The sequence below is a fragment of the Bidens hawaiensis genome, unplaced genomic scaffold, assembly GCF_021521415.1.
Source record: "Bidens hawaiensis isolate Kalapana, Puna unplaced genomic scaffold, B.hawaiensis_p1.1 tig00017249_1, whole genome shotgun sequence".
NCBI classification, from domain to species: Eukaryota; Viridiplantae; Streptophyta; class Magnoliopsida; order Asterales; family Asteraceae; genus Bidens; species Bidens hawaiensis.
The window spans coordinates 230,639-302,727 of NW_027492613.1; the positions used below are offsets into that span (position 1 = coordinate 230,639).

The 72,089-nt window shown below is 33.5% G+C and overlaps 3 protein-coding genes and 3 pseudogenes across 4 annotated transcripts; 2 read left to right on the top strand and 4 right to left on the bottom strand.

Annotated features, from left to right (window-relative positions):
* The first annotated feature begins 11,563 nt into the window (after positions 1-11,563).
* LOC143553489 (adenylate isopentenyltransferase pseudogene) lies at positions 11,564-12,705 on the top strand (annotated as a pseudogene).
* Positions 12,706-29,658: 16,953 nt separating this feature from the next.
* LOC143553491 (uncharacterized) lies at positions 29,659-30,246 on the bottom strand. The gene has a single exon (XM_077043482.1). The coding sequence runs from the start codon at positions 30,244-30,246 to the stop codon at positions 29,659-29,661; it is 588 nt and encodes a 195-aa protein (XP_076899597.1).
* Positions 30,247-32,404: 2,158 nt separating this feature from the next.
* On the bottom strand, positions 32,405-34,058 carry LOC143553481 (universal stress protein A-like protein; annotated as a pseudogene). Its single transcript, XR_013138836.1, has 4 exons — positions 33,875-34,058; positions 32,852-32,943; positions 32,661-32,772; positions 32,405-32,565 (listed from the first exon to the last, which is right to left on the bottom strand). The product of XR_013138836.1 is annotated as a universal stress protein A-like protein (transcript).
* A 5,170-nt stretch (positions 34,059-39,228) lies between these two features.
* Positions 39,229-41,843, bottom strand: LOC143553482 (acyl-acyl carrier protein thioesterase TE3, chloroplastic-like). Its single transcript, XM_077043477.1, has 5 exons — positions 41,695-41,843; positions 40,354-40,454; positions 40,166-40,275; positions 39,452-39,547; positions 39,229-39,342 (listed from the first exon to the last, which is right to left on the bottom strand). Exons 1-5 carry the CDS (start codon positions 41,841-41,843, stop codon positions 39,229-39,231), a joined length of 570 nt encoding a protein of 189 aa, XP_076899592.1.
* A 7,315-nt stretch (positions 41,844-49,158) lies between these two features.
* On the bottom strand, positions 49,159-51,837 carry LOC143553492 (transcription factor bHLH75-like). The gene is made up of 6 exons (XM_077043483.1): positions 51,128-51,837; positions 50,718-50,837; positions 50,530-50,595; positions 50,234-50,302; positions 50,042-50,122; positions 49,159-49,239 (listed from the first exon to the last, which is right to left on the bottom strand). Exons 1-6 carry the CDS (start codon positions 51,386-51,388, stop codon positions 49,159-49,161), a joined length of 678 nt encoding a protein of 225 aa, XP_076899598.1. The 5' UTR covers positions 51,389-51,837.
* A 16,465-nt stretch (positions 51,838-68,302) lies between these two features.
* LOC143553493 (cysteine--tRNA ligase 2, cytoplasmic-like) lies at positions 68,303-71,965 on the top strand (annotated as a pseudogene).
* The last annotated feature ends 124 nt before the right edge of the window (positions 71,966-72,089 follow it).

Sequence of the window (72,089 nt, forward strand, 5' to 3'; positions counted from 1 at the left end):
TTCTCCTTTTCTCTCCTCTCTTCTTTCTCCCTTCATTGTGTTGTCCGCTCACGTTTGAATTGTCAGACCTTCTTTACTCTCCCTCTTCTCTTGCACTAACTTATGTCCATTCACTTGGCGGCCATCTCATCCAAACGACCCCTACAATCATCCCGTTGTGGATGTTCTAATATAGTTTTATATAGAGCAAGTACGAATTTCACACCGCGGGAACTTGTTCTTCACTTCGTGCCCTTTGTATGTTAAAAATTATTTTTATATTATCTTAACACTATATATATAATATTTATAACAATATAACACACACATAACATCATATTTATAGTTTATATATATATATATTAAAGTCTGGTGTTTAGTTTAAACGAGTTAAGCGAACAAACCAAGAGGCTAGCTTACCTTGACTTTGGCTCGCCTCAGTTACAAACATGTCATTCTCAAGTGTAGTTCTTAAACAAAGCTAAACAAGCCACAAATGTAATGTTTTTAAATAACATGGCATGTAGACGACATCTTAATATGTGACTGTCGATTGCAACAAGCAATGTTGTGAGTTGTGACATGTATAAGACATCTTCATATGTATCTGACATATTCACTACTATGTCTTCATAGGTTCCAACCATTAATTCACCACTTGTTTTATTTATAACTAGAAGTCATGACCCACCATTGCAGTGCCAAATAATATTTAATTTAAATTTATTAAGGCACCGTGATGCATATGGTGATGCATAGTTACCACTGTTAAAGCATCAAATGAAGTGAATAGAGAAAAGTCCTCACAAACTAATTTTGAGAATTGTATATAATATAAATGGTTCTACTCCTGACAAAGATAAAGCCAAAGAGTGGTGTTAATGTTTCAGCTTAAAATTATAATCACTTAATCATTAAATGCCTAGTTTTGGATAAACAAAAGATGTTATTTTCAGTATTTTCAATGGTAACGTTATCATTGAAAATACCCGAATCGAATTGTACCAATACTAAAAACATGAGAAACAGATACTCGTGTTGATTGTGTTCGGTCATTATCAGTTTGGTACAGTACTAGTACTTGGTTGAAAATTGCTCATCGCTAGAATATATAAATTGAAATAGAAAAACAAAAATAAAATAAATAAATAAATAAGAAGCAAAAAGAAAAAAAATCGAAAGTACCATAAGAACATCCCTAAAATATTACTTAAACCTCAACAATTATACATAACTGATTTTGAAGTCTAGGTCTAAAGTCCAAATCGATAAATTATAATTATATTATACGAAAGAAATAAAAAAAAAGCTACACAATTCACATTTAGGTTTTTTAAGTTGGTGCGGTTCACGATACCTAAGTTCGAATTCAACAAGAATATCGGATTTTTCTATGGCTGAGCCTAGCAGTTTTATTTTTTTGCTTCGAATGACCAACGAATGATCTTATTAAACAACATACAAACAAACAAAGTACGTAATATGCTTGAGCATAGCAAAAAGCTAGCCACGGCACAAGCCACCAAACCTTAAAAAAAACATCAACACACCAAACTCAACCCGATCACAAATTAAACCTACATTAATCTTCCCAAGTTAAATTCGCTCCTCTCGACTTAATTACAAGAGACAATTTTTTTTATTTAACAAATAAAATTATAACTTGAGTAATAGTTCCATCGAATAGAGGACAATTGTTAAGGAAGCAATGTTGCGTGGGACCATGTGATTGTGTGGGGACAGTGGGATGCATAGAACCCACGCTCACTGCCACTGCCAACTGCTCGGACCGGTGCTCCATATACACCAGCCAATTGTGAATCAGGTGGGTGATGGTGCAACCGCACCACCCTTGATGGCACCACAATCGATTCACAACACTACAACAGCATGCTTTCAACTCAAATTCTATATTATTATTTCTTAATCATTGGTTTTTTAGGGAACTTTATTTTATGTTTAAGTTTGTTTTATTCCTCGTATTACGATGGTTGTTTTCATTTTTCGTTTTTAATATTTATAGATTTATTTATAATTTAATTTTATTTATTGTAAGTAAGTTAATAATATATTTAGGATGATGAAAGGGTTTTACAAATAAATGGGATGTTATAACCCGTTTGAAAGTTATCTAAGTTTGATGAGGTATTTTTTTCCTATAAAATGATTTTTTAATTATAAATAATATCTTTTAAAAAAGCGGATACTACTTTTTAGTATGTCCCTATTTTAGATGATTTTTATATCAAATATTTGGTGAAATTAATATTTTAATTTAATAAGATATTATAGCCCGTTTAATGGCTATCTGGGTTTTGTGAGACCCGTGCCCATGAATTCGAGTTAAATGCATGAGAAGCCTTCATTTACAAATACAATAATTTGATGGCTTGAGAGAATGTATAGAGGTTTCGTTTATATATATTTACGATATTCAATAGTCGTTCATAATTTTAATTTTTTTAGCATTACACTTTTATATATCTTTGGATACATACATCAAAAAAATAGAGTTAAGTTCGGTTTTTGCACCTATGGTCGAGTCAAAATTGGCATTTTCATCTAAAAGTTTATTTTTTGCTTGAAACACACCGTGTTTTGCAATTTTTTTTCTCGTTTTAGACCATTTAACTAACACAGTCAGATAATTTTGTTAACTCAAAGGGTATTTTAGTCAATTTAGCTCATGTAGTCATGTGCATTCTAATAACCCATTACATCATCGATTCTTTCCATCATCAATTCATTCAACACGCTCATATAAAACCCTAGTTTCATTTTCTCTTAAATCATCTACCAATGAAAAGCACCTAACATTATTTACGTGGTACGCTTCTTAATGCTCTTAGCAAACATCTTTTATATAGAATCTTTTTGGATCTTAAAACAATTTAAAATGATATAAGACTTCCTTAGAAACCCAAAGTTGATTCACATGCTATGTATAGAACTAGAATAACTTAGAGATCAAGAGTCAAACTTTAGCCTAGGTTGAAGATAACTTCTACTTGCTGATCTCCTCAAATGGTACTATTGGATCTCCACATGTTTCCAGTTTTAGACCTTTATGCTAGTTAACACGAAGTTTAACGAACAACATACTAGAGGTTGAGTTTCTTTAAAAAGGTGAAGTTTTTTCATAAAGAGTGCCTAAAAACCTTAGAAATTAACTATTTTATCATTTACATATGACACGTTCTAGTTGGACCCGTTTCCCCTTATGATGAAAAAAAGATTTTATGGTTAAAATTAGGGGTGTGTTCATCAAATAACCAATTTTCATGCTAATCGAATCGAATAATTCAAATAATTTATTTCTTTTGGTGGTATTCGTATTCGATTCATATTCAGTTTAAAGGTGAATTATTCTATTCGAATTTATATTCGGATTACATGCTATATTCGAAATTCGATTCTATTTGTATTTGAAACTCGAATTCGAATCGAATAAATTCAATTTGATTCAAGTTCACCTATGTCAAAAACTTCAAAAACCATAATCGTAATTGTAAAACACACAAATACAAGTTTAAAGTATCTTAATGTCACATGGCAATAAGCTTAAAATTATGTATACCCAAAATTAAGAAATATTTGTATGGGCTATTATGTTTAATTACTATATGTTGGACATTTATTATTTATGGATTTAACTCAAATTAGTAAATTAAATACATATTAATATATTTTATAATTTGAATTCGAATTTCAAATCAAATAAAAAATCATGAATTCGTATTCGATTACTATACTCGAATACGAATCCAATCGAATTCGAATATTTCAAAACCAAATTCGAATCTTCATAATTTAATCGAATTTCGAATGTTATGAATTTGAATCAAATTCTAAACACCCGCGTTAATCAAGAGAATCAATGCAGTTTGTATTGCGCAGTTATCACTTATAAAATTCGTTTACCATTTAGAATTACCGAAAGTTGAATGGGATCATATCACATTCAAAATGCTCCACTTGATTAAAATGCATAATTCATAATGTGGCACAAGCACCACTAGATAAAATATTAGTTTGTGATATGTTAAACTAAGTTGAAGACGATCCATTTTAGCCCGTAAGATAAAACAATTGTGAAAGAAGCAGACTGTCCAGTGATAAATTTAGTCAAAAATTATTTTATGTTTTAAGTAGATTTCATGAACAAAGTCTTAACTTGGTTGAAAAAAGTAATATACTAAAGTTGATTATGACGGGACTTGTGGTGGTTCGTATGATCCTATCTTAAACCATTCGAATCATTTAAGAAACATACTTACAATAACTAGATTCAAATAATTTTTTTAAAAAGGAAAACTATATATTTAGACAAACTAACTAATTTCATTATATATAGAGATACATACAATATAAGTATATAACATTAAGCTAGCGCCTAGCAGAAGACCAGTGTCACCTTTAACATATTTGCATATTTGATTGAAGTGAAGATATAGCTCAACTGAGGTTTAGCTTAACTAGCATTGGAGAGGGAGTGAAGATTTGGGCTGGAGATCGCAAGGTCTCATATTAGAATCCGATCCGAACTGGGTGTTATCGCAGTGGGCCTTTGGGCGTCGGGTTTTCCTTGAAACATAAGATGGTAGACTTGTGTCACACCCCGACCATGACGGAAACGTCGAGGCGCAACCGATTGTTCATCGCACACGACACTATTAAGTGACAATATTTAATCAACTCATTTAAATTCATAAAAACACAAAGAGTCACATAACTTGTTCATACAATAACCGAATTCAAATCATAGTAAATAATATATTGTTCGTTTTGCTAATATCCTAATAGTCTTGATAACGTTTTTTTTTCTTCAAGTCCTCGAGTCAACCTAAAGTCAAACCTGTAACATTGCATAAATAGATTTTGTCAACACAAAGGTTGGTGAGCAATTTCATAGTTTTTGAACAATAGATATATAATATGAAATTCCACAACTTGTATACAAAACAATAAATAATGGCAACAATTTAGATAAATGAAATCGTTAATAAGAATACATTAAGGACACCTTTCTATAAGGGATGCCAAATATACTCGGATTTTGTATGAAATCGTTAATAAGAATACATTAACGACACCTTTCTATAAGGGGATGCCAGATATACTCGGATTTATGAATCAACCATCCAAAAGCGGTAAACATATTAGCACTTAAGCATATAAGCATATAATCACCAAATCGAGCATTTATTTAAGTGAAGTATACAATAAAGTTTGTGGTTTAAGACTCAAGTATAAATCATTTGGATTTGAATAAGTTTGCAATGTCACCCCCAAAATATAAAAGAGTGAAAACAGGGGATGAAAGTACTCACATTCAAGTAATAAACTTGAAAGATTTGATGATTTGGAGATTAACCGGAACGATGAGTTTAACGAACGAAGCCTAAAGGAGAAGAAGTCTTGTATTAGAAAAGTTGTATTGGAAGTCTTTAAATGAAAATAAATGATAAGAAATATAAACAATTTAAAGTTTAAGGTTTAAAATGTAAATATTTAAGAAATTATAATAATAGTCCTTTAAAAATGTAAGTTTGCTCGAAACCAGGTTAAAGTATCTAGCCCTTAATTTTACTCAACCTATGTTAAGTAATAAGGTGGGTAAAAATGCAAGAAAACAAGTCCCTTTATAATATAGATACTAAAACGGGTTTTAACGAGTGTTCGGGTGGTCGGTTCGGGTCTTGGTGACTTGACCAAACCCAAAGTCAACTTTCCCAAAATAATAAATGTATGAGATAACTCAATAAATCTTAAAGAGACTTAACCAAGTATGTAGTTCTATTGTTTTAGAACTAACAACGTCCTTTAATCGAGTGTTCGGTTTAGTCGGTCCAAACTTTGTTATAGGATCAAGTTGGATTCAACATTCCGAGTACTTTGTGAAAATAATTAAAATCAGTTTATAAAGTATTTTTAAAGAAATATATAAGCTTTAATGGTTAAAAACACACTTGTGTGTCTTAAGCGAGTAAATTTGGTTTAGTTCGGTTTGGTTCGGTTTTTTATCTTGGAATAAGGCCAAGAATGGTTACCACATGTCCAAACATCATAGAACTTGTAAAATAATTTATAAATAATAATACCAAAGTTTTACATACAAAAAGTCAACAACAAAGTCTTTAAACGAAAGTTCAGTTTCCGGTTCGGATCTTGTTTCGGGATAAGAACGAGGTTAGATTCTACAAACCCATAACCATGGAACTAATTAAAATGATTTTAGAAACTCAAATCTTACATAAAACATTGTAAGGCCCCGAACCCGGTAGCCTTACTTTAGCGTCGGATTTACTCATAAACACAGTTCTTACAAATCAGAGTTCATTAAAACTTTCGCGGAATATAAAAACTTTCATGAAACGTTACAACAATCCAAAACTTGCCTTAATTAAACATTCTTGTCTTTCAAAATAAACGTCAATTACATTAAAACATCTTGAGTCTTCAAATGCCAGTCTCCTATTCGCCCACCATGTGCCCGCTCAAGCTAGTTGTCTTATTCTACTCACCTGCGTGCATACTAAAAGTCAGCTACGCTGAGTGAGTTCTAGTTAATCGGACGCCATACAATACATACACATACATACATATCCGAAGATACATATCCATACCTAACTAGTTACCCTTCTGTTCTACATACATACTTACTACCATACATACATACATATCTACAATCACTAACCTCAGTCTACCGAGAGTACGTTCATAGTCCGCTGTCTATACCTGTACTCAAGGTCGTGAACACGTAAAAGGTCCACAGTCCTTACCTATGTTCACCATTTATGGTACGTGCAAGGTCCGCAGTCCTTCCCTATACCATCCTACATCCACAACACGTACAAGGTCCACAGTCCTTCCCTATGTTGCAACCTAAACCATAGCACGTACGAGGTCCGCAGTCCTCCCCTATGCTACCACAATACAAATACAGCACGTATAAGGTCCACAGTCCTTTCATATGCTGATGCCTATCTATAATACGTATAAGGTCCGCAGTCCTTAACTACGTTGTCGTCTATTATCTGTAACACGTATAAGGCCCACCATCCCTATCTACGTTTACATCTATCATCTACTTTACGTATAAGGCCCGCAGTCCTTAACTACGTTGTCGTCTATTATCTGTAATACGTATAAGGCCCACCGTCCCTATCTACGTTTACATCTATCATCTACATTACGTATAAGGCCCGCAGTCCTTAACTACGCCATCACCAGCCGAGTCTATGTCCGACAAAAGCTAGAGGGATTTGTCATCCTAACTTACTATGTCGAACGTAGAACTCACATGCCATTCGTGTACCTGTATACACATACTTCACATATACAATAATTACATTATAGCATAAGAACACTCTAGGCGTTCTTTACATCATTCATTTAATAACCATACCTCTTGTCGATACGTGCAATATCCGAAAATCATTCACGCCCCGACAAGTGTTCATTTGTAATGTTCATACATCTTCGATATATAATATTCGTACCTTTATTTTTGACCTGACAGTACGCGCAATATCCGAAGATCGTTCGCGTACCGACAAGCAATCATTCATATCCATCACATATATCACATATGGCATACACTTATCACTTAGGATAAATGTATTAACAACACATCGAGTATGCACACAGCCCCGAAAACATAACACATAAATGGGGCTAGAAACTCACCTGATTCCTGTTACGCTCTCCGTTAATCGTTATTCCCTTCTTGAGCTGTGCACGGCTAACTGTATAATATTTACATGTATCAATTAACTACTACTACTCATGTTGTATTTCTATCTTTATACAACCCACAACGAACGGGGGTCCGGGGGCAGCGCCCCTGGCAGCGGGGTCTAGGGGCGGCAGCCCCTAGCAGGGTCCAAGGGGCAGAGCCCCTGGCTGGGGTCGAAGTTAAACCTTAGGCGAACTTAGCTTTAGGCGAAGTTAAACCTTATGCGAACTTAGCTTTAGGCGAAGTTAAATCTTAGGCGAACTTAGCTTTAGGCGAAGTTAAACCTTAGGTGAACTTAGCTTTAGGCGAAGTTAAACCTTAGGCGAACTTAGCTTTAGGCGAAGTTAAACCTTAGGCGAACTTAGCTTTAGGCGAAGTTAAACCTTAGGCGAACTTAGCTTTAGGCGAAGTTACCAGCTAGGCGAACTTAGCTTTAGGCGAAGTTACCAGCTAGGCGAACTTGGCCGTAGGCGAAGTTAAGCTTTGAAGGCGAAGTTAAGCTTTGAAGGCGAAGTTACCAGTTTGCAGGCGAAGTTATCAGTTTGCAGGCGAAGTTGCCCAGTTCAGCTACGGGTTTGGTTTTTATCAAGCATTTTGGCGATTTTAATACCCTTGTTATGGTTCGACATCACCCACTAACGTTCCCTAACCATTTCGTTCGTATATATATCCCGTATATACTATAAAGCTTGGATCTTTAAGCTTAAGGACATTCAATAAAACATAAACTTTAAAGGTCAAGAACATACCTTTTGTGCTCGTTTGGATCTCGTTTAACTTGTTTAATCACAACTAATCGTTTACTCTCTCTCGGATCTTGCTCGTTTCTCTCCCTCGGCCGCCGGCCGTATATGGCGGTGTGTGGTGTGTGTGTGTTTTGGAGTGTGTAGAGATTATGATGGAAATGAAATGAGGGTTTAGGGTTTTAGGTTGGTTTAGGGGATATTTATATCCCTTAAAGCCCATGAACCTAAAGCCCATTCTCATTTAACCCATCTCAATTAATCTAAATCCATGATCCGTTCTTTACTCGATATTAATTAATTAATAACACGGAAATCACTAAACGTAACTTTCTTTATTCAACATTATAAATTTTAGGATGTTACAAACATGTTAATACAACTATTTAAACAAACTAGTAAACAAGAGTTCGGCTTCCGGTTTGGAGCTATTTACGAAATAACCGAGGCTAGTCTCTAGAAACCCATAACCATGGAACTCAAAATGTAAAATAAAACTAAGATGAGCAGAAGTTAAACAAGTATAACTAGTTTGATAGTTAGATGCGGAAAATATATATAATCAAGGACTACTACGAGTCCTCCATGTAGCTTTGTCTTATGGGCCGGACACTTAACTGACCGAGACCGGAGAAATGCCCACCGAAGGTACAAAGGGTGCTATTATATATATGTTGTATAACAATCTTCAAGTATAAATAAGTGTTAACAAGTTGATTATAATGTAAGACTATGGTCAGTTTGACTTTGGAAAGTCAAATTGCCAAAAAAAAATATGAAGAACACCTTTGAATGCTTGAGAATTGGAAGAGAAAGAGATGAATGAGCAAGGATTAATGAAGGGGATAGGGGTGTATATATAGAGTGGGTTGAAAGAGTCAAGCATGGTGTGTGATATCAAGGTTTGCATGCAAAAGGGTCAAGACAAGTCACAAAACAACAAAAAAAATAAAAAAAAAATGGGCTGCTGGTCTGCTGCTGATCTGCTGCTGGTCAGCACGTCGGTTCGCGTCCGGAAGTTCGTTTTTGATGTATCTTGAGCGTTTTAAGTCCATTTTCGAATCCGTAAAAGGGGTTTTTCAAATTAGACAAGAGGGAATGTTTTAGTAACATAAAATCCAATATTTTATATATTTGATATGTTCGGGATATAAATCGGGTCGGTTTACAACATAAAAACAAATACAAAATAAATACAATTTGACCCGAAATCGAGGATTGTCACAACTTGGGCTCTTATTGGTCGTCTTTTACCATTGGTTTATTAGTATATTATTTAAAAAAATCGATTTGTAATTATAATGAATTGTATGAACTGCATATTTTCTTTATTCATAATCGTATGCATATATACAAGAATGACTATACATTAAATAAGGAAAACATATCAAAAGGAATTATCTATAAATATAAACATATCAAATGAAATTATCTATAAATATAGATTATGTTTGAATGTTTGAACGGGAATGTTTGATATCTCTAATATGATGCCCCTGCAAGATGGACGACTTGAAGTGAGACCAATATTGGACAAGAGAAGATGATGGTTATGTTTGAGTAGAGGCTTGTAAGGGCATCCACTGAACTTTTTCACCCGCAATATGAGTAACTCGTAGGGATCCTCGCTGAACTTTTTCACGTACGAAGTGAAAGTCTAAAGCTAGATGTTTCATCCGAGAGTGAAATATTGGATTGGCGGAATAATGTGTAGCACTTAGGTTATCACAGTAGATAGTGGGTGTGACGACTGATTGATAACTGAGTTCTGTCATTAAAGATATGATCCATTGTAGTTCAGCTGTGGTAGATGCAACTGCACGAAATTTAGCTTCAGTGGATGATCGAGCCAAAGTAGGTTGTCTTTTTGAATTCCATGATACCGGGTTTGAACCTAGGTATACGATATAACCGGAAGTGCTTCGGTTGGTTTGTTTCACCTGCCCAGTCGGCGTCGCTAAAAGCATGCAGGTGTAATGGGAGTGACGTTTGATAAGTAATTAGAGGTGCGCAAATCGGGATTTTCTAATACCCGGTTCCGGGTATGGAACCGGGTTCGGTTATGACCGGGTATTGAAAAATCGGGTATTGGCAATACCCGGGTCGGGTATGGGTATTGTCTCTAAAAGCCGTACCCTATGCACAGGATTCGGGTCGGCTATAGAACCGAGTATTTGAATACCCTATTTTCGGGTTTTGAAAAAACTCTATATTGGGGTTGCATTTTTTCCGGGTATAGATTGGGTTTTCTTAGGGGCTGCACTTTTTTGTTATATTTTTAAGGTAATTTCAAGTATATATCATTTGATATAACCAGTTTTCGGGTATTTGAAAAGCCCAGTTCTAGTTTTCGGCCTTTTATATTTAAATGCATACCTTATTCGTACCCTACAAGTATGGTCAAGTACGAGTTCTGATAAAAAAAACCGTGTTTTTTCACACATCTACTTGTAATATTTATATTCTAGTGGATTTACCCATGTGAGTGTTGGGCTTTTGTCTTTCGGCACTATAAAAACAAAGCCCACCCACAGCCACAAACCGTCACTAACTAACTCCACACCCCCAACATTCATTATTCCGATAATAATAATCCTTCATAATTCTCTCCGACCAAACAAGCACTCCCCTCTCAACACATTCAATCATTCATCCAAAAAAAATAATCACCCAACAACAATACATCCACAAGATTGAGTCACAACACTACATGCAGAAGATTTCACATTTACACAAAACAATCAAGATAAATAATATTATTATTATTATTATCATTACAAAATGAAGGAATGAATTTATAGCAGCTTTCGGTTAACTCCCCATCATCACCTCGCACGTATCCAACACGAAAACGACAACCCAACCCCAGTCAGTCCTCTAACACACTCACACATATATATTATATCTAGAGAGAGAAACAAGGTTATATCTATATCTATATTCTATATATATATATATATATATAGTGTATGTAACCAACACTAGCATTTTGTATAAATCCCAATATTAATCCCTCAAACTCTCTCTCTCTCTCTCTCTCTCTCTCTCATTCATGTCTTTTGTATGCTGCTAATGGTCTAGTCATTACCTTCATCAAACCCTAATGAGACTACCATTTTCAACAACTTATTACCATCATAATATTATTAATATTAATAATAATAATAATAATATTTTTTTCAAATCATTCCTCACCTTCTTCCAACCTTCTTCTTCTTCCTCTTACACGTGTCACAATAATAATATTAATAACAATAATATTATTATTACCACTACCCATATGGAACCACCTTCAACCATACCCGACCCACCACCGATTTCCACCGCTACCACCGTCGTCCGCCGCCACCGGAAACGTAAAGTAGTCGTGATTATGGGCCCCACCGGCGCCGGAAAATCAAGGCTCTCAGTCGATCTTATCACTCGATACTTCACAAACGGTGAGATAATAAACTCCGATAAAATGCAAGTTTACTCGGGTCTTAATATCACCACCAACAAGATGACACCCGACGAGCAATTGCGGGTCCCACACCATCTTCTCGGGGCGATTGACCCGACAAAACCGGTTTTTACGACATCGGATTTCAGAAAGCTAGCGGCGGAGTATGTTTCTGATATCAAATCACGTCGTGGGTTGCCGTTTATTGTTGGCGGGTCGAATAGTTTGATTTACTCGCTTGTGACAAAACGGTATGATCCGGGTTTGGATGTGTTTAACGGACCCGACCCGAGTCCGGTGAGTTTGGATTTCAGGTTTTATTGTTGTTTTATTTGGGTGGATGTTTGTTTACCCGTTTTGAATCAGTATTTATCGAAGCGGGTTGATGAGATGTTGGATTCGGGTATGTTTGAAGAGCTGGTGGAGTTTTTCGGGTCGGGTGAGAGTGACCGGGTCAAAAAGTCGGGTTTGGGTCAGGCGATCGGGGTGCCGGAGTTCGAGAGGTATTTCGAGAAGTTCGGGGAATCCGAGGTTGTTGGGGTTGGTCGGGAGATGTACGAGGAAGTGGTGAGGCGGATTAAGGATAACACGTGTCAGCTCGCGAAGAAGCAGGTGAGTAAGATCCTACGGCTGAGAGACGCCGGGTGGGATTTGAAGAGGGTGGATGCCACGGAGGCGTTTAGGGCGGCGGTGATGACGTCAGATTCCGGCGGTACGAGGGTGGCGGAAGTGTGGGAGAAACATGTTGTGGAACCAAGCATGAAGATCGTGAAACATTTCTTGGATGAGTAGGTTTTCCAGCTATTTCCAGCCGTCAAATTTTTATTATTAATTTTTTACTTTGTTTATTTTTTTATTTTGATTTATTTTTCTACTCAATGTAAAAGTTTCTTCATAATTTGGGGGGAGTCGGTCAATCACACCAGTTTTGAAGTATTTAGGATTGCGTTTTTGGTAAATTTATTTGTAGCAAATTTTCTTCTTTTTTTTTTATAATTTGTAAACAGCCAAATATATTAGTTACAAATCACCAGCTATGCAGTCAATCTCGGTGGTATATCGGTTATTGGTTCACATGTGAAATATCGGTCAGAATATCAATACCGATAATATCGGTGATATTGACCGCTATTTGACCGATATTTCACATATATTCCCGATATCAGTGTTTTAAGTCTTAATTTTCAAATTTTAGTGTTTAATGCTGGGGTTTCGCGTCTTAAGCAATTCCTACTTCCTACAGTTGTTAGTGTTGCAAAGGGTTAATTTGTTGATAGTATGAGAATATACTGAATTATTAGTGTTAAAGTGCTATATATATATTCTTTATTATATTAAAATTACCGATATTCTACTTATATCTCACCGCGATAACCGATTTCTCAAATATCGGTTGTATGATCACTATTTGAAAGGAAACCACCTTTTTAGTTTCTACAATTTTAAAAGATTGATGATAAATTAAAAGTTGGAATTTAAATTTAAAGAAACATAAGTTGACCTTTTTGTTTGTTTCCAGCCCAAAAGGGTATCTTTGGACGCATTCTAATGTTCCTTAAAGTTAATACCAATAAAAACTTGCGAATGCCGTCAACATGTGAAATGAATTGTATATAATGTTTTGAGTAGAGGTGACAATAATGTAGAGATCGAGAGGTTAGCGGGTTATTCGGTTTGTATTGACGGGATTGAGAGGCTAGAAGGTTGTCGGGTTTGTGTTGACGGGATTTGGTTGAAATTAATAAACTTTAACACAAGGTGCCGCCTATAAAAAGTTGTTTATAGAACAAGTACGCGAGTAAATAAGTTCACGAGTTAAAAGTTTTTTATTGTTAGTTTTTTTTTCTTTTTTTTTTTTGTTTCTATTCTTAAGCGTCTGCCTCTTTAATTATAGTATGACCCAAAAGTTAGGTATTTGACATGTTAATTCAAACAAGGTTTGTTTATTAAACACGTTATGTTGAATAACTCACGACCGCTTATTTCAGTCAAGTATTTCAGCCGTGTTAGTCTCGTATTTCGGCCGTGTTAGAAAGATATATTTAAGCTCACAGTATTAACATTATTTAAATAAAGAGTAATAAAATGGTATTAAGTAAATGAAATAAATTTCGGAATAACAATGTGTGTACATTGTGTGACATGGTGGCTACGTGCGATGCAATTTCCCAATGAAATAAATTGAACAATAAGTTTAGGGGATGGCACCATTACGACATGTCTCTCTGACTCTACGGAGTGTCACATATCTTTTCTTCATATATACCGGTACGTGTTATTTTAAAGAGTTGAAATCAATGTTCTCGTCTCTACACTAGGAATGTCATGAAATAGATCCAAAATCGAAAAATCTGAACTGAACAAAAGCCAATGGCTTAGTTTTTGTTTTGTAAAAACCGAACTTACGGTTCGATTTTGGGTTTGCAGGAATTAAAAACCGAAAAACACTAAACCGACCAGAAATTTTATTTTCACGTTTTATTTTAAGTAATTTACAATAATTCAAAAAATACGCAAATAAAATATTATAGCCCAATTTATAATAATTAATTAGTTATCAGTTAACAAAATAACTTAGTCTTAAATTCATTATTTTGGGTCAATCATATTTTTCGGCCCAAAATTTTCAAGCTCAAATGGTAAAAGTCATAAAACAAAAAAAAACTAAATCCAAACAAAAACTAAACGAGAACCAAAAAAAACGAAACTAAGCATTTTAAGATTCAAATTATGTAGTTTTGATCTTGGTTTGGTTTTAGCCCATAAACAACCCAAATCAAATCATGCACACCTTAATTTCCGCCTTAGCTTTGTTGGCTCGCGTCCCGTTCCAAACCGAAGCCGCACTCTCCACCCTTAGCTTATCTATCCCTACAAAAATGAACACTATTATAATATTCGTGAAAGTGTCCTAATAAAGTAATAAACGTGTGTGAATGTTCTATCTAAACTTATAAAGAGAGATAGTTAAGACTCATATATATCAAGGTGACTAGCTGATCACAAAGATATCTTCTACAATGCAAAATGCTTAAAATGTAACATCAAATATGAAATATGACAATAACAGTAATATTAGTCCTCATTCATATTTTTTTATATGTAGTATTATACTTGTTTAAACTTTTTTTTATATATTGTATATAGACACACTGACGATAAAAAACAAAAAAACATGATAATAAATAAAAAGACATAATTATCTAATAAAAATTATAGAATCTACAAGTTAGAAATCGAAAAACGAAAATCTGAAATCCAATATTGTGAAGTTCGACGAGACGGTCGAGTACAACTAGATTGAGTTCAACTGGAGTCCGTTTGATACCCTTCCTGCGACATCCTAGTTTCAGAAGACTTTGTATTTGAATCTAACCCACATACAATATAACAACTCATATCAAGCCATCAAGTTGAATTGTTTATCTTGCAAAGATAGAAGATGTGTCATATGTGGAAGAGAGTGACAAAAGAGTTTGTTAAAAGCGACATCCTTAAGTTTATTACTAATCAAGACAACTCAATGTTCTATAGCGCAAAACTTTGATACAAAAACAATTTTAATTTATGTTTCATGTTATTAATAAACTTGTATTCATCGAAACTCACAATCTCTTCTCTTTCTTAAGTATTGAATGTTAATGTTTATATGATATTATAAAAGTTTATATGACTATATAACTTGTTTATTTTACAGAATCCGTGATGCCAATATAGAAATGAGAGATGATGAGCAAGATATAATAAAAAATTAACTATGTATTCACGAGTGGTTAATAAAGACTTGATGATGTTAGGATATGATGAAAACTATTAAGAATGCAGTCAAAATACATTGAACTATAACTTAGATAATCTTATATACTAACACTGACGAATTCTACATTTTTTTTTCTATTAGGAGCTTAACCAAAATTATGGAGGGCGACAACCCCCATACTCTACATGTAGACACACCGCTGCTTGTTGATTGTTCTATACTTTCAGTCCACTACATTTTATTCTGTTATAGAATGCTATGACACAAAATGACATGGAGAGTGTACATTAGAATTTATGACTTCTTTTTCAGCCATTGGTTAGAATGAGATGATTTGGAGGCAATGGTACAAACATATAGGTTTGGATGATCTAATCCGGATAATTGCTAGGATAACTATCTCTTCAGATATTAAATATATGATGCGTATAAAGATTATCTTATATTAAACATGTTTTACTTATATGAGACTCGATCCTACCCGTCATTATCGATCTTGAAACTAGTATTAAAAGTTCTCAAATATAAAATACGATTCCATATCTAAAACAAAATACTAAAGTAATTATTATATTCACATCAAATCTAATCCCATGTAGTAGGATCTTTTGATACTTAGAATAGTGGCCATCCACATATTCCTTTTAGATATTGTGATCAAAGTCTTCATAAATTTTTTTCCATTTCTTGAAAAGATTTAGAAGGGAATATACTCTTAAATATTAGTCAAGTAGATTAACTCATATGATTCTGTCTAAACCATTGTTGATTGATTTATGGTTGGTGAGGTATTATTGTTGTCCATGTGAACTTTGAGTTCATATTTTCTCATGGTCACATGATGAATAGTAACTTATGATTATTTTATAATGTATGAGGATATACAGTAATATGTATTCTAATATTTGTCATTGATGACATAAGTTGGTTGGTCTGGATTATACAAATAACTTGAAGGGGAATTTTACTTTTCCAAAATATTTTATTAAAGTGGATAATAAGATAATAAGTTCAAGACTTCTTGTTGGTCACCTAAGTTCGATCATTGAATGTCACAATGATTATTAAGGATGAGTAAATTACATAAAACATTCTTGTGATTTGGAAAACTATAAAGATCACTATTTATGAAAATGTTAAACAGATGTGTTAAATGTTTGATAAATAAAAAGTTAATTTCTTAATCTAATGACTCGATCTACATAGTAAGGATGGAGATGGGTCGTCAATTTTAGGAGCAGCATTCGAGCGAAGGTGGATTACATAAATGGTAGTGGTGGCCGAAATCGTGAGAATAGTATGGGGTCGGTTTGATGGTGGTGGTGGGCCCAGGTTTTTGTTTATTATAAACTAGTTTCTTTAGAACTCATGTGTTGCGACGGGTACACAACTGGAACTCGATGAGTACTGGTTCAGTAACCCACCCGAATACTAATTGAAAAAAATATTGCACACCCAAAATTCCAAACTCTTTCCCTGGGTCGCAACCACCGTGTCCGACGATTTAACTTTTATAAAACCAAAATTGAAAATTATTTGAAAAAATATAATGCATACCCAGGGATTCGAACCAGAACCAAGGTACCCTGGGTTGTATACACAACATCTGACCAATTAAGAATTAAGATAAGCACGAGATAGTTTTAATATGAAACGAATTTGGTTATTTAAATAAATAAAACACAACTTAAGAAGTTTGGTTCATCATAATTCTGCCACCGAAATTTTAAATATATACCTTTTGGCCCCTAGAGTTTTATTTTAGTTTTTTTTTATAGTTTTCCCACCTAAGTTTCAAACAATTACCTTTTGATCCCTCAACTTTTGTAATGAAACTTTTTTTCTTTTAAGTTTTGCCACAATACTTTTAACCTTACAACTTTAGTCACCAATTGTTGGTCCCAAAACATTTAGGCGAAAACTTTGACCCAAAAAAAATCATGTTTCCCTAAACATTATAGGCCGACGTACCAACTGATACCACAAATCTAAAAAAAATAAAAAATAGAAGGAAATTTCACGAAATATACGTTGTTATTATCCATCAACATAGCTATTACCTTTCCTACTTATACGATAAAGCTTCTTTAACGATTTACCTATGAAAGTCGTCTCTTTTATGATGTAACTCTTTTAACATAACTATAATATGTTATACACTTAGTGTACATTGACATAAATTTTTAATACCTAGTGCCTGTTTCTATAATTTTATATAAATCATATGACTCATGAATACAATTTATTAGGATAGACACGATTGAGTCAATACATTATGAAACACATTTAAACAGTTGTCAATATATGACAAGTGGTTGGCTCATTTAGTAACCAAGTAGTAAATATATATATATCAAAAAACTAGGCTTGGAGATCCGACACTTTTGATTAAGAAGCATTATTTTACACCCTATTTTATTTTCAATTTCTATTGATTTTAAACCCCACAATTTCAATTTTTCGGATTCAATGCAACCTTTATGTTATCAGAGATGAAAGCTACCTTTAGATGCATAGCTAGCTAAAACCTTTCAGGGTTTTAAGTGAGCCTATGGTCATTCTCATTAAATTTGTGACCAATGAACAAAATGTTACAAAATTTATACAAAATCTCACTTTTATATTGGATATTAAGTATAGGACAGGTAATATATTATAAGATCATGTGTTATGAGGATGTGAAAGGGGATATGAAACAGCCACGATTGAGGTATTTGGCGAGTGGCGATAACACCACAACACACTTGGTGTGAAAAGGTGACGTTGCCCTTATTTTCGTGACCACCATAGTCCATAGCTGGCGCTGCCCCTCTTTTAACCCCCACCATTTGTTTTCGAGTCAATTATACGACGCCATCTCATTTCACTTCACCCACAATCACATTTCACTTCATCATAACACACTTAACTTGTTTAATTATGAAAAGCCTCTTTTGCCAAGTAAGCTTCTATGTATCGCAAAATGCACATTTCACCACTCGTATAACGAATACTGTAAAACACAAACCTAGCCCGAAATGAGCTAAATAGCTAATATAAAACAGAAAAGAAACAAAAATAAAAGAGCAGAACTTGGCCAATCACTAAATCAAGCTAAACACCAAAAATGGGGAATAACACCACCAAGACCAACTAAAGATCTAAACTTTACCAAGTAGAATTTTGAATTCGAGTCCTATAAATCGACAGATATGTAATTTTAATATTCGATAAAGTATTTAATAAATAAAATAGAAGTATTAATATTGATATATTCATAAATTGATAAATATATCATCTTATTTTTATCATTTGTTTTAGTGTAAAACTAGTTAGACACGAGTAATATCATGTTTTTTATGTTAATGTCAAAAATATTTTATATTTTTATAAATTCTATTTTAACCATTATAATAGATAGAATAGGTCTATGGAGGTCATGGGTTCGAAACCGTTTTATTAGAGTTAATCGCCTTGTTGCTTAGGAAGGCCGATTTACCTCTCACGTGATAAGCCTGGGACGGTCTGACACGGGCCAGTTTACGTGTCCGGAACAACAAGTTTTGGAACAATTATAATAGATAGAAACAACTAATTTGTGAACTCTTGCCAACAATAATATCTTATGATGTTAAGCAAAATCAAGATAAGGGATGACAAGACATACTCAGAAATTGAGAATACTAAGATTTTATCATGTGTATATATTTTTGTTAGAAATACAATGTAAAATGAAAATTAATTTAATATAGGCATTTTGATATATTCTTCCATACAAGTTTATGTCAAGCTAGACTGTCTATGCTTCTAAAAATGTCATTGTCTCATTATGAACTCCAAAAAAAGAGAGAACTGCCGTTTTTCATATTTTTGGTGGGGTTGGAAACTTATGCGGGTAGCTTCTCTAGCATTTTGGAACATATCAAAGTCTCTTTCCTATTTTGACCAACTTTCTTCAACCCAAAATTTCTCACTCTTTAAAGAGCTAGGCATAGCCCCTTTTTCTTGGAACTATATTGTCCAAAAATTAATGTCTAAATTAATGTTTTTTTCAACTTATATGACTAGCATACTGGGGATTGGGGGCATCTCTCGACAGAGGCATCGGGTTTAATGGTACCGTCCAGTACACCTGTTTCGGCAGCTATTCAGCTTTCGGGATGCCAAAAATCAGGTTTCCAAACCGTTGTAGGTTGCTGGCGTTAGGTATGTTGAAGTAAAAGGAGGTAGTAAAGTTATTCTTCCGCCCATACATGTAATTCGCATTCAATGAGTTAACACATCCAAAACTAACAGGCATTAGCCTTAGTGGGGTGGTAAAGTTATTGTTCCACCCATACATGCATTTCACATTCAACAAGTTGACACACATAAAACTAACGATCGTTAGCCTAAGGATGAAATGTGCCACAAAATTGTAACCTAAAGGAAAAATTAGAGTGGTTTTTGATTAAAAAGGTGTGAAACTGCAATTTTGTATGAACCTAAATGATGAATTTTGTAATTTTATCTTAAGAAAATCAATACAAGAAAATTCTGTTTCTCACCACTTCTCGTATATACAAATTTCAAATTAGTTACGTATTAGTCGAAGCCACAATCTCAACCGTTAAAGTAGCTTGATTAACGGTTCATCTTTTTTTCGATGTTTTTTTTTCTCTTTTGCAAATCCGTTTTATATTTGATCCTCATTGATCATTTTATTTATGCTGAAACTGGTATCTTTAACAACTATTATATTATATAAGTTATTATAAATACCATTGTAAGTTAACAACGAAAAAGGTTTTAATTTTTAGAAAGTACTTGAATGTCAAAATTTTTACAAAAAGAAAAAACAATAACTTTGTTAATACATTTAAAAAGAATTAACTTTATGTTAAAGTCACCAACTTTAGGTCATAATTGGTTTTTTCAACTAACAGATAGTTTCTATTCGAACACAAAAGGAAACAGCAGGAATATATGTTTTCATAGTATAATGAAATTAGTATGGTACAACTAAAATAAAGTTTTAAAAACAAAAAAAATAGCATTTAGTTATGGAATCTTAATGATCTTGTTTTAAATTATTCTCCAACAAGACAAGAATGTCAGTTGGAAGGTAGGTAATTTAAACAATTTGTCAACTGATATCATGAAACCTTAACTCAAAACAATTGTGGTTAGTTATTCCAAGATGCAATAAGAAACAAATATTCAACTGTGCTAATAGTTTATACATATAACCATTATCACCTTGTGGATAATTTTCATAAGTTTGTTAAAATTACAGTAATATAAGCGGTTAGGTTACATATTAAATCAGATTAGAAGTTTAGAACCTTCTAAGATAATGAATTGTGATCAAATAATAAATTTAGAAGTGCCCGTAAAATTAATATGATTTTTTTATAAATTATTAAAAAATTTATTTTTAGATTAATCTTGAGTAGTCTTTCCTCCCCCATTACCAGTGTTGTAAAAATCTCGACTAGGCGTCGATTAATCCCTGATTAACCTGTAGTCCCCATCCCATTGATTAATTTTGGGTTAATCGGCCAATTGGCAAATCCAGCTAAAATCTGGATTAATCGGACTTAATCGGCCTTTTAATTTTGCGAGATTCCAGCCAAAATCGGCGGTTTCCAGTGAGATTCTGGCCAAAATGAACGGTTTCCAACGAGATTCCAGCCAATTTCCGGCCAAAATGCATATGCGTATATATAAAAGCTGCAAATTACATATAAAAATGTGTGTGTATACATAAAACTAAAAATTATACATTAAAATCCGATCCAGTTAATCCCGATTAATCGCTAGTCCTTATTCCACCGTCCGACTAGCGATTTCTACAACATTCCCACTACAAACCAGATTCAACCCGAACCCCCATTTTTTTTTAATATATATTTTGTGGTTTTCCCAAACCTACCTAATAATTACGAGAGATATAAAATCATTGAGGATCCAATAACCATATTTTATTGTTTTTTTTTGGATTTTGTTTGTCAATATGGTTAAGTTAGTTGGTTACTTTATATATATAATCACTTAGGGTTCTAAAGATCTTGACGTTGATTTTAATCAACACTTTCCAGCTTATTATAATGTCTTATATTTTTATTTTTTTTATTTAGTTAGTAACTTTTCTCACAAGTATTGTGGATTTCAAATTAATATAAATTATAATAAGTTACTAAACTGAATAATGTGATTGATAAAATAACAAAAGGATACAAGTTGAGGATTCCCTCAACTACTGAAGGAAGTAAATATATTACTCATTGGTCATTATAATGCCTTTTTATAAGAAAAATATTTTAATGCTTGTTTTCATAAGTTTGAAGGTTGTATGTTGTGGCAATCGTTACTATTTAAATGCATAAACTAATTAATGTAATCATTTTCATTAAATTAAATAATATATTAGATGTCGCCTATGTTATTCATGTTTATAAAAATTACTAATGTAATCTTTTTTATTAAATAATATATTAGATTGATATCACCTATTTGATAATATACTTAAATCATCATATAGTTAGTTATGTATGAAGTCGATAATAATTATCGTAGAAAGGTTTCTAATAATGGATCTGTTCAAAGAGAAAATTACTTTATTTTTGTTATAGAGTTCATATTATTTTAAATAATAAACACACTACAGTTATGTTGACTATAAGATTACTATAAAGTTAGGAAAATGACAAAAGTAAAGTGAAATAAACAAACAGATGTAACTTAAATGGAAGAAGATATTGTGTGCGGACTGTGGAGGTAAGTTCATAAACCATCCGTAAAGTATTATAAGTTTTGAACGTAAAGCAAAGCTAACTAACCATGGAACGCGGAGGATCTTTCGCGAGGTGAGGGACAAACTTCTCTCGCAAAGAAGTCCTTAGCATGCAATAACTCAAAGAGTTAAGTGGAGAACGCATTGTATACAAAAGACGGGATAGCGCATAACAGGTGACGCAAAAAAAAAATCACAACCCAAGATTCTTATAAGGCCATAAATCACTGGCTGCCAGCGTTGTACCGTCATATGACATGTATCTTCGTATGCCAGCTATTACGTCCAATCAAAAGCCTCTAACGTGATCAGCCATGTGAATAGAAGGTTTGATAAAGGAGGACAGCTGGACCAACCCTTCTCGACCCCTTCGGCTATAAATACCAGTGCAGGACCAACCGTAAGGGATCATAAACATGTTATCTTAAACGATTACTATCTCCATTGATACTGATTCCTACGGCAGAGTGTGGTTACGAGATGACCCCCCCCCCCCCTCAAATTCCTTTTCTCGTAACGAGCTTACAGTGCTTTTTTGAAGTGTATATGCTATAAACTTTTAACTTTTTAAGAAGTATGTAATTGTTTATTTCCAAGGATGGATTGTACAAAAATTACAATTAATTATTAAAATATGTTACCGATATTCTTAAATGATGACGTGTCTTTTCTTATTTATTTTAATATTAGTGCAGCCCACACCTATATAAAACATCCCATACGTCATACGTAACCTTCAACAACTATTTTATCCCAATTAGCTATCGATTTATGGCTGCATTTATGCATTTAGAAAATTGATGATAGTGATCATAGTTTATTTCACCTAAATTAAGGTTATTTTTTAATAATTACTGGTTTAAGGTTATCAAACCGACGTCTACGCACTAATTATAAATTATGGATGATCATTTATTTAATACTTATGGATTTCGACATAAATGTTTCATCCTATAATGCATTTTAGTCCTTCCACTTCGACCTAACAAGCGAATATAGAAAGAGGGGGGGGGGGGGGGTACTAGAAATGCGCCAAAAAAATGTTTCGCCTTGGAAACAGATTTCTTCCTGACCCGATACCACCCTATAAGAGGTTAGACCCAAACCGACCCTTACTAACAATTTGTAGACCAGTTTACACCTTGCGACTAGAAACCAATCACGACCCTACTCCAACTGATTTGAATTAGGGGTGCTCAGGGTTTCGGTTAACGATTTCTTCAATTTGTTTGATTTGATTTGTTTGATTATGAGAATTTCTTTTACCCCTAATCGAAATCAAACTTAACCGAATTTGTAAAGGTAATAATCGAACCGTAATCGATCTGAAATCCAATTTGATTCGGTTCGGTTAAAACGGAACAAACTGATTCAAACCATATCCATCGAATTCTACCAAAACAACAATTTTGTCTGCATTTACATATTATACATGAAATAATTATTTTTACGTAGTTATACAAAACATTATTTAGCTATTTTTACATATTTATACACATGACAGTGGCTTTTGCCTCTTAAACCTAGACAAGTGCGTAGAATATATTCATTGATATAAAGTGTAATAAGAGTATCATTTGTTGCTAAAAAAAAGTTAAATAACTCTATTTATTGTAATTCGTAATAAATACATTTACATAAAATAATTATAGACTCGTTACGGCTTGCAAGCCTAGTCACGCTCTATTTCATAACCTGAGCTTACCAATCTCAAGTTACTAATGAGCACCTCAACTCGCTCCTTCAAGTAGAGTGGTGTATCATGTATATTGGCATCATTGATTTGGAAATTGGTTATATATGAGCACGCATGCTCTAGGGACATGCTTAGAGACTAGTGTTCTCGACAGTAACACCTAATTATTTTAACACATTTATTTGTTTTGTGTAACTTAGAATAAGGTGGTAACTATTTGTTTGGGTGGTCAACTGCATGCCAATGCATTTTGTTTATACTCAACCTCCACTCTCTTGTGTTTTTCAACTCAACTACAAACTAATCATTTGTGTTTACAACTTGTACTCTTCTCACTTGTACCACCTACAATTTTATTTTATGTTATTGTATTTTATCTAAATTTGTCTCCCACATCTAACTTTTTGGGCTTTAAGTAGTTCTTTCAAGTTCCAATTCAAAGCAATGGATGCGGACAATTTGGGAACTTGAGTTGTTTAGGGAATTAGGGGTGATGGATTTAAAAAGGTGTTTCTAAATAGGTATAGAAATCGGCTATAGTCTGTTTGAACCGTCTCCATTTGAACAGTTCACTTGTAGGAATAGTTGAACCAATGAACCTGACCCAGTTCACATATAATGGCTTTATATATTTAAACCAGTCCGACCAATAAACTGATAAAGTGACTAGTTTGATAACTAATTCAGTTACAAAAATATTTAGAGGGTGTTTGGGTTTCCTTATTTTAGCTCCTTATAGCTTAGAACCCAGTGTTTAGGAAAGTTAGATTTTGTGAGTGTATAAGATATAAAATACTATTTTTTAACTTATAACTTATGCTTTAAATAAGTTATAAAGAGATAAAATAAGGAATCCCAAACACCCCCTTACATTCAGACTCAAAAGTTTGAGTTATCAAGTACAGAATTTTAATACAAGTTAGGGCAAAGTTAAGAGGGTAGCCCATTGACTAGACGAACAGCATTTTTGAATGAAATTTATGATTTGACCAGTTAAATTTTCATAAATAGTTTTAAGTAAATATAAATGGGTTTTACTTTGATGTAGACTAAACTTTTTTTCACTGTCAAATATAACAACTGGTAAAACCGTGAAAGTACTATGCATTTAAATTTTAATTTATAGGGTTAGGTTATAATAGAAAGTATAGTTTTTGTAGGAAAGATAGGGAGTAATCTTGTCCATTGATTTTTAAGATGAAATGTTGAGATTAGTTTAGGTGGCAATAATGTGTGAAAATAAGGGGAAGGGCATAAAATGAATAACACATTTGTTGAGTTTCTCTCTCCACATGCTAGGCACATGCTAAATTCCCCCGTCATTTTAAAACGTTCATAACTTTTTTTACGACATTTTTATTGAAAAACAAATTCACCATAATAACGAGTGTATTTTTATCTTTTATATGAGTACCATATTGTTATATAAAAATTTAAAAAAATTGTTGGGTTTTTTACGTATTGTGTTTTACCAAAATTGTGTTATACAATTGTATTTATTATTGTGTTTTTTTCCATTGTGTTTTTTACATTGTGCCATACAATTGTGTTTTTTATTTTGTTTTTATCATTTTTTTTATAGTGTTTTTTTCCATTATGTTTTTTACATTGTGTTTTTTCGGACTTTTCCGGCGAGGTGATGGCGGTGGGTGACGGTTGTGGTGGCGATGGGCGGTGGAGTGGTGGTGGTTGTAGAAGATGAGTGAAGATGTAAGTGGGTTTTATGTAAGTGAGTTTTGAAATTAATTTAAGTGGGTTTTGAGATTAAAGTAAGTGTGTTTTGATTTTAAAGTGTTAAGACTAAAATATCCTTCTTCCTAGCCTTCTTAAGAAAATCAAACTTTTTATTTGAACCTAACCCTAATTTATAAACCACTAGATTAAAATAAAAATGAAATCTTAAAAATTGAACTTTTTTTCTTTTGCAATAATTGATTCTGCCCATTAGAGGTGCACAAAAAACCCGAACTCGAAACTGGACCCGAAAAAAATACCCGGAACCGGTTTTTTAATACCCGGGTTTTTAATACCCGAACCCGTACCCGACCATCCCGTAGGGCACGGATAGGGTATGCATTTCTATACCAAAACCCGTACCTGGAACCGTGCCCGATTTATACCCAGTAATACCCGAAAACCAGAACCGGTTCCATACTCGGAAGCGGGTTTTTCTGATACCCGAAACTGGGTTTTTCAAATACCCGATCTATACCCGAAATTACCCGAAAAATACCTAAAAATACCCCTAAATATTGTAACCCCTTAAAAAAATCCAATCTATACCGAAAAAAAACCCGAAAAAAGCCCCAAAAAACCAAAACTAGTGTTTTTTCAATACCCGAAAATAGGATATTCAAATATCCAGTTTTAGAATACCCGGTTCGATACCCGAACCCGATGCATAGGGTATGGATTTTGGAGAGAATACCCGAACCCGGCCCCGACCCCGACCCGAGTATTGCCAAAACCCGATTTTCAAGTACCCGGTCATACCTGAACCTGATTTCATACCAAACCCAAGTATTTGAAAAACCCGATTTGTGCACCTCTCCAGCCCATCATCAAATTTCTTTAATATGACCACTTAACTATAAATGGGACAAAAGGGTTAATCAAATCTCAAATGGGCTTCTTTGTAAGTAAAAGAAGGGCCCAAATGCAGCTATCTGGTTTCTCTACTCTCATGTTTGGGCCTAACGAAAAACTTTTAAGCTAATAAGTTATCATGTCACATTGTCACGGGTTCATGGTAGTGGTGCATAAATCGTGTTTTTCAAATACCCGGGTTCGGGTATGGCCAGGTATTGAAAAATCGGTAGTAATACCCGGGTGGGGCTCGGGTCCGGGTATTGTCTCTAAAAACCATATCCTATACATTGGGTTCGGGTTCGGGTTCGGGTTCGGGTCGGGTATAGAACCGGGTATTTGAATACCCTATTCCAGGTATTGAAAAACCTTTTTTGGGGGCTTTTTCCGGGGTTTTTCGGGTATAAATTGGATTTTTTAAGCGTTTACTTAGGGATATTTTCGGTAATTTCGGTATAGATTGGGTATTTGAAAAACCGGTTTCAGGTGTTGGAAAAACCCGGTTCCGGGTATGGAACTAGTTCCAGTTTTCGGGTATTACCGGCTATAAATCGGGCGCGATTCCGAGTACGGGTTTTGGTACTGAAATGCATACCATATCCGTACCCTACAGGTAAGGTCGGGTACGGGTTTGGGTATAAAAAACCGGTTCCATATATTTTTTCAGGTCCGGTTTTGGGTTCGGGTCTTTTATGCACCTCTGGTTCATGGATCATTTATGATCTATTTTTCAATTTTATCTATTATTATGCAAATACATTGTTGCCTTTTTATCTAAGGATAAATATTTAGCTATGACTATATTAACAAAAATCAACATTAAGAGCATTTTAAGTACTTTTTTGATATTTTCAAATTCATTAACTGTTTCTAATGCAAATATCCTTTTTATACAAGATTAGTATTTGGAAAAATATACCATAAAATAGAGTTGATAGAATGATGGTGATACGATCTTTACGTTACGTAATGGCGAATGATTTGATGTGTAATCATATACCTGATATATGATTAGAGTTATGGTAATCATGCATGAATGTAAATCAGTTTTGTTTCCATGAAAATAGTAAAAGGTTTAAGTGCATGGTTTTATGGGTATCATTTAGGATTGGTTGTTATCGAACAAAGTGTCTCATGCTAGCAAGGAATAAACCATCGGGTTTGATGGTTAAAGGTCACACGTCGAGAAGATGTGAGGTAGAGCACTGCCCTTAACGAGTCACTAACTTACACCGAAAAAGTAGGAAATATTGTGCGTGTGTGTGTTGTGTTACAAATTGTTATTAGTGTGTTTTACAAATATAATAACAAGGCTAGTAACCAACGTATTACACGAGCTAAATTAATAATATAATCAAGTATAATGAAAAAAAACGAATTTTGTTTATAGTTTACAGATAAGTTATAATTATTTTAGATAGATATAAGCAACAACAAAATTTATGCGAAGCCTTGCACTTTTAGTTATTTAAATAAAAGGCTGTCCGATTCGCTATAAAAAATGGAAAAGGCCAAGAGCCATCACTATTAAAATGGAAAATGGGGTCCATCATTGAAACTACTTCAACTTAATAATAACGTATTATACTTTCACTTCATTTTTCTTTTAAAAGTGTAACATTTAATTTGACATACAAATTCTAAAATACTTAAAATGACATTTCTTAGAATCTATGCACATTTCAATTTTGCATTTGTGTAAACTCTAGACATATCTCACTTTAATGGACATTTTCTAATAATTGCACACGTAACGTGTGATTTATTGGGTACGTCAAGAGCGTAAATCTATGACATTATTGTAACCAAAAAACGGTTACAATGCTTGAAATAGAGAGTTTATGATCCAACGGGAGACTTCTCATCATACTCTAATGGAAAGATGATTGCATAAAGAGATTTGCATCTTGATTCGCCTCCATGTTATTGGTCTAGTTGGATTTTAATTGAAGACATGTTATGCTCAAATCAATTTGTTCATAATACATGACTAAGGGTGTTTAAAAACGGATATCTAAAAATTCAAATAGTTAAATGCATATATGAATTCAAATCACCATCCAAATCTGAATCCGGATTTTCATATATCTAATTTTCGGATATTTTTTATTCAGAATTTAGATAACACAGGTTTAGTTTCGAATTCAGATCTTTTACACATCCCTATACGTTACACTATGACAGCCATTCACCACATACAAAAGCTGGCATGGACCCTATTCTTTACCAGATTTGTCACTATTTGTGTACCCATTTATTTTTTTCTAACAGACAAGGCATATTGATTATTACAGAAAATTATATACAAAATAATTTTTTGCTTAAAATAAAAGTATGATTAATAAACAACCAAACACAAAATTAAAGAGACCAACCTAACATGTTTGAGAACCTTGACCTACACCATTAAGTATGTACCAAACTACTAATTGCAATTGTATGGACTTTTACAACCACAACTTTGCTCATCATATGATTATTTGTTTGATACATATCTACAATACTATTATTTATTAGACTATTGGTTTTACTTTTTTAGCATCATAATATTTTAATATTTGCACACCAACTACAAAGCAATATGTTCAACAAATATAAACCACAACATATGGAAAAACCAATTATTTCTAATAAAAATAGGAATATGAAAAATTAAGAATTATTAAAGATAACGTCGAACGACATCTACTGGATATGGTTGTTGTTACTTGTTACATGAGAAACGACATCGTTTCATTCATCATAACGTGAACCACACACTCACTCCTTACCAACAATGTTGCCGTCATCTAACCAAATCTTTCGCTGGCGTGGCCGCCACGCCGCATAAATAGCCGGACACCTAGCATCCACCCTAGAATCATACGTGGCAAAACCCACTCCGCCGTTATTCCCATTCATCTCCGCCGTCAAAACAACATTCTCCACCGCCACTTGGCACCGTTTCCCGGAGCTCAATTTCACATCCCGACCCAAATCCCAATTTTACCCTCGGGATCCGATTCATCGTCTTCGAAATCTAACCCTAACCCGATACTATCCCACAACTGTACAACACTTTTCCCCGTGGAAAAATCCGACCACGAAAATCGATTACGCCGTCGGAGTGTATAATTACCATTTTGCCCTTCGCTATCATTAACATTGAAATAACCCGAACCACCCTCTACCCGTAACACTTCATTATCCACACGATCTTCCTCGGAATCCGTGCCATCATCATCGGACTCCACGATAGAGGACATCGTACCGTCATCGTCAGAAAAGTCAAATTCGCAATCATCGTCATCATCGAAAATATGGTGTGGAGAATTTTGGCAGGAGAGTAAGAATCTAACACGTATGTGTTGTATAATAAACAACTTAATGTTATTAAACACGGATGTGAAAGTTGCAAAGACAGCAATGACTAAAGCACCACATGTCCAAAAACTATACAATTGTGGGAGTTTATTAATTAAGGAAAGCTTAGATATTAGAGATGGGTTTTGTAGACATTTCATTCCGGCTTCAAAATCACCTATGAGATTGAGGTCAGCAATTTCCATATTGATAGGTGGTGGTGAGAAAAAAATAATAATAATGTTATTGAAGAAGCGTGTATCGACTTACTTGTATACGATCAACGTTCCTCGGGTACGAGTGTGCTATATCACCGATGGTTTTCCGAGATACGAGTTCTTCCACCTACAAAACGAACAGCACCGTGAGCTTACTCCTCAGAAAGGGACAGAGGGGTCCTCTTTGGGGTAACCCTCCGGTGTGAGAATCAGGTATTGTAGGAGAAGATAATCAGGATGTAAAATGAGTAAAGGACTTAGAATATATTTTCTTGTCTCTATTTGCACTGTTGAGGTGGTGTGGTATTTATAGTATTAGGGTTTCCAATGATTTGGCTCAGACCCAATTAGGGCCTTTTTGGCCTCCTCCTATTGCTTCGCGCCACGTGTACTTAGGACACCTGGTGCTTTTTCATTGATTATTCTCTGACCAAGGTATTTCACCTGACCCATGTGCCATCACGTGGTGGCACATGGGCTTTGCTGAGTTGTCCACCCTTCATTGGCAGCTGTCAACATCAGCACATTCTTTATTCCTTAAAAGATACCTTCTGGAAGGTTGCCTGATGAGTACAATCATGGTTGTCCTTATCCTGATTTGGATTAGACTATTGTCTCATTTGTTGTGTGTCGCTTACGCGCGGCCTTTATGCGCCTATCCCGGGGATGCGCAAGGTCTTCTCTTTATTCTCACAGATGTTTCATACGCTTGCGCGTATGTGATATGCGCCACGCGCAGATGTTTCATGCGCTTGCGCATAGGTTTTGGCTTTGTGTCTTCATGACATCCTGATTTCAAGCCTCTTGTCTATATCTTGTGGGTTGACCCGCCCCGCTCGATGTTAAGGCGGGTGCATACCCCTTCAAGCCCCCCCCCCCCAGTCTAATGTGTGTCTTGTCTCGCGCGAGCGAGGTAAGATAGATATTAGACTTAATAGTTTGCTTTTTCAATAAGGCTTGTTTTTTATTTTTCTTTTCTTGTACGCGCGTTGCGCGAAATTCCATCCCTTTGGTTAAAACGAATCGTCAATGCACGTGGTTGGTTGGTGTTGACATGCATCAGAAATAGAGACGTTATGTGTCAGACCTTTCGTGTGCTCGAGGTGCTACAGTGGCCTTTCACGTCTCCTCATGCAGTGTCAGGAACACGTGTCGCGCTTATGTTGGCCTACGCCTGCGAGTGGGGGCGCGTGAGCGTAGATCTGATTATTACTTGTTTCTCTTTCTCTCCCATGGGCCTATAAAACCAAACCTTTTGAACAGTTTTTTCTTCATCTCCACTGTCATTTTCAGAGCTTTTGCTTATCATTTACATTCCAATTAAGAGCTTTCGTCTTCGTCCCTGAATTCCGTGCTTAAAGTAACCATATTGTTCGATTTGCAATTGTATGTCTGATAACCCAGACACCACAATTTCCCTTAGTAAAGGCCGTGTAAAATAAGTGGTTATGTCTACTTTGAAGAAAACCGACAAGGGTATTCGGGTTGCCGAGGCTTCGTCAGAGGAGGGGGGAAAGAATAAAACGGCGAAAAGATGGGACGAGATCCCCTGCAAGTTGAAACAGCCTGAGCTTGATAGTCTCATTGCTTCACAGGGTTTTCTCCCTGAGTATGGTTGTCTGCTCCGGGCAGACGGCGGCGGATCCTCCCGCCGGCTATATCTCTTTATATTCTCACTTTTTCACCCGCTGTAATCTTCGTCTTCCGATGACGAGGTTTATAGGTGCGCTCCTCCAATTTTACGGGATTCATATATCTCAAGTCCATCCCTGTGGATTAGTGCGCATGACTCATTTTGAGTTCATGTGCAAAGCTCAGCGCGAGGAGCCTTTAGTTGGAACCGCCACCAGCTAAGTGCTAAGTTGAGGACTGCTGTAAATAAATACACCTTTAGTTGGAACCGCCACCAGCTAAGTGCTAAGTTGGGACTGTTTTTTTGCCAATATTACATATTTGAGATTATTTATAACGTGAGTGACGCTAATACTTTTCACAAGAATTCACTAAATTGTGAATATTGACAGTCTGTAACAAAAAAAAATAATTCATATTCGTTCGACCGACCTGTCATTTATTGAAGTTATCATTAGTTTTATTGTCTTGCAAGTGTCTAAGAGATGGTTTTTGAAGATGTAAAACTCATAACATGAAAGCGCATATTTTATATTTCAGTAAGTTCTTATTTATGCACATATAGGAACCAAATCCAAACACGCACAGTTACTGATTCAATCGGCTTTCTTAACTATAAGAACCGGACACTTAGCATGATTAACACAGTAGTTACTAACACTCCCTAACAAAGCCCTGCCAAATAAAAAAAATTAAAAAAATTATAAATTATAAAAAAATATTGGTAACAAAAAAGTTATCATATACAAAAGAAAAAAAAAAACCCTAACCTTGTCACAGGCCCGCGGCCATGACTCCCGACCACGAGATGTTTAGTTTTTCCGCTGCATTGCATATAGCTACCTTTGGGTCTCCGACCTCTGTGACTCCTTCTGCGGTGATCTGCAAGTAACGAAATATTATTTACTGTATTTGTAAATAGTAATTTTGAGACATTTAAAAGTGAGATGGAAGTTAAAACCCCGTATTCGGTACAAGTGGCTTTAGCTTTGTTAAGCAAATCAATGGCTGCTTTTTTCTCATTTTCTTTAAGTTCCTTTATCAGCTCAGCCGCTGAACATGATACGAACACGAAAATCATGTTAGACGCTAGAACTTGAACATGACACGAACACGAAAAGCGTGTCAGACACATGACCCTAAACACAAACGCAACACGAGTTTTCCTGTGTTGACACGGACACACCCATTTAACCAGAAAATTTACTTTGTCTTTTTGCATATTAATATTCTTAAATCACAAATTTAGAAAAAAAAATTTTGTAGGGTTTATTAAATAATTGTGCTTTAACCTATAAACAAGATGCTCATTTTTATCTATTAAATATATTTAAATTTGGTCGTTAAATACCTAATAAGTAATAACACATATTTTTAACTGTTTTAAAAACTCAACTGCTTAGATAGGTTAACCCAATAACACAGGGTCGTCTTCGAGAATCGTTAACATCTTTTGGGCTGAAGGCGAAAAAAAATGGGCCTTAAGTAATAGGGTTTTTTATTGGGTTTAGACAATTAAATTTTTAAATAGACTTACTTGGTTATTATGATTTGGGTTATGCAATTTTTTTATATAAAAATGGGCTTAAATGAGTCGAGTAATTGGGTTTAAAAATTAACAATACATTTTTTTTTCTAAAAAAATATATATATAATTTTTTTTTAAAAAATTCAGGCCTACCGGGGTGATTGGGCCTGGGACGGTGGACCTCCTCGCCCCCCTTCATAACTGGCCATGTGTTTACATAAACGGGTTCATGGGTTCGACATGAGACTGACCCTCACTCGTTTAAATGAAACCCAAACTCATGAAATTCATGTTAGATTTGTGTCATGTTTGAAACAACTAAAAGTTTTAGTTTATATCAGATTTAAGCAAGCAAAAAAAAAAAAAACTTATATACTTGATAGCGAAAATTTCTTTTAAAATAGTTATACTATATGATGAGTGACTTTACTGGAACAATTAGAGACAGAGATATACTTCCCCAAGAAGACGCATACAAATAGCCGATATCAACTGGTGTTCGGGCGGTATAGATGACAACTTCCGAATCTACCAAGGTAGAACCAAGAGTCTTAAGGGCCCAAGTGAGAGCATGTTGACTATACTCACTATCATCAATGGCCACCATCACCTTATTCTTCATGACCTCTTCATATGCCATCTTCACAAACACAATTAGTTGCAAGAATTAAGATTTCTATTTATGTTACATATGTAAGAGGTTGGTTTTGTATTTTATAAGTGATGTGAAGAGGTTGGTTTTGTATTTTATAAGTGATGTGAAGAGGTTAACATTGTAAGTTTGTAACCAGGTGGAGTGGCATGTTATTGTTAAATGTTTTTGTTTGTTTGTGACATGAGGTTGTCTGTATGCCTATTTTAGAAAAGTATCCAATACATCATGCAAAACGGATAATACTGGACAATTTAGGGGCGTGCATGAAACTGAGAAAACTGATCTGAAATCAAAGAAAAACCCATCAATATAACAGAAGCAAAATAAAATTCGACGGCTTGGTTTTGTGTTGTTGTAAAAAACCGAACTTTCGGTTTTGCGTGTAATAAAACCAGAAAAACGAACCGAACTTTTAGATTTTATTTTTTTTATTTTTATTTTGAACTTTAAGTAATTTATAATAATTTAGTATATAATTTAACCCAAATATTTCAACCCAGAATTACAAAACCGAAAAATCCGAAAATGAATCGAACCCAAAGAAAACCGAAAAGACAGAAACCGAACGGTTTTTAAAAACTCAAAAACCAAAATTTTATTTTTCGGTTAAGTTTTATTCCAAAACTAAACCGACCCGACCTGATCCATACACATCCCTAATGGACATGTCAAATGGGTAATCTGCCTTTGTGATTAAATTTGAGCAATTGTTTATACATTTTTAGATAATATCTAAATACCAACCTTATTGTTCTATAGTATATGATACCTAATTTGTAACTTTGTTTCTAGTCATTTTCTTTTTTAATTTGTCCTAATTTATTGAAGTTTAAAATTTCTTTATTAATATTAAAACAATGTGTGAACCAAACATGTTTATATTTTTGGAGACCAAACTAAATTTGGTAGCCTATCAATCTCTAGTTTTATTCATGAATTTGTCTGTTTCATGCCAAATTGTCCATGTTTCTAACACAAATGCATGATTAATGAATATCCATATTCTTCATCACTAATTTTTACTTATTCATAAACACATAGTTATAAACATTTTAGAACCAGTTAAAAATAATGTAAAACGTTATGTTGTGTTAGCATGTTGTGTTAGCGTTATAGAAACCGAGCTTAGGGCTGTTCAAAAAGCTCATGACTCGCTCGATAAAAGCTCGAATAAAACTAGTTAAAAAAAACTTGATTAAAAACAACCTAGCTGAGTTGGATCATTTTTGTAAGCGAGCCAAAATCGATCTCAGCTGGGCTCGGGCCATGGCTCGGCTCGTTGGCTAGATCTTAGGCTCATTTAACTTCAAAATCGAGCTAGAGCCTAGCTAAGCTGTCTCGTTTAATTTCAAGCTCGAGCTCGAAACCACCCTGGATCGACTTGTGAACAACGTCCAAGCTCAAGATATCACCATCAAGATTTAAAATCTGACAAGTTTCAGACAATTTTAAAATTCATCAAGCCAGCCTTCCAAGAACAAATAACATGATATAAATATAACAATAAAAAAAAAAAAATATTATATTTCATTACTTATATCAATAGAAAATGTTACACCGTATCGAAAAATAATATTTCTCCTGTCACATACCTAAAAAATGTTCATCAAATGTTTTTAATGCGATGCATCAGTTGGACGCGTCATTAGAGATAGAGATGGTCAAAAAAACCGGTTGGGGAACCGGTTTACCGGTTTAAACCGGAAACCGGTTTTTACGAAAACCGGTTTTTTAAAAACCGGTTTGACCGGTTTACAAACCGCCGGTTCGTCTTTCGGTTACAAGTTCTAGATCCAAAACCGGTTAACGAACCGGTTAATGGAAAAACCGGTTTTTTTTATTAACCGGTTATGGAAAAACCGGTTAACCGGTTTATAAAAAAACCGGTTTTTGACCGTTGTGGAAAAACCGGTTAACCGGTTTCTCCATAACCGGTTAACCGGTTAAAAACCGGTTTTTGAACGTTGTATAACGGCTATATGCCCGTTTTTTTTGTTTTTGGACCGTTTTTTTTTTACCATTTTACCCCCACAAACATCTATATATAATTTAGGTTGGGTATTGGTTAGATCACACTCGATTATACAACTCCAAACGCTCTAAACGTTTATTTCATACGCGATTATTTTGTTATCTCACGCTCAATTATACCACATTACCACTCCATACGCTCTTATTTCGTAGTCGTTTATTTCATACTCGAGTATACCACTCTTATTTCGTAGTCGATTATCATGGCCTCCCAAAGTGCTGCTTCATCCGTCAACATGGGTGCCTCGAACACGGGAGAAACGATCGTTCGGGTCATCCCCACGAAACGAAACCATGATGTTTGGCAACAATTCGACCTATGCGAAATGTCTAACGGTAGCCAAAAAGCTCGATGCAAACATTGTTTGAAGTTTTATGGCAAAGATGCAAACTCCACTTTAAAAGCGCATGTACAAAGGCCCTTTTGCAAGGCCTTGAAGGACGAATCGGGAAGTAGTTCGCAGCCGGAGATGACGAATCAAGGAGCGGTGTTTACGTACGACGTTGAAGCGGTACGTCAACAGTTTTCAAACTGTGTGATTCAACAAACACTTCCTTTCAACCACTTCGACAACCCTCAATTCACGGAGATGATGCAAAACTATGTTCAACCACGCTACCAACACGTAAGTCGTTCGACCCTTAGAAGAGATTGTCTTAAAGCATGGAAAAACGCTAAATCCGAACTAATTTCATACTTTTCAAACTTACAAACTGGTGTAAACTTAACAACGGATGTGTGGTCGGTACCTCATGGTTCGCCCGACTCATACATTTGTGTGACGGCTCATTGGGTTGACCCCCAGTCGTGGCAAATGATGAAACGAACCGTTGCGTTTCAATTGTTTGATTACCCGCACACGGGTAGAAATATTTTTCAAATCTTGGATAAAGTCATCCGACAATACAAGATTGAACATAAAATCTTTTCAATTTCGTTTGATAACGCGTCCAACAATACGGCCTCGGTTGGCCATTTAAAATTAAAGTATAAACCTATTTGTGATGGAGCGTTTTTTCATAGCCGATGCATTGCACATATTATCAACTTGGCCGTGCAAGATGGGTTAAACGTGATCGAAACGCAAAGAAACAATTTTAAAAGAATGTTACGAGATGTTTTTAGCAACAATAAAACATTTACAAGATACAAAAAATTTTGTGTAGAAGCTAATTGTCAATGGTTGGGGCCAAATTGGGATTGTCCAACAAGATGGAACTCGACTTGTAATATGTTTGAGAAAGCCATCCAACAAAAAGAATCATTAATTGCGTTTCATCAAATTTTGTCAAGTAGGGGTAAATGTGCACCGTACGATCCTAGAAACTGGTTATTGATTGAGATCGTTACGGAGGTCCTTCAAATTTTTAAATCTTGCACAACTAGTTTATCCGGGGTTTACTATCCAACAAGCCCCATTGCTTTACCAAAAATTGTTGTCATGTGCACAAAGTTGAGTGAACTTCATTGTAGGGGTGCACCTTATTTTGATATGGGTGTAAAAATGAAAGAAAAATTTAGAAAATATTTTCAAGAACTACCCGCTGTTTTGACATGTGCTGCTGCGTTAAACCCTTGCATCAATGTTGGTGGTGTTGAAGCTTTAATAGAAAAAATTTGTGATGAGCTAGGGTTAAACGACGATCAAAACCCCTATTATAGCCAAACTTTAAAGAATGCTTTCAACACCACCTTGTCAAACATGTATGATGTCTACCTTACAAAATACGGGTCGTCTTCCCAAACTCATGACTCGTTAAGAGCTGTTGCCCAATCCCAATCCCAAACCGACCTTGAAATGGGGATGTACTACATGATTTGGGAAGACGCCGGTAAACGTCAAAAGGTAAACACCCCAAGCAGTGAACTTGGAAGGTATGGTGGTACCAACTTTGTGAAACACATGACTCCGGATGAATTTAGAAGTCTTGATTTGCTGGCTTGGTGGAGAGGTAAGGAGGATGAGTTTCCGATCCTCGCCGCCATGGCCAAAGATTTACTAACGGTCCAAGCTTCCACGGTAGTTTCGGCGTCTGCTTTTTCTGTTTCTGGCAGGGTTATATCGATTAGGAGGACTCGACTCACTGCACCAGCTATAGAGATGTCGATTTGCTACAAGGATTACTTGGACTCTTTAGATAGGGCACAACATCAACGCTCACTCGAGGGGGGAAATGGAGTATGAAGCGGGCTTGTATGAAGACGAGGTCAATGAAGGACACACTCAACCAATGACCGATGAAGAAGCCGCGTACGACGATTACCTAAGAAATAGCTCGGGATCGGGTAGCGAAGAAAATTAGTTAAAGAAACAGCAAACATGGAGGCAAATCATGAGTAAGAAACAGCAAGTTGTTCATGTAATCGTGTCTAAGCATTCTTTTTCCTAATATGTGCTCTTATTTACTTGTTGATTTGGATTTTTCTAATTTAGTTAAAGAAACAGCAAACATGGAGGCAAATCATGAACAAACTGCGATTGGGAACAACAGGAGCATCTGCTAGTTCACGATTTAATGTTTGTATTTTTGAGTTAAATCATGAACAACAGTTCTTGGCAGAGATTTCTTCAGTGTTAATGATTTAATGTTTGTATTTTTGAGTTACGAATATGCGATAACGATTTAATGTTTGTATTTTTAATGTAAAAACTATAAATGAAAGTTATGTGTTTTTAATCTTTGGTTTGTTGAAAACACATTCACCAACACACACTCATAGTATGAGTCTCATACTCATCTTCCAAGCAAAGAACCCTAACAACGAAAGCAAAGAATGGCTTCGGTCAGTCCGTTTTGCCTTGTAGTTACCGTTTTGCCTTGTAGTTACCGGTTTGTTTATACTGTGAAAAAATAATGGTCTTCATTAAGTACAAAATATAAAAAACAAATATTCGTATTTGAAACCGCGAAATTTAAAAAAAAAAAAAAAACCGGTTTATTAACCGGTTCTAACCGGTTTCTAAACCGGTCCTAACCGGTTAGACCGGTTAGGGTTTTGACAGCAAAAAACCGGTTATTAACCGGTCCGGTTATTAACCGAACCGGTTTTTTTCCGGGCCAAAAAAAACCGGTCCGGTTAATAACCGAACCGGTTTTTAAAAAAAAACCGGTTTGTGCACCTCTACGCGTCATGATGAATAAACTGCACAATTTTGGACCTCACATCCGCTGGAATACGCATCGGGCGATAACTTTTATCAAGCCAAACTACTGTCGCACGCGCCTCCAATATAGGCTGCAGCAGAACAAAAACACATTTTAGAAAATAAAAAGATGACAGATTAACAGAAACCCGTGAAGGGTATTTCTGTCTTTTACTGTTTTAATAAGCAAAAGCATGTAACCTCTTCATTTGGGATCTTGACAATGAAGTGTTCGAAGTATGCACGAGCAGCCGATGTATCGGATACCCTCACTCTCACAATAAATCTATCTCCAATCTGTTTTTACAAGAATACCATCAAAAAACAGTCTAGGGGTATGCATGAGACCCAAAAAAACGAAAAATCGAACCGAAACAAAAACCGATGGTTTGGTTATGTGTTTTCGTAAAAACTGGAATTTCGGTTCAGTTTTGGTTTTGCATGTAATGAAAACCGAAAAAAATTGAATTTTTAGATTTTCACATTTTTTTTTTAATTTTAAGTAATTTATATACTTTTAATAAATATGTAACTCAAAGTCTCAAATATTTTAGCCTAACTATATAGTAATCAATTAATTAATAATTAACAAAATGATTTTAGCCTAACAAAATGATTTTGTTAATTAATTAATAATTAACAAAATGATTTTAGCCTAATTATTATTAACAAAATTAATAATTAACTTTTAGGAAAATATTGGGCAAAAAAGAATTTTCGACCCAAAAATTCAAGTTTAAATGGAAAAACCGTAAAAACTCGAACCAAACGGTTTTCAAAAATTCAAAAACCGAACTTTTGGTTTCTGGTTCGGTTTGAGCACAAAACTGACCCAAACCGAACCTTGCGCAACTGCACACCCCTAGAACACAAACTGCAAAATATTTTATATTTTCCTAAAAGTTAAACGCGTACCCGTAGTGGTGCAAGGTATTTGAGTGACAATTCTGATAATGCAACTGCATTACCAGACCGAGCAATCGTATCGATATTGATTCCAATCTTTTCCATAAGTTGATGACGCGCTGTCGAAATAATAATTTACATAATGCCTAATAACATGTAAACGCGTAATTATTAATTATGTTACATCAAACGCTCACCGTGTTGACAGTAGTTTGCAAAGACTGCATTGTTCACAACTCCATACTGATCCAATTCGTAATCCCGAACGCTGGATTCAACCTCGTGAAATCCACTCATTCTGCTAAGAATTAAGACCAAAAAAGTGTATTTAATATTTATCGCCTAAATGAGTTAAATTTTGACTTTTTGATGGTCAAAGTGAGTACGTTTCGACTCCAGATTTGGTATGTGTTTCTTTTACAATCTATAAGTAAAATTTTTCTGGAAAATCAAAGGTGTGCATGAAACCGAAAATTCCAAAGCAGAACAAAAACCGACGGTTTGGTTTTATGCTTCGTAAAAGACGAACTTTCGGTTTGGTTTTGCGTTTAACTAAAAGCGAACTGAACTTATAGATGTTTATTTTGAATATTAAATTAAAGTAATTTTTAACACTTTAACCCAAAAATTTTAAGCCAATTGTGTAATAATCAATTATTTATTAACTAAAAGAAACATTTAGGCACCAATTCATTATTTTTTTGCCACAAATTTGATGCCCAAATGGCAAACCCGAAAACACCATAATCGAACCCAAACCAAAACCCAAAAAATTCGAAACCGAACGGTTTTCAAAAACTAAAAAATCAACATTTCGGTTTTTGATTCAGTTTTAGTCCAAAACAAAAAGGCGAACCAAACTCAAACAAAAACCGAAATAAAAAAAATCCGCAACAGAACGGTTTAAAAAAACTTAAAAACTGACATTTCGGTTTTTCGCTTGGTTATAGCCCAAAACCGAACCGAACCGAACCCAAACCAAAAACCCGAAACCAAACGGTTTTCAAATACTCAAAACCAGACATTACGGATTTTGGTTCGGTTTTAGCCCAAAACCGAACCAAACACAAAATTCCAAAACCAAACGGTTTTCAAACACTAAAATCAGACATTTCTGTTTTTTGGTTCGGTTTTAGCCCAAAACCGAACCAAACCCAAAAATCCAAAACCAAACGGTCTTCAAACACTAAAAACAAACATTTCTGTTTTTGGTTCGATTTTAGCCCAAAACCGAACCAAACCCAAAAATCCAAAACCAAACGGTTTTCAAATACTAAAAACAGACATTTCTGTTTTAGCACAAAACCGAAACCAAACCGACCCCTGAAAAAATAGTAAATTGCCCAGAGTTTGACCTACCCAAAGTCAAACTCACTACTTTGTTTGACTAAAAAGTCAAATTACATCAATTACAACCCCATACGCCCTATAATAATTTCAATTTCAAAATGCAATTAGTAATTATCGAACAAATTATCTTCGAACTGAATGCAAAATTGCGAATAATAGGATTAAAGGATAGTAAATTACTAAATTACCCTTTGCCGGATTTGAGATAAAATGATAAATTATTACTGCTTCTGATACACAGCTGCCGCCGGTGGTTTGTTCTTGGAAGCAAGTGAATATTATCGGCACGTGACGTCGGAAAGGTCACGTGACCTGCGGAGAATAATGTATGCGACATCGTTGTTATCGAACTTAAAATTTGATCACTTTCTGTGCAGGTTTGGTTGGTTATTTAGGCGTTAAACTTCATTAAAGTGCTTTTGTTGTCACGTTTAAGAGATTCTCGTCTCATCCTCTATTTCCAAATTAAAAATTACATTTAAACTTAGTTTACTTTCTCTCTTCATTTCAATTAAATAATACTTTTTATACCTTTTATTATTATCTGTTCTCTTTCCTTCACTCACAACCACTTTTAAAATATATTAAAAAATTATAGGGGATGAACAGTAACTTTTCAAATATACAGAAAAATCACTACTTTTTCTAAAATATAAAAACTCTTCACTCACAACACCCTGAATCACTCTCTAAATTATAAAAACACCCCTCACATAATATGAGGGGTTGGATGAGAATGCTCTAACACATTTAGTTGCCATCCGGCAATATATATTCATATATATATATATATATATATATATCATACTAGCGCTGTTCACGAGTCGAGCCCGAGTGGTTTCGAGCTCGGGCTCGAAATTAAACTAGGCAACTTAGCTAGGCTCTAGCTCGATTTTGAAGTTAAATGAGCTTAAGATCGAGCTAAGGAGCCGAACCATGACTCGAGCCGAGTTTGGGCTGATTTTGACTCAGTTACAAAAATGATCCAAATCAGCTTAGGATGTTTTAAATCAACTTTTTATAGCTAGTTTTATTCGAGCTTTTATCGAGCGAGCCACGAGCCCGAGCCTCGAGCTTTTTGAACAGTCCTATATCATATTAGGATAGAACCCGTGTAAATTGTAATACACGGGTGGTTAAAAAATAAAACAAAAAAGTTAACTTTAATAATATACATAATGACATATCTTGTTAATATGTACCAATTAAGAAAAATGTAAGGCCCCGTTCCCAGAACCCTACTTTGGCGTTGGATTTACTCGTAAATATAGTTCCAAAATCAGAGTTACTTAAAATTTTTTTGCGGAATACTTAAAACTTCATGCATTACATCACAAAACATCAAATATTGTCTTACAAACTTTAACTTGTATTAATACATATCATATAAATTCATAACACTCCTATCCTGAGATGCCAGTCTTCCAGTCCCTGTCACGTGTCATCCTTAAGCCAGCTCCTTCAATCTATTTACCTGCGTGCATACTAAAAGTCAGCTACGCTGAGTGAGTTCTAGTTAAGCAGGTAACATACATTTCATTCTCATTCTTACACATTTATATATATATATATATATATATATATATATATATATATATATCTAAAGACACATATTACATTCGTACTTACTTCCATACTTCCGTTCATTCATACCTTTACTTACCTTCACTATTTTTATATATCTGTTCTATGTTTTAAAGAGCCTTTCGCCCTATAACATTCGCAGATATTATAGGGTTTGCAACCCTTTAATTTTTCGCATATATTATTAGGGTATGTAACCCTTTCGTTCTTCGCATATATTATTAGGGTATGCAACCCTTTCGTTCTTCGCATATATTATTAGGGTATGCAACCCTTTCGTTCTTCGCATATATTATCAGGGTATGCAACCCTTTCGTTCTTCGCATATATTATCAGGGTATGTAACCCTTTCGTTCTTCGCATATATTATTAGGGTATGGAACTTTTTCGCTTCGCATGGTCATGCGATGCGAAACAACCTTTTTCGCTTCGCATGGCAGTGCGATGCGAAACAACCTTTTTCGCTTCGAATGGCTGTGCGAAAATTTTCCTTTTCTTCGTTTTTACCATTTTAAAGCCATTTTTCTCCTTATTTCCTCCTTAGGACCCGGTTTTACCCTTTTTATGGGTTTTGGGTCGTACCAACTTTGTATACCCGTGTTTTATGAGGTCCGAACATCACCTTTTTGTCCTATTTCATACTCGTGAGGCTAAGACTCACCAAGTTTATGTTTTTCTTACATCCTACAACCCGATCTACTAAGATATCGATTTGCACGTCAAACTCAACCACAAAACTTAACCTTGTTGGCTAAAACTCACATTTGGCTTCGGGTTTGGTTCGGATCTGGACAAGTCGAGGATCTGGACGTGATTCTTGTTGTTTGAAGACACTTGATCACCAAGATCTTCCTTACTTTAGCCCGGAATCGGATTCGGGTCTTGAGAGAGAGTATGTGTGTGTTCTAGGGAGTGTGTGTGTGTGTTGTGGGAAGAAATGATGAAGGGATGGGGGGATGGCCTTATACAGAGAGCTATGGACCCCACCACCCACTTCCTTCACCAATCCTAATCCTTATCCAAATATAAACACACACACATTTAAATGAGCGACTCACACGAAACAATAATTTTCTTTTATTTAGTAATCTTGTAATACGAATGTTACAAAAAAGATAAGGTTAATATAAATTCTTCATAGTTGAGTTGGTAAGCTACAAGCATTTTAATAACATATTTTCATTTTATCATTCATAAAGTGGAGATTGTAGAAATGGAAACTTGTGTGTAAATTATAATTTTGGAAATTGTTGAGTTGGGATCATATATGGATAACTTAGTTAAATGCCATGTGAATATATATTGCTTTAATATAATAGTTAGATTATTATAATAAAAATAATTACAGATTTTTATTTTCAATTAAAAGATACGCTTTTATATTTTTATCTTTATCATTTCTCTCTCCTTCATTTACAACAACTTTCAGAAAATATTAAAATACTAGCTTTAGAACCCGTGTCACACACGGGATTATCCAAATTATAAAATTGCAAGTAAAACAAATAATTATATAATGTGTACAATAAAAAAAATGCACATGCAAAAATTTCATTCTCAGTGTCATATATGTATAATTGAAAGAATTTTGGTTATCAACCAGTTTCGGGAATATAACTTCTCATACAATAGTAGTTCTAACCGCTCAGCCTAATTACAGAATAAGTGTTATCTTTATTGATATATTTATCAATTTACTACCTATCGAAGGAAATGAGAACATTGAATTTTACGTGTTGAACAAAAAAAGAAAGAGGAATACTGTTATTAGACCGTGAAACAGAACCTTGTTGAACAAAAAAGAAGTATTCGGGTACAGGGGATATACTCTGAGACGGAAGGATTCAAACCTCCGAATAGCGGGACCAAAACCTGTTGCCTTACCGCTTGGCTCCCCCATTTCTATTTTTATTGGACACTAATACTAATAAAGAATAATATTGGTATTAAGTGTTCGTTAATTCTAGTCCAACTATCTATTAAGTGTCATATATGTATAATTGAAAGAATTTTGGTTATCAACCAGTTTTGTGAATAAGACTTCTCATACAATAGTAGTTCTAATCACTTAGCCTAATTACAGAATAAGTGTTATCTTTATTGATATTTATCAATTTACCACCTATGGAAGGAAATTAGAACATTAAGTTGTAACGACTAATATTCTTCAAAAACTATGTTTAACTGAGCTACACCATGAAAAAGATTTTGACAAGTTTCAGGGAGCTTATCGACTTTGTCATAATGACGATATAAAAAATAATATGTTAACTCATTCAATTTTATAAATATTTTGCTTCATTTGAGCATAGTTTTGCATGACATGCTTCTCATACAACCCTCTGATCACCATTGAAGGAAAAGTTAATGCTTACACAAATACTTCAAATATGATAAAAGTTAGAAGCATTGATAGGTCTGGGGGTGGCATGTCAAATGTGTTCGCAATCTTTTCTTAAATTTTAATAGTCGAGGGGAAAATTGTCAATTTTCCAAATCCCAAACTTTTTGATTTTTCAAAAATGCCCTTGAAAATAATTTTGAAACCCGACTCATGTTTAAAATTCTAATTTTCATCCGTTTGACATTTTCAAGTCAATACTGTGAACACGTAACAAATTTGATGATAAACCTATTTGCATTCTCAAACTTTTAAAAACACTCTAATTTTCATTTTCAAGTCAACACTGTGAACAGATTTTCATTTAGAAACAAACTTTTAAAAACACTCAAATTTAAAAACACGTAACAGATTGTGATCTAAATGTAGTTAACTTGTACCAAACAATCTATTTACCAACTTTTAACTCATAAAAATCAAATTTAAGTTCCATAAAAAACCCGAAATAACCCTTGATAAAAAAAATAAGAAATTAAATATGATAAACTTTATTATGTCTGGAAGTGATTGGTATATACTATTATTACATTTTAACATATATATAGTTTACTAAATTAACCGAAAAATAAATGGATAGATTTAAATCATAGATTTATAATTTATAAATTTATATGACAAATTACAATAATAATAATAATAGATAAAATGGTTGGTTTTTAAAAAATGGATCGACGTTTTAGCATATATTTATAATTTAATGATTAAAAAAATTATTTTGTAAAATGAAATTAAATTCGAGTTTTGTTTTTCTTTACAATCTTCTATAATATATATAGTACAATATGTTAATGATAACATTTGAAATTATATTCTTTTCAATCTTTGACAAACATGGTTTGTTGTTGATTTTTGGATTTCACCAAGTTTTTTGGAATATATAGTAAAATAATATGTTAATATTTATTTTTATAAAAATGTATAGATATAATATAAATAGAGTATAAAAGGAAAGTGAATAATTATTAATCTATTACATATGTTAGGATCAATTAAGATCTTAGTTTTGAATGGAAAAAAATTGTAAGAATTAACCAAAAGATGACAAGTGTCCACAATTATTTTACTTTATTAGAATAGGTAGATAGATTATACGGTGTGAACAGTAAAACCCCAAATTTAATTTTTCCGTATGACATTTCTCTCTCCTATACTTATAACCATTTATAACTATACCATATAATTTACAAATTTCTCTCACTTATTTTTTGAGAATAGGTTGAGAATGCTTTGATACAAGAGTATGATTTCAATTTTCAAGTCTTCTTTCTACACGGGTGAACATATTTTGGGCCAGACTGAAAACCCCAAAAATGCGGAACGGAATAGAACATCGGTCACGATGTCTTACATTTCAGTTTTGGGTCGGGCCTTAGGCCAAATCAGGGGAAAACGAAGAAGAATATGATCGGAGCCTGCTGATATATGCTTGAATTAGGAAAATTGCGAGCATACACTATCTACCTATTCTAATAAAGTAAAATAAATGTGGACACTTGTCATCCTTTGGTTAATTCTCACAATTTTTTCCCTCCAAAACTAATATATATGTAATAGATCAATTATTATTCACTTTCCTTTTACACTATATTTATATAATATCTATATATTTTTATAAATATAAATATTAACATATTATTTTACTTTATATTTCAAAATACTTGGTGAATTCCAAAAATCAACAACAAATTATGTTTCTCAAATGAAAATTGTTTCGGGTTTGTTGTGAAACTTAAATTTGATTTTATGGATCAAAAGTTGGTAAATAGATTGTTTGCTACAAGTTAACTACATTTAAGTCAAAATTTTTCATGGTGTAGCTCAAAAAAACATAGTTCTTGAATGACATTCATCGTTATAATTTAATATTCTACTTTCCTTTGATGGGTGGTAAATTGAGAAATATATCAATAAAGGTAACGTTCATTTTGTATTTAGGCTGAGTGAATAAAACTACTATCGTATGAGTGGTCTTATTTCCGAAATTGGTTCATAACCAAAATTCTTTCAATTATACATATATGACATCGATAATGAATTTTTCAATAGAAAGAAGCATTCTCGGGTACATTTTTGCACGAACATTTTTTTTATTAAGTTTATTTAAAAAAATAATTTTGTGATATAAATAAAATCAATTTATATACACATAGTATAGATACAAGTATAGATGTAATACATCTTTTTTCATATACGTTGTGTAATTATTTGTTTTACTTGTAATTTTATAATTTGAATTATCACGTGTATGACACGGACACTAAAACTAATAACCTAATAATTGGAACACGCTTTGATTGTGCGTTGGTGTTTTCATGCCACATCGGCATGTTAACACCCCAAACACTACCTTTTTTTTTTTAAGCACGTTCACGCCCTGAATCACAAATAAAGCAGGGACCACCTCCAAATGCACCACTCAAAGTTTTTTCCGTTTTGTTTTTTTTCTCCTTTCTATTTATTCTCTAGCTAGACCCCCATAGCATATATAATAAATGGTTGGTTAGCTAGTTAATGGATTGTTGCCACGTTGACATGACGTATTAACTAAAGTTTTCTGGTCAGGATTTTTTTTATTTATGCCTCAACAAGACATAAGAGGACAAAGATAGATCACTCTTAACATAATTTTAAGTGAAGAAAACAGGTCATTTAACCCTGTGACAGGATTTTTTTTAATAGTTTAAAGAATCTAATCTCACTTGTTCTCACAAACTCACATTTTTCGTTAAAAGTGTGTAAAAGAATAAGAGAATAACAAGAAAGAAAAGCAATTAATTTTCACTTAGTATCCTGAACAATTTGGAAAGTGATAAGTTAGGAGTTCTAAGAAGTATCATGGGATAATACATTATAGTCTTAAGAGGTGATTATAGCGAGCCGGTATTAAGAACATGGTAAAGTGTTCAAAATATATAGAGGTCGAATGTGATTTGTTTTAAGATGATCTAAAAAAAATTGTATGAAGAAAAATCACATAAACTTAAAATAGTTCAAGAATTTTGTACCAAGAACAGCTAAATCTCAAACACTTACAAGGGTTCAAGGTTACAAACCTATGAGCAAAGAAAGAAATGTCATTTGGTTTAAAAAATGCATTTTCTAATTACCACTAATAATGCATTTAATCATATATGGATTTTGATTTATATTTTTATTTTTGTCAAGACCAACCCCGGTTGGACCAGAAAATCTGAAATCGAGAAACAACATATACAGTACCGTAAATTTCCTACACACCCGTGGAAAAGTTATCTGGCTTCATGACTGAGGTTCTCGATATGTTGGTTTGCGGTTCAAAGTTGGATTTCAAGCGAATATAGTTATATCATATGCAATGTAACAATTATAATTATAATACGATATTAGTAGATACGTTTTCTCCGGTAGAGCAATAGCGAATTTATGGTTTTTCGATTTCTTAACACAAAGAACATGAATAATAAGTAAATGCTTTTTTACTTTTCTGTTTATGCTTGTATTAAATTTATTTTATTTAGTTGTAAATTACATATATATTGCCAAAAGCAACACATTATAAACCACACTTAAATACATCGTTTAAAAGTCAAATAACAAGAACATTAAATAGATGAACAAAATACCTTGAAAAGTCTTGTAACATATATATGATTTAAGTGTAAAGTTATATATAAAGTTAATTATTATTTCATGGAGTTGATTGAAATCGAGGAAAGTAGTCTCCATACCCTTCTCCAGCCATCATCTGTGCTTCATGTCCATTTGTTCCCTGCAACATCAGTTTTCATCCCATGCATAGTAATATTAATTTACAAATGTTAAAAGACCGATTAATTATAAACGTGGCGGTTTGCTTAAAAATGTCCGAAAAGAGATTATTTAAGAGGGAGTGTTTTTTGAGCCGTGTTTAGTAATGAGAGAGGCAAAGCCCGGACGGGGCTGATGTGGCGGCCTTTTTATGCTCTTAAAAAGCCTTTTTTGCTACAAATTTACTAGCTTTTATTGTTTATAAATATTGTAAACAATATATATATATATAGAAGAAAATAGTTATAACTTAGCCATGATTCTCCAATTGTAAGGCAAGAATTTGGACCAATGATGAAAATTAATAATACATAGGTGTAAGCAATCCGAGCCGTTCGTGAGCAACTTATGAGTGGCAAAAGCTTGCATTTATAAAAAGCTCAAAATGAGCCGAGCTTTTTCTAGTCAAATTAAAGCTTGTTAATTAGTTATTCGAGCCCAAACTCAAGCCTTTTATCAGAAGCTCGTTTAAGCTCGTCGAGCTTTGTGTATGTTTAAGTTTTACCTTTTTTGGAATTCTATGTATTAATCTTACACTACATAGTCAAGTTCGAGCTGGGCTTTGTCTTGTTTAAGGTATTTCTCAAAGTATATAAAATAATTAAAAACATATATAAATTAGTTAGTAAATAATAAACGAGTTGAGTCCAAGCTTGAAAAAACAACATACAAGCCGAGCTTGTGCTATAGCGAAAGAGCTCGAGCTCGAGCTCGGGCTTGTTTACATCTAAATGATTAATATAAACCAAGTTATGAAATATTACCTTCATAGTGCCCATATCATCCATTTCAGTGGGGTTGAAATCGTAGAACATGCTGGCTGCAGAAAGCTTCATGGACAGAAACTAAAAACAGTACAAAACAAGAGAAAAATAACTTATTAATCTTTCAAAATATTTTCTCAATCTTTAATTTTGATTGTTTAATTTGATAAGTAACAGCACGAATTAAATTACCTCAATTTGATTTTGCAACGATCGAACATAGTTGATTATTACATCCAACATCACTGACATTCCCATAGTCTACAATTAACAAGAATCCAGACCAATATTAAATGGAGTAAAAGTGTAAAACAATCATATATTATGAATCTTAAAAAATTTAAAAGATGCTATCATATCTTTGTAGATTGATATGTTTAAAGATAACAAGAACAGAAACAATATATAAAGAATAATTAACAAAAGTTAAGGCTAAGAAAAAACAGAAAGTCAGAAACCCTATATAAGATTAACTCATAACTTTATACCTTGTAGCATCCTGGAACAAGATCTTGCAAGCTTCGTAATTTTTCGTTTATTTTTTCTCTTCTTGTCTAACAAAAAAGAGAGATAAGCACGATATGAAATTAATATCGAATTCAAAGCATAAAACTAGCTCAAAGATTTTAAAGTTTCAGAAAAAAATAAATATAAGCAAGATATGAAATTAACAAACCCTTTCAGCCAAACTGTGACTATCAGTTGCTTCACCTCTCTTTGCTCTCACATGAACAACTTCTCTTGGTTTCTCTACATGGGATTCATCATTTCTCTTTCTCTTTCTACCACCATGGCCCTAGATGTACCAAGTTAATATTAATATCCCACAAAAATCAAGATCAACTTTTGTACCAAGAAAGATAAACTTAACATCACTATATAGAGTGAAGGAACCAGAACTTTTAGTCGATCGGAGGGTCATCATCATAAGATTATATTATCTTTTGATTATAACTAAAGGGTCCAACTCATATTTTTCATAAGAAATAGTTTTTATATATAAGAAAAGGAACAAGTTCCGATGATTTGAGGGTCAGCAGACCCTCTTGACCATCCCCTGGTTCCGCCTCTGACTATATAGATTACCTTAGTTTCTCCAAGAAACTCAGGACGAAACACCGGTTGATCTGAATTCATGAAGCTTTCGACCGGTGGTACCATGCCATCGCTTGGAACTCCAAACATGTCTACCATTGTAGGAAAATGGTTCGTAGTATCATAAACCGAACAAGACTGATGATCACCAATGAAATGAAAACTCTCCTGAATGGTATCAGTACCATGGGAGAAATTGTCAACCGATATAGGTAAAAACCCATGAAGATTAGAACTAGATTCAGTGTTCATATTGTATATATGAGTTGATCTTGATATTGAAAGTCTCTAATGTAAATTCATCAACCATGTGAGAATGAGTTGTTTTAAAACAAGGTTTAATATAAAGACATGCCAAACTATAGGACAAAGGAAAATAGGAAAAGATAGATGCATGGTACATAAAGTTGTTGATTGGTTGGCCTTGATACAATAATTAGGTTTTCCTACTTTTGAGTTAGGGTTTCTATATTTGGAAAGTTTTTGTTTTCTCATTTTAAACTATATGGTGGTAAAAGTGTTGGGGTCCAAGTTCAAACTGATAGATTTAGTGAAAAGGACCACAAGATGGCTTTTGATCAAGTATGGGGAATTTTGAAGGTGTATTACTATTGTTAGGGTTGAAATTTGGAAAGGGAGTGGGGGCCTAACTAGTCTTTATTATAATACCCATAACTATCATGTTTTCTACATATTAGATTTTTGTAGCAAAACACTAATGGGATCATATTTGGTAAGATGTAAATAATAAGTTATCAATCAATTAATGCTGTATTTTTGTCAAACCAAATTTAATGTTTACTTCATCTTAAGTGTTAGTCTTGTTTATTAGCCACTAATGACAAAAGTAAATGAATGTACACTTACCATACACAAAGTATCATCTAAGGATCGATGTTAATATAATGATGTTGTCAATCGGTAAGTACCTTTGATCATGAGAAAATGAAAATTAATAATAATTAGATAAATAAGTCGGTAAATTTGTTTGTAATTAAGTACTGATGGAAACCTTGCACGCGGTCAAACCAACAATCACCAATGGATTATTGACAACCACGAACTGTGTAATTACATCGTTTTTTGAGGTTACAATGTGTCAAACACCTTTCCGTTGGTAATCAGTCGGCTTTTTATACAGATACGACTTTCATTAAAATTTCTCATTAAAATTTCCGCCCAGCCTTTTCAAATGTTGACCGGTGAGGGCTCATCACTGACGAATCTTTGTCGGTAACCTTCTGAAGATAGGATGTATGATTTGATTACCGCTCAATATTAATTTCAGTCGTTTGAGTTTTGACGGCACGAGACGATAACAAAACTTCATGATTTTTAATTTTCAAAACTTATAACAAAACTAAATTTTTGAAATTTTAAATATTAAAAACTATTTTTTAAATTTATAATAAATACAACGGATTTTCACTCTGGAAACCGTAGATAACATTTAAACCCGGAGATAAATGGACTATTGAAAATTTGTCGCTAATTCGTCGGAAGAGACTACTTTGGACAACCTTAAAATCTTATTTAAAGTTGTTGGTGATTTGTAAATAAAGCGCATCGATGGTTATCGCTCGAAAAATATCCGTCGGTAACATGCAGCATATGAGTGGTATTGAACTAAAACTAATTATTTCAACTAATAGTAACTACATGGTTGTGTTTCATGAGCTTTGTTCAACTTAGTAAATTTTGATGACCGTTGTAAGTACATCAAGTATGATGATCGAGCAAAATGAGATATATATTAATACATTATGTACACTAGTTTTAGAGCCTGTGTCACACACGGGATAATTCAAATTATAAAATTATAAGTAAAACAAATAATTACATAGCGTATATGAAAAAAAATGTATTACATCTATGTTTGTATCTATACAATGTGTACATAAATTGATTTTATTTATATCACAATATGATTTTTTTAGATGAACTAAATAAAAAAATGTCCGTGCAAAAACGTACCCGAGAACGCTTCTTTTTATTGAAAAATTCATTTTCGGTGTCATATATGTATGAAAGAATTTTGGTTATGAACTAATTTCGGAAATAAGACTCCTCATACGATAACCCTTCAGCCTAAATACAAAAGGAGCGTTACCTTATTGATACATTTATCAATTTACCACCCATCAAAGGAAAGCAGAACATTAAATTGTAACAATGGATGTTCTTCAAGAACTATGTTTTTCTGAGTTACACCATGAAAAATATTTTGATAAGTTTCAGAGGGCTTCTCGACTTTGTCATAGTGACAAAATAAAAAACAACATGTTAACCCATTCAATTTTGTGAATATTTTATTTCATTTGAGCATAGTTTTGCATGTCATGCGTCCCATATGATGTTCTGATCACCAATGAAAGAAAAATTAATGTTGACATAAATATTTCAAATTTAATAGAAGTTAAGCATTGATAGGCATGGGGGTGGCATGTCGAAAGTGCTCGCAATGTTTTCTTAAATTTTAATAGTTGAGGGAAAAATAGTCAGTTTGTCAAATCCCGAACCTTTTGATTATTTCAAAAAATGCCTTTAAAAATAAATTTAAAACCCGAATCATGTTTAAAATTTTAACTTTCATACTTTTAACATTTTAAAGTCAACACTTTGAACCCATAACAAATTTGACGATAAATCTATTTTGCATTCTCAAATTTTTAAAAATACTCAAAATTTTCATTTTTGACCATAACAAATTTTGATCAAAATGTAGTTAACTTGTACCAAACAATCTATTTACCAACTTTTGACCCATAAAATTAAATTTAAGTTCCACAAAAAACCCGAAACAATTTTCATTTAAGAAATATGATTTGCTGTTGATTTTTGGAATTCACCAAGTATTTTGAATATATAGTAAAATAATATGTTAATAATTATATTTATAAAAATATATAGATATTATATAAATATAGTGTAAAAAGAAAGTGAATAATTATTAATTTATTACATATATTAGGATATATTAGTTTTAGAGGGAAAAAATTATAAGAATTAACCAAAACATGACAAGTGTCCACATTTATTTTACTTTATTAGAATAGGTTGATATCAAAGAATTTAGTAATGGGCTACATAAAGTCTGTAAAAATAAGAAAAAGCGTATGAGAACTCTTAACAAGAGGATATTATGTATGTTACAACTTAAAATTCGAATATGAATGTTACTATACAAAATGTCTAAAAAATGTGTATTAATTAAGAATAATTGCTTGAGATGTGAAACAAAGGGGCATGCTTAACTAGTTGTGTATACACACAACATCAAGTAATGCTTATAGAATTTAACAATGATCAGAAGATTAAATAAACTAGCGTGACTCGCCAAGCGATTAGTTATTGAAATTAGAATCTTATTCAAAACAAAATTAATAATTAAGGTGTAGCTAAGGTGTTGTAAACATTAAATTTGGCGTGACAAAAAACCATGCAATGAATGGTTAACTTGTTATTTACATCTTACTAAAGATATATTCATTAACGTTGTGATTCAAAAATCTAATGTGAAGAAAGCTTGATAGTTATAGGTAATGACTGTTAATTAGGCCTCCATTCCCTTGTAGAAAATACAATCCTAATATGTACATAACAATAGGAATGCATCCTCAAAATTCCCCATACTTTATCAAAAGCCATATTGTGGTCCTATTCACCACATCCATCAGTTTGAATGTGGACACACAACACTTTTACCACCATATTGTAAAATGAGAAAGCAAAATGTTTCTGAATATAGAACCACTAATTACCACCGGTTCACCACCGTCACGATTAGCAATGCCACAACCTCCACCATCGATGTAAGATAGTGTTTGGTATGAGAAAATAAATGGTGGAATTGAATGAATTATTCCAATGAATTGAATTAAAACATGTTTGGTTGTTATGTGATAATAAAATGGGTTATTTCTTAAAAATTGAAACTCCTTCTAATTATTATTATATTATAATTATTGTTATATTGTCCATATTATTATAGTATATATTATTATTATTATTGTTTTGTATATTATAATATAACTATTATTATATTAGAATTATTATTATATTTAAATTTAGTGAGTTAACATTTTAAAACGCGCATGCGTAATTCAACGTTTTTACGATTATTTTTATTCGATTAAATAATCTCGTTATAACACGCGGGTTTTAAAAACTAGTTATTATGAATATTCATATTATATATTAATTTCTATAATTATCATTTCATTCCTACATGATAACCAAACATGACAATGAAATGTAATGATTTATTTCATTTATTTGTCCATTCCATTACCACGTCCATACCATTCCATTATTCATTTTATTGTCCCATACTAAAGAGACACTTAACTTTCACCAACTTAGCCAATAACAACAAATTTATCGTCATGACCACCATCATTGTCTATTATATTCGCCGTGGACACCATCTTTGTTGCCACCATTGAAAGCAATATAATGGGTGAATCTATTTTATTGCACTTTTTTTAAACTATTTGTTTGAATGTGAATTAATAATGATATAATGGAAAAAAAATCATGTTTTAACCATAATCAATTTTATATAAATATCATAAGATTTATTTTGACTTATTACCCAACTTTTCAGTTTTATCACAAAGACTATTCCTATCTTTTATTTATTTAATTACATGTATATGTAGCGTGTATATACATCTATAACTTGAGTATTATATCGATCTATTAAAACAACTGATTTTTTTTTAAATGTTGATGTGCTTCTAATCACTCGGTACCCTCTGTTAGAACACACATTAACATATCCTGGTTACTCCAAAAAAATTTTCAAAAATTAGAATTTAGAAATATAAATCGAAATTGATTCTTCTTTCAAATTTCAAAAGCCTTTTATACTTGATAGTCGAAAAGCGGTAAAAGAAAGATAAAGAGTGGACGTGTTGAAACACAAATAAGGACTAGACAACTCACATTTTTCTTGATATAGAAGGTCACATTTGAGGCAATTTGGAAGCTTTATCATTTTTGTGCTTCTTTTTTCAGTTATTTGATACATATGGTAGACGTGTGAAGGATCACAAGAGTCACAATCTAATGACGCTAGTGTTTCATTCAAGAAGAAAAAATATGTGTATAATTTATTTTTTTAAACAATGAATTTCTTTTTAACTTTTGTCGTTTATGAAATCTGAACCCAAGACCTCTCAAGTCCTCCCAATCTAAAGTGTTTAAAAATAGAACACCAACCCATTAGTAAACAATGTATATAACTACCATCTTAATTTTACTTAAAGTTCTTTATACTATTATTTATTTCTTTAAAGTTATATGATTATTAGTAGACGTATGCAAAACCGATTTTAAACCCAAACTGAACCGGTTTATAAACCAAACCGGTTTGGTCAACGGCTGGTCAAAACCGGTTTGTCTCAAACCGGTTCGGTTTATAAACAGGTTTAGAAGCAAGATAGGCTGGACTGGTCACATCGGTTCGGTCTGGGGTTTAACCGGTTTAATTGGTTTTAAACTGATTTTCCTCAAACTGGTTCGGTTTTAAAACCGGTTTGGTTTAAGGGGAATCGGTCCTGAACTGACGATTAGGGTCTGTTTGGGAACCGGTTTGGATGAAATCGGTTTTTTGGTACACCTCTAATTATTAGTAGGTTATATTAGAGGTGGACAAATAAACCGATTAACCGAATCGATCTAAAAACTGAACCGAAACCGAACCGGTTTGAAACCGATTATGTAGAAACCGGTTTGGAACAGATTGAAACCGTAGATTCGGAACCGGTTTGTAATTTTCTTCACCAAAACTGGTTCCAAACCGGTTAACCGAACCGTAACTGGCCAAAACCGGTCAAAACCGAACCAAAATCGATCAAAACCCGAACCGAAACCGATCGTACCATGGTAGAAACCGGTTTCAACCCAAACCGAAACTGATTATAAACCGGTTTTGACTTTTGTTGACTAAACCGAACCAGTTTTAACCCAAACCGGTTTTAAGTTTTAAACCAGCTTGTGCATCTCTAGGTTATATTAATAAAAATGTATGCAATGTAACATTTTTTTACTAGGCTTGGTATTGGGCCGGGCCAGGTGGGCTGGTCGGGCCTACTAAGTCAATCACTCAACTAGATTAGGAAAAAAAGAGAAAAAAATAACTAGTTCAAACACCGACCTGCTGAGTTAAAATCGGGTTAACCTATATATTGAAACAAACCCGGTCAAACCCAACATCAACCGGTTAAAAATTAGTTCCATCCTTATCATGTTTAGCCATAGGCCCATAACTCGCTTTGGACTTTTGTTTCCCAGGCCTGAACTATTTGGGTCAAAAATTCGATTTGCGGTTGCCACGCCATCTCTTCGAGTTGACAACAACCAGCTCTCATAAGTTATAACATAAATAGGAGGTTGATTTGCTAACGACAGTTACAAAAGATGGCAAATCAAACCAATTGGATTGTGCATGAATACCAGTCAAAACGATATAGTCTAATGGTTTGAAGCAAGTATTTTTTACCACAAATCCTTGGCTTTCGTTAAGTTACAAAAGAAAACTGGCTTGGTCAAACCTACCAATACTGTCGAGTTTTAATGGTTTAAACCTTTTCTTTTTCAAAATCGTTACTTTATATTAATTTTTCTTAAAATATATCTTAATTATAAAGATGTTTTTATGATTATTATATGCAAATTATTAAACAACAAAGTTAAACGTCTAAGAATTAACCCAAGATTGCATATTCATGGGCTCATGGCCCATTCAAGCCTGGTGGTCTCTAAAGTCTAAACAAACTTGAATACCCAACAAAGGCTGGTTATACAAAGGTCTGATAAAAGCCCAGTTTTAAATACACTTCACTTGGAGAGAACATAAAGAAACTGGACAAATAATTTTATAACCTATTTTTTTTTTAAAAGAAACAACGAATAAAGCACGGCTACTATTAGCCTAAGCCACCATCATATGTTCCGGCCCACAACGGTAAAACCAACCCGGTTGAAATCATATTCGAACTAAATCTCGTTAGCATTTTTTTTTGGTAACATCGGGTAACCCCACAAAAATAGTCATTGACAAATTGATAGTGGGTAAAGTTAAAATACAAAAGGAGACAAAAATTAGAAGTGTGAGAAGGATTTGTGACCATACAAAAAAACCCTTAAAAATAAATTAAAAAAATCATAACTCAAAATATAAATGAAAAACGAAAAAAATAAAAAAACTAAAATGTTTCCCTCATCATTCCCATTCCAAAAAAAAAACTGACGAAAAGACATAATGCCGAGATCAAAGACAAAATGACGAAAATTAAAAAAAGACACAATTATAACTAAAAAAGACACAATAGATCGTAAAATATAACACAATGCCGAACAAAATATAACACAATTTTGAGTAATATAAAACAATAACAAGAAAAAAAACACAATGTCAAGGAAAAAAGACACAATCAATGACGAAAATATACATAAAACACAATGATAAATGAAAATGCACAATGATGTTTTTCACTCAACATTTTTTTTCAGAACGAGAAGACGGTGGAAACATTTTTGTGTTTTTACTTTTTTCGTTTTTTATTAATTTTTGAGTTATGGTTTTTTTTATTAATTTTTGTTAATTTTTTTAGAGGTTTTTTTACGTGACTACATATCCTTATACTTCTCATTTTTGTCTCCATTTGTAGAATAGTTTGGCCCAATTGATAACCTCTTACTATTTCATTTTAATAAGTTATAAATAGTACATTATAAAAAAATGCAAGTATATACGGTGGCGGACATAAGGCTTGGGCAGGGGTAACCCGGGTTACCCCTCAACTTCCATTCCGTAGTGTAATTTTTTTTTATTTTGGTCGTTTTATATATCGGGTTACCCCTAAACAAAAACTAGGTTACCCCTAAAAAATTTTAAGAAGTCCACACATTATTTAAAAGCCCATACGTTAGTAAAAAGCCCACTCAACTTAAATAAAATAAACCCAAAAAACATAATATTACACCTCCAGACAACAGCCACTCTCCCCTCTGCTCCCACCACATCCAATAGCCGCCACTCCAACAGGTCGCCGGACCATCACTGCCGTCTGTCGGCTGTTTCTCCGGCCAAATTCGTCATCTACCTCCTATTCACTATTGTTTTACTCAAATATTCAAAGATTCAAAGGTATTGTTAATTGTTATTGTTTATTTTTTTATATTTAAAATGGATGAAATTGAACTTTAGGTTAGGGTTTGGTACTTTGGTTGTTAATTTTAGTTGTTATTTTTTCTTTGTTTATAATTAAAATTGTAACTCTTACTTTCTTATATAATTAGGCAATTATGGTATTTACAACTTAGAACATGAAGCCACATTCAAAACAAGTTCTTATTGGCAAATTTTTTAAAAGAAAATTTCAAGAGTTTGACGACATTGATGAAAGTCCAAATATTGGTAATAATGTGCAAGAACAAGATGATGATAATATTGGTCCAAATATTCCTTCGACTTCAAGTCCTTCAATTCCACATACAATCTATTTGAATGATCTTCATTCGGATCCATTTGATAATTGCATTTTCTGAGATGTATGAGAACGATTTTACTACAAAAGAAAGAGGGTGTTTTTTGAGTGAACTTTATATTGTCTTTTATCACTCTGTAAAGGAAGATGAAAGATTTACAAAATTGGATGGAATACATGATCTTGCTCGTTTAATGGTGGAAACCGGAAAAGATCTTTCTTTTCCTTTGGTTTATCAGATATTGAAGCTAGCTCTGGTTTTACCGGTTGCAACTGCAACTGTTGAAAGATGTTTTTCTAATGCCGAAGAGGAGAGATCATCTATTAGGTAGGTGTGTTAACTTTATTTGTTATCGTCTGTTTTTTTTTTTTGAATGCGTGATAAAAACAAAAATTTTTAGAATACCCCTAGAATTTAGTTCTAGATCCGCCACAGAGTATATAAAAGATGCAAGTAATATATAATCCAAAACATTTAGAGACAAATGGTGTTATACTCTTTTTCGTATTCACTTTTTTGGCTTCCTTGTCTAGAAACTGCTATATGAAAGTAGGTAGCAATGTCATTCTCTATTGCACCTTTCCGATTCTTTTACCTTAAGTTTGTCTCCCAAATAATCAAAAGTAAGGTATCCAATAAGTTGTGCACGTCCCCTTTAGATCAAGTTATGTACTTAAGTGTTACCTCATCACAAGTTTCCAAAAGCAAACTAATAAATAAGAAAGTGAAAACTATCTTCTAATTTATTTTCTAATTATTATTAATATTATTATTTTTAATAAACTTGTCATTGATTAAAATCTTCGAAGAGTGAACTGTGATTTTCATCCCTGTGGTTTGTCCAAATATACGACTTTAGTTCAACAGTTTCAAATTTGTGATTTTCGTTCATGGTTTCATTGCACTTGCAATTAAACCCGAATTCACTAATCCTGTTAATTCTGGTCGTTAAACCCATTAGCGTTTCCTTCACGTGAGGGGCAGTTTTATCCTCCCCCCTGCCAAATACACCACAGCCCCTCACATGAGGGGGCTTGCGAATTAGGACTAGGGTTTATTTGGGAAGAAAAATGATAAAATTGCCCTTCACGCGAAGGATATGCTGATGGGTTTAACGACCAGATTTAACGAGATTAGTGAATTCGGGTTAATTTGCAAGTGAAATGAAACCACAGGGACAAAAATCACAAATTTGAAACTATCGGACTAAAACCACATATTTGGACAAACTACAGGGACGAAAACTAGTTTACTCATCTTCGAAAGTTTATTTTCATTGTAACATACTTTTAAAACTTACGTTTGAAAGCTTCGTCAATAGGTTTTTCTCGGATTGCCTCTCTCACAAACAAAAACATCGACTAAAAACTTTCTCCCCGGCCTCTCACATAATATGTTGATATAATTGTACACGGGTGGAAACCAAGCTCTCTGCAAACGCAAAAGAAAATGTTATTAATACACTTTCAAAACTTACATTTGATGTGTTATAGCTCCTAGAATATGTAGTTATTTTTGTATTGTTAGGGTAATTTTGCTAACAGTATATCCGTATACGCTATTTTGTGTCATGGTATATATTTACCTTATTATTTTTGCAACTTGGACCGTTTGATGGTGGTTTTTATTTTCATTTTCTTAATTTTTTTTTAAAGTTGTGTTTGAAGAGAGAAATGGTCGTGAGATGTGTGTAAAATGAGTTGAATAGGTTAAGTATATATCTATACTACAAAATAGACTTTTTAAATATAGCCGTTAAATTGCACACTCTCCCCTTCCTGAAAATGAAGCTTACTCGAGTAAATGAAGTCAGAGTACATCTCTCCCCTTCCATTCCTGATACTATGGGGGTGATGTGCTCCTCAAGGAAGTTTTCCACTAAGGCTTCCTCTTCCCAATACCGCATGGCAGACCTTGCACCTTTGGATTGACAGTCTTTTAGCATATGAAATAATTACATACAATTATATATTTTTCATACCATACATGTTAAAAATGTACGGAGTTTAGTGAGGCCACTCTACTCTCTACGAGATATAGCAAAGATTTTTCGAATCCGATTCATAAATTTCAAATTAACTCATCATCCAAAACGATTACAATGAAGTGGAAGGTAAATAAGCAACAAGCTACGCCGCAACAACCTCCCCCCCCCCCCCCCCCCGCAAAAAAAAAAGAAGAAGCCAAAAATACTATGCAAAGATTTGTCCATATCCTACTCTTTCAAAATTTACCATTACTTGTTCAAAGAGTGAAATTTTAGGGTTTATTGGCAATGATATATAATTATGTCTCAAGGCACTTTGTCAATATTCATGATGGTTACTGTTAATATGCATCTTTCACACTTGCACTATATATTCCTAATAATTAACGGTTTAAAGTTTAAAAAGGCAATGCAATATTCTTTCTCCACATGCTTCTAACCTTCATAGAAAGTTTTACCCAATCATTTTGACTTCAACTCCACACAAACAAATCTTTAGCTATAAATTCCCACATTCCCTCTTTATTATTATCATCAAACCTTCACATTTTAATTATGTCTGTTGATGTTTGTTCTTCCTCAGAACCCTTCATAAGTCCAAGAATCTCTTTCTCCCATGATCTAAACAACCAATCATCCGAAAGGACCGAAACAACCGACATTAGTTCCATCGTCGCCACCACTACCGCCACCTTTGATTTTTATATCCCTCCAAATCTTAATCTGCCACCAATAACATCCGCTGACGAGCTATTCTTAGATGGTGTACTCCTCCCTACCCAAATCAAGAAACCGGAAGCGCTAGTGTCGGAAAATGAACTCATGGATGTCCATAGAAAACGTCTCAAAGAACTTTTATCTGAAAACGACGAAAAACAAGACAGATCAGTGTCTAGGTCATTTTGGAAGTATACACGAACCACGAGTTTAAACTCTGGGAATGGTACCGGACCAAAAAGGTTGCTCAGATCTTTGTCGTTGAAACGACTCTTACATAGTAATCCGACATTAAATCCAAAGGGAAATGAGGATACAACTAAGGTTATAAAAAAGTCTAGTTCACGAAAAGAGTCATCAATGTCATCAAGTTGTTTTAATTCTGCTCATACTGATCCACCGGTTTCTACAACAAATAATGGTCATGATTCACGTCGATGGTCATTACCGAAGAAGGATTCGGGTGGTGGAGTTCAAACCAATCCTGTTTTGAACATTCCACCGGCTTATAATATGAATATGTTTGGGTATGGTTCATTGTTTTGTAAGAGTAAACAGAAAAGCAAGAACAAATAAATTATTTTATCTTGTGATATGTTCTTTTCTTGTATATGTATGTTGTATCAACTTATATGCAATATTTATCTCCCTTGCAATTGTTATTAATAAATAAGCATGATATTATGGTTATACTAAATGTTATATCAAATATCTGAGCACCTTAAGGAGGATTTTGGTCTATAGCCATGGCATCAATAGACAACACGTCATCCCAATATCTTACCCAGCGTAGACTACATGTTGTCTCAATCGAACTTATCGGATTTTTAGGTTTAGTCTTTCTTTAGAGACGACATGCCATGGCTATATAGGAAATAAATTTGTTTTATACTCTTTGCAACATTAGCTTTGGCAAGGAATTCTTAAATAACCAGTCAAGATTTAGGTCGGCCTATAGAGACAGCATGCATGCTTATATTTTCTTTATTTCCTTGTAAAAAAATGAAGCAGCGCTACTACTTTTTAATGTCTTTATAGCCACCACATGCTGTCTGTATAGTTAATATACAATGACAACATTTATAGCGACGACATAACCAATTCATCGTTCCATGGTTTAGCCAAGACACCTATAGAGGCGACACGTCGTGACTACAAGACATGTTTTGGCTACAACCCAATCTTTTTGTCGTTGCTATAGATGTTTTTCCTTTAACAAAAGCAATTCTAACTTTGTTTGTTTTTTAATTTTTTTATGGTAAGTGTTCTAAATACAATTTTGTAATCATAGTAGAAGGGCTGAATACTTGTTTTTAATTGTAATTGTTATTGATGATTCAACAATAACATTTACATGCTATTTTTATGTAAACACATGTACATAAGACTACACATCAGTTTTACTAAATAAACATGAAACTGAAATAAGAAGTTAATAAAATAATTCTGAATATCTAAATAGTAAATATAAATTGTTATATAAAAACATGGTTGTAGGCTTGTAGCTAGCTATATAATTAAGTAGTAGAGAAATGGTTGAAATAAATGCATCCCATGTCAAAGATTTCAAGAACAAAAGAACAGGTTACCCTTGTTTTATGTTGAATTTTGATTACCCTTGTTTACCTTTTGAAATGTGGTCCTTGCTTTAATAATTGCATGTCTCTATTACTTTGGATGATGAAGGTGAATTCCCTTTTTTGTACTTTTACTTTTACGTTTACCCAGAAAATATCACTTAACGCATAATACACTTGTACGTGTTACATTGAATAATGTAGTACATAAGAGTTGGATTATCTTCAATGTAAATGGATTTAATGATACCCCCAAATTATATTAGAACATAAAGAACTAGCTAAATTTATTTATTCTAAAACCCATTAGTGTGGACGGAGTCGGCTCTAGACAAGTGCATGTGCCGATTGGCACCAGCGGGAACACCACCTTGTAGTGGTCGGTATTGATGATAAAGTGTCCCGAGCAAGTTCACCACCCCGAATCCATGAAAGAACAAAGAGGAAATGGGTCCTGACGGGTTGGAGGATGGGAAAGAAGGTGAAAGATGGGCGGAAACACCACACTCTGGATTTCCGTACTGATTGGAATCCTTCCCGAATCTGTGCTTGGGAACAACACTCCGTCTAGGGGTGCAAACAAACCGAGCCTGAGATATGAAAAGCTAGAAACTTGTCGTTCTACATAAATCAATCAAATGCATAAATATAAAGTGGAATTACAGAAAAATAGATACATGAAAATCTACATGGCAAAAGTTTCATGTATAAACAAAATTACATATACAAAGTTCATCATGTTTTAACTTTCTAAACATATTTTCGCGTATTTCGTGGATATACGGGTAAATTAATATTTGACATGAACACTAACATGTAAACATACCCAAATGTATTTTCTTCCTATCTTAGTTTCGTACTTTTATAAGCAAAATTTAGGATTATTAACCATTGATTCTAAAAGAAATTTGAACATAACTAATAAGGAATAAGGATTGCTAAAGAAAACTTTCATGGGCTTGAAAATCTATCTTAGTGACTTAATTTGACTCTTGACCAGTCCATAAGAGGATCAGACAGCGAACCGGACCGGCAACCGGTCGGATCGGCCAAACTACTAGTGGCTAAAAAATAACAGTGAAGGCTGAAAAAACTTAGATTTTAAAAAACAATACTTTTTCCCACAGTAACCGGTTCAACCGGTCCGGTCTCTGGCCGGACCGATGAAGCGCTTCGAACCGGACAGTTGTTTAAGAAGCGAACGAACTATATAGAACCAGACCGGTAAGTGGACCAAATCCGGGTCTCAAAAACACTGCTCTTGACATAATGTGTTTTTATTTTGCAACGGGCCCTTAAATTTGGCCCAAGACCTTATGACTTATGAGCATTACTCTTATATATACTAATAGATTATTAAGGCCCATGCTAGTTTCATTGGCATGTCACAAAGCTCAATTGTAGGCCTACATTAATATTTTGTATTCAACTTGTGGTCATGCCTCATGGGGATTAAGAGTATTCATCTCTCATTCCTATGTCAAACCCATTTCTATAATTTGAGAAGTTGTTTAAAGTTTTGATATTATTTAACACTCCATACCCTAAAACAGAGAAGGTATTTTAATTTTTAAGGACATATGGTATTTATATGCAAGTCTGGGTGTATGTGTGTCTAAAACAAGTAAAAAAGGAAAATTTGTCAAACCCTGTGCGGTCGCCCACAAGGCGCATCCTCATGCCCAACCATGCTTCATAATACCAGGGCCGGCTCAACGATTTGAAATGAGATTTTGTGACCCTTTTATAACACTTTTGAATAAAAGCCAAAAAAAAATCACTTATTACTAGCCTCGAACAGGTTTACCACCAAACCAATACATTACATATTTTTGTTTTATGGAGGTTCATTAACATATATCTATATACAATATATTTTATTTGGAGGCCTTAATTAAGTACGGCCTAAAGCCCTTGCTTGGTTTCACTGGCCCGCGGGCTAGCCCTACCTAATACCTTCACAAATAACCAACGAGGCAACGACTACTATTAAAAGTTGATGTGTAATTACTAGAGAATACAATCTGGTTTATGTTAGCTTCATAAATAGTGTATTTACAGTTGAATATATGTATCACTAGGATAACTAAGTTCATAGTATTCGCCAACGAAACCACTTTAATGAAGGATATACTCGTAATGCGTATATGATGGTTCCACAATAGCTCATTCACCAGTGATGCATTAAGCGTATTCACTAGTGAATACACTATCGTTCCACAAAGAAGCATACGCACCACATATTACAAACACCAGTTCGTTTATCAGTTACTAGTTACTACATTATATGTATGCATACATTATATTATGCCTAAATCAATGCATATTAATCATTAGCATCAGTAAATCCCTATCCGAAAAACAGCAGAATCATGAATGAACATTGCTACCTGGTGGGCATAAGACCATTTTGCCCTTTGCCCCGTAACAATATCTAAACCCTAACCAGGGCAGGCTTAACGAATGTGGAGGCCTAAATCGAAACAAGTTTTTGGGGCCTTTTCATGACAATTGTTAAGAAAAAAATTTTGCATATTAAAAGTTTTGAACTCATGGCCAATACTTTAGTAACAACCAAACCTACCACAACACCAATACATTACTTTGAGTTTACTATACCCATTAAAAAATATAAATATCTATAGATAATGTTTTTTTGGACTTAGGAGCCTTAAGTAAGTGTGGGCCTAAAGCCTTAATTTGTTTTCGCTGTCCCACGAGCCACCCCTGACCCTGACATAAGTTGAGATGGCTAAGCCCCGTCCCATTGGAGTTTGGGATTAGTTTTGTAATTTTTAAGGGTTTGCGATTTCCAAAATACCCGATTACCCGATAACATATGAGAGAAATTACATATGAGATTAATGAATACAAGTCCAAAAGATGTAAAACTTAAAATACACAAGGCCCGACTAAACAAGTTATATTTGAGGGCTCAAGCTCATAAAAGCTCAGCTCAAAAAATGATAAAAACTGAACCAAATATATAGATTTTTATTTTTTAATTTTAAGTATATAAAAAAAATTAATATATATGTTATTCGAATATTTTAGCATAAATGTATAATAATCAATTAGTTATTAACTAACAAAACGTTCTAAGCCCAACTTTATAGTTTTGGGCCAACTTTTTTTTTCGGCCCAAATTTTTTGTATCGGAAAACCAATAACGAACGGTTTTCAAAATTACAAAAACCGAAGTACCGGTTTTTTGTTCGGTTTTAGGCAAACAGACGAATCAAACCATACCGTGCACACCCCTAATTCTTGCTATTTAGTTTCTATACTCTTAACTAACCAATTCGTAATATACATCTTTAAGGTATTTGAAACATTTGGGCTATTAAGTTAAATACGCGCGAAACTTCACTGATGTAGATGGCAAGGTAAGATGCTCAAAGCTTATGAAATCAATACTGATTTTACTATAATATCAACCATCAAAACAAAAGAACAGTGCTGCACCAAATGCTATGAATATGCAATATGCTTTAGGTAGACTTGCTTCACTTTTAATATGATTGTAAGTTATTCGCATGCAGATTATTAAACGAGCAACCACAAGATTCGCCTTCAAACGAGTTAACGAACAGCCACGGGTTTCAGATCATATGGATCAAATAAAGAATATGATACAAAAGGTGCCATATATATATATATATAATATAGGGTAAGGTTAAAATGAAAACCCATTTTAGTTGTGAAAACCCGCAAAAACCCTATGTAACATCGTTTTTTTTTTGTTACATGTAATATATGTTGTAACATTTAAAACAAAACATCGAAACATCGAAAGAAAATGTTTTGCTATTTTTTAACATTTTTTACTAATTTTTATATATGCTTTCAAGAGAGAGAAAAAGTTATATTTATATTTATATTTTTTATTCACTTTAATTGTGGACCACAAGATTTAAACATTAATTAAAAACATGTGGTTGAGAATGAGTTTCTAAAGTTTTCACAACTCAAGTGGGTTTTCATTTTATACTTATATATATATATATATATAGAGAGAGAGAGAGGATTAGTATCATTTGAGAACTCTTAAATTATTTAAGAACTTGAAGGAACTCTTAATAATTAATGTTTTTTATAAAAAATTTTGTATGTTAATATTATTTAAGTGTAGTTTTATCACTTTTGACATCTATATTTACGATTACAATTATAAAAATTAGTTTTTTTTACGCATATCTATGTTTTTTTTACACTTATGTAAATTTTTATCACATAAATTTACACATGTGTAACTTGTGATTTATATATGTAATCAAATTTTTTTTTTATAAATATGATAAAACAAGTCTAAAATAATGTTAATATATATATATATATTGTATTTAAAAAAGATTGATGATAGTATAATGCATAATTCACACTTATTTTCCCAATTATGGGCGGTTATCGGGACAAAAGTTTGAAGATAATGGAGCCAGTGGGAGGATTGTTATCGATTCAAAAGAACGAAATCCGGATGATTTTTCCCTGAGTTGTTGTTGTTTTGTTTTTTTAACGGACAAACAATCAACATCAAACGAACGGAGTTTTTTGTTCATGTTCGTGCATTTAGAAAACGAGTGTGGTTGTATACCTTTATGGTCGTTTGCTAATGGTGTTACTAAACAGTTCACGAACGTAAATGAATGACCATAGCTGAATATAGATTAACGGGCATGACTAAGTCAACACCAATTAAAACTAAACATGAACATAAATATGTCAGGCCTAGAATTTTATTAAAAGTAGACTAAATTGTAATGCTTTAGAAAACTCTGTAAATAAATTAACTTAAATTCATGTAAACTAACAAAACTACAAAAGATAAACGCACGTAAATGAACGGATGTAAACAAACATTGACGAACATAAATGAATGAATGAGACATATGCTCATCTTCTTTTGCTTAACTAAATGAATAGAAAAATTTTGTTCTTGCTCATTCGCTTGTTAAATAAACAAACTTCGTGCCGAACACCCACGAACGGTTCACTGAATGTTCGGTTCATTTATTATGAAATATTTTAAAATATATTTTTCAGGCTGCGAAGCTAGGGGAGATCAACTGGGCCCACTCGTGGCACATTGAATTCAGTGCAATGAGCGCGCTTATTTAACCAAAACATTTGATATACATGGTGGCGGGATGGACTTAATATTTCCACATCATGAAAATGAAATAGCTCAAAGTTGTGTTGCATGCCCAAACAGCAATATAAGTTACCGGATGCATAACGGTTTTGTAACCGTAAATAATAAAAAAAAATGTCAAAATCAGTTGGAAAGTTTTTCACTATCCGTGAAGTCACAAAACTTATCACCCGCTTGCGTTAAGGCATTTTTAATGGGCACACATTATCGTCACTCGTTAATTAATTAATAGCCAGATTGAGATTTCATCAGAGGCTATTTTGTTACATATATCAGGTACAAGTAAGCAACAATATAGCATTTTAAGTTTTTAACTGTTTAGATACTTTTGAAGTGTTGACTTTTTGTTTGACTGGTAGACCTTGGAAGACTGTGGCAGTTTTTATATCTCAATTTCAAGAGGAAATTAAAATAAGTGGAAATAAATATTCGGCTACTGGTGATGCACAAAAATGCAGGGCCGTCTGGGATGGGGAGGCAGGGAGGTCGACCGATTAGGCCCCATCATCCCGAAGGCCCGATTTTTTTTTTAAAATTATATATTTATATCTTAAAAAATTGCTAGTAAACCTATTGACTCGTTTTTTATATATTGATATATTTAAAAAAATTGTATTAGGCCCAAGTTATCATCTTTATATCCAAATTATCATCGTATCATTTATTTTTTATATATGAGCTTTCGAATTTATATTTTACTTAAGACCCGAATTTATATTTGCTTGGCCCAAAAATTTGTAGCGATTTTCGGAGACGGCCCTGCAAAAATGTATCAAGAGTCTTAGAAACCATTTTGAAGAAAAAATGTGTGATGATTTACATACACCTATTATATTAAATGCTGCTCTTCAAAATGCTTTATTATTGATAAACAAAATTCTTAGCATGCTTTGAGGTCAGTAATCAGTATATTGAGTTGACCCAAAAGTCAACTTTAAAGGTGGTGAAATGGGCCGGGCTGGTATCGGGTCATAATGCTATCTTTTGGTGTGGGCTCACCTTATTTTTTATGATGAATAGTTGGTCTGTTAAATATGATTGCAAAAGCCATTTAAACATAATAATCGTATTTGTTGAATAAATGATTTTAGGACATTTTTATATCATTAGCAATACAATTTGAGCTCAATAACCACTTTTACCAAGAAGGTGTTCGGCCCGCCCGTTTGACTCATTTTCTTTTTAAGTTTTTGTTTTTGTTTTCATTTGACTCGTTCACAAACGAGTCAATGAACAAAAACGAGCACAAAGGGGGTTTGGTCGTGTTTGTGTCCATTAAGAAAATAAGCATGTTTATGCTCGTTATGTTTGTGAGTTAATAGTATAAACAAATGGTTCGCAAGCATAAATGAACACGGATGAAAATAAAGAAAGAATATAACCAAACATAGCTGGATGAGTATTAACGAACATAGCTGAGGAAACACCAATTAAAAGTAGACGTGAACATCTATATATACCTTAAATTGTAATGTGTAATATTTTAATTTCATAAAACGACTCATTTTACTTTAACCGGACAAACGATCAAACAAAAACAGCGGAATTTTCTTGTTCGTGCCAGATAAGAAAATGAGCATGTTTATAGTCATTTATGTTTGCACATTAATAGTATAAACGAATGGTTCGCGAGCATAAACGAACATGAATGAAAATAAATAATGAACATAACCAAACATAGCTGGATGAATATTAACGAACATAGCTGAGGAAACACCAATTACAAAGAGACGTGAACATCTATATATTGCCCTCATATTGTATTTTGTGTAATATTTTAATTTCATAAAATTATACCAAATTATATTAAGGACCTAAAGCATTTAAATAAATATATAAGCAGTCAATCTTAGACAAACTTGAATGAATGAACATAAATGAATGTAACCTAACGAACATAAACAAACGTTCACAAACATAAATAAACAAACAAGACATATGCTCATATGTTTATTCGTTTATTAAATAAACCAACTTCCCGTCATGCGATATATTCTAATTACTTTTTCTGATTTGCACAAAAAGCTTCAAAAACCACAGAGGTTATCAAACATCGAGTCTCTTAGCGAGTTAGAGAAAGAAGTGAGAGACATCTTGGATGTGCTCCAGCTGCTTTCGTGCTCAACTTATACCATGGTTATCTCCATAAATTTCCTCTTTAGCAAAAGTTATAAATTTTGAAACTTGGTGCATGTTATACTATACAAGTTTTAAAACAACTAAAGAGAAAGCATCAAAGCGAGCCAAACTAACCAAAGAAGATATACAACAACGTATAGGCGAACGAGCATTAGCTAGAAAGAACAAAGATTTTGAATTAGTTGATCACACTAGAAGTAAGTTGACTTCAAAAGGGATTGCTTATTTGCTTTGATGGATGTTAGCAATGACACCATTTCGCGCCCACGTGTACCAATCGATGGTTAACCGTAGGCCCCACACAACACATCATATGTTGAGGTGCAACTCTATTTTAAGCTTCTGTATTGTTTTTAGTATACAAACACAAGTGGAATATTAAGATATTTATTAGTTTATGGAACTAGATTTTTGATATGTTCTCAAGGGTTTCTTGTGTAGGAAGGAAAGTAGTGGAGTATAAACATGCATGAGAAAAAGTCAAAAAGTCTTTTATCTAAAGCAAATGTAAAGATGTCAACATTTGAAAATATATATGAAATGATGAAAACCATATATCTTTTGGGTGACAACACTTGATTTATGGCAGCCATAGTTGGATCCTAGGTTAAACCATTCACATTATTAATTCTAAAACGATTAAAGGTGAATAATATCCGCTTCAGGTTTTGTTAATTTGATTAAAAGACTCCTGTATTTATTTATACGCGTTTTTAATTGTTAAACACCTGGTATTTTCATCAAGAAGTGTCTTTTTCTTGCGTGGTTAATTAGACTTAACGTTTATACCGACTACAACCTACCAAAGGAAACATATGTGATGTGCTATATAATTTTTCCTCATAAATCTCTGATTATTTGATTTTGTTTGATGGGTCGGGCACA

Bases quoted from the DNA above. Each gene is read 5' to 3' on its own strand.
- LOC143553491 (XM_077043482.1), bottom strand. From the start codon at position 30,246: ATGGAAATTGCTGACCTCAATCTCATAGGTGATTTTGAAGCCGGAATG.
- LOC143553482 (XM_077043477.1), bottom strand. From the start codon at position 41,843: ATGTCGCATACATTATTCTCCGCAGGTCACGTGACCTTTCCGACGTCA. The intron at 40,276-40,353 runs GTGAGCGTTTGA...TTATTTCGACAG, and splicing joins TGCAAACTACTGTCAACACG to CGCGTCATCAACTTATGGAA. The intron at 39,343-39,451 runs GTTACATGCTTT...GTTCTGCTGCAG, and splicing joins TCAAGATCCCAAATGAAGAG to CCTATATTGGAGGCGCGTGC.
- LOC143553492 (XM_077043483.1), bottom strand. From the start codon at position 51,388: ATGAACACTGAATCTAGTTCTAATCTTCATGGGTTTTTACCTATATCG. The intron at 50,123-50,233 runs GTAATTTAATTC...TACTGTTTTTAG, and splicing joins CGTTGCAAAATCAAATTGAG to TTTCTGTCCATGAAGCTTTC. The intron at 49,240-50,041 runs GTAATATTTCAT...CTGATGTTGCAG, and splicing joins ATGATATGGGCACTATGAAG to GGAACAAATGGACATGAAGC.